Below are 72,089 nucleotides of genomic sequence, written 5' to 3' on the forward strand. Positions count from 1 at the left end.
TATGTCAATTTATTAGTGATTTGTTACATTCTTATTTTCTGTTAAATTACGTAGCCACAGTTGGTGGTGATTTGAGAGCACAAAGTGCGTGCATCTGTTTTAATTTAGTTTAAAGGAAAAGGTTATATTTAAACCTTTCTTCTGCAGTATTTATTCTTCAAAACTTAGCGAGAATTCGCTACTTCGTCTTCTACATAGAGTCCAAGTTGTATGCTACCCAAAAGAACAAGGAGACTCTATAGTATTCAAATGTTAAACTGCCCCCTCCCATCATCTTGCGTCAATCGATTGACAAAAGAGTCATCAAAACATTCAAGGTTTATAGAAGACTGTCGTTTGCTCATCTAAATAACTGTATGAGACAAAACAAACAGCTCTGTCTGACTTCTGGAGACAATTTACTGTTTCAGATCCCGTAAGGACTATCGGAGAATCTTGGAATGAAATTTTCTAAACATTTCTTCTGGAAGAAAATTTGTCGATTCTTTCTCAAAAGATAGACGAAAACCGCGACAGAAACTGAGCAGGCCTCTCTGTCTTGTCAGTCTTACCAGCCAAACTAACTAGCAGTTAGTTTGTGAGGTATATATTTTTACTAACAGTTATTTTAATTTGTTAGCGTTTTCTGTCATTCCTTGTTTCTATCGCGTTTCCTTGCCAGGATGTAAATGGGTTAGGGCGAAAGAGAGTGTATTTAAACTGAAGTAGAGAAAAAGTTAGAGCGTGTTTCGCTATTGAGCACGCACGTTGTTGTTTCTACGAGCTGCTTGAATTCTGAATCTCGGCTTCGCATTCTTGCGGTCGAAGTTTAATATCACGACGGTGTAGGTTTCTAAGTCAATTTGTTGGATTAAATTATGTTGTGTAGTCCTGAACTACTAGCTTATCTTTAAATTTTTTACTGCATATTTTCCATGTTTTTAACTTAGACAAACCAACGACATTAAAAGTTTCAGATTGCTGTGGAAGGTTTCTAAATATTTTGTTTTACAGCATCACCAAAGATCTTTTTCTGACAACTATTGATGAGCCATTAGATAGTAAACGACCGTCCTCGTTTTTAACTAAGTTTGGCAGCACAAAAGACGACAATGACTATTATAAATTATACCACTGTATGTCGTCGACATACCGCTGTGCTGTAAGTGTGTCTCTAATGACGACCACAGGGGTCCGGCTATTAAGGAAAATGGCACCCCAGACCATAACTCCTGGCTGAAGACCTATGTGGCATGCAATAGTGAAAGCAGGATCGGCACTCTGCTCTGGTCGTCACTAGACACGTCTTCGATGATCGTCACGACATAGTTGGAAGCGGAATTCGTCGCTAAAGACTAATATGTCCCCATTCAGCATCATTCCAACCTGGTCGAGCCGAGCACCACTGTAATCTGGCTCGGCAGTTGCAGGCGTGAGTGGCAGGTGGCGTAACGGTCGGTACGAGTGTAGATTTCGCTCTATCAGCCGTCTGTGAATGGTCATGGTCGACACACGTGTACCGGTCGCACGTCTGATGGTTGATAGCGATGAATCAGGCGCTGTGACAGCTGATCTGACAATCGCTTTGTCCTCCCGATCTGTTGTGGCCCTAGGTCGGCCACTACCATCATGACGCTGAAATCTTCCATTGTCCACCCATTCTTGCCAGCATCTTCTAATCGTCGCATCGCTTTGACTTTTATGACGAGCAATTCAATTTGCCCAATCTGCCTCTTTCAATCCAACAATCCAACCTCTTTCAAACTCTGACAGCTGCTTATAATGAGCTCGAATCCTGCGTCGGGGCGTTTTTTTCAGTCCTTGAAAGGTATCCTAAATCGCACTGCAACAGAAATGTTTTACAACAGTTCAAGAACAGCTTCTTATATACATCTGCTGGAGATCACACTATACATTCAATGGACACCCAATTTTATTCATTTGCATATTTTGATCAAAAATTTTATGCATACGAAATTTCAGAGCAATCAGATCATTCCTTCTTGGTGCACCGATATTTTTGTAATAGAGTGTACATAAAAGATAATAATGGTGGTAAAATTCTGGGTTAAATATAAACTATATACACTTATATACATGATTAAAAAACACAGTGCTGGAGTTACAGCCAAAGTCGAATTGAGAGGTCACGTGGATTAATTGATTCTCTTTCTGTGCAGGCAGGGTTTGTATGGCTTTTGGGCTACCTTCGAGAACATTTTGGTCCAAACCCGTAAGAATTCGTTCCAGTGTAAGATAGGAAGAAGTTTCTAAATGATAGCTACTATTAAAGAAAACCCAAGCGGAACCTAACCTATATTTGGAGCCAATAATTTGAATAAGGTTTACTAAAACAACATGTGAGCGCTGAAACGAGTGTTCTACATTCAAAAGTTTGCATTTCACAAATTTATAGATGATGACAGAAAAGAAACAAAAGAAACTCCACGCAGCATGTTACCAAAATTAATCAAACATAAGATAAGCGAAGATTATGCTATTGACGTTAGTTTAAGAATTGGGTTGTCGCAAATTAATTTCTCAACAGAGGGACATAGTATCGCTTTATTGCTATTGGTTTAGTTAAAAGTTTCTATTTAATTCTAATCGGATAAATAATTTTAATTTTCACATTTTTAATTACATGCGTCATAAATGTTATGTGAGAATTATATTACAGGGATGAGGCATTTTAGAAGAATTTATCAATACTTTTATTAGGATAGAAAAGTAAAATAACCAAATTAAAAAGGAGTCTTCAAGGGCTGCGCAATTTATAGTTAGAATTTAATCTTTTAGATCCCCATTCAGAAAGAGAAATACTGAGCGAAGGAAAACCTTTTTAAGATTCTTAGAACAGTAGAAAATGAAAAGAAATTTTGAAAACAATGAAATTAGCAACTGAAAAAAATTTCTAAAAATATAGAATATTAATGTTAAGCATCATATTATTTCAAAATAAATGCAAGTCTTTGAATCCTGCTGAAACCTCATTCTTAAGCTTAATCAATTTGAGAAAGTCCACATTTTTACAAAGTTATAAAAGTTCCTAGTTATCAAAATTCTTTAGGAAAGGGTTTTCAGTTTTTCTCATTTTTACGACAGAACCCCATGAAATTTAAGCAATTTTTACGTATCCATTACTTATTTCAATACAGTATAACTAATGACAAAAATTTATAATACTCTAGTATTCATATTTATAACCTACATATTAATATCATAAATGCTAAACATCATATTCAAATTACATTTTCGTTTGTATTTTTAACTCACTTTCACATCAGCTCTTATATAATTTATATACACATTCTAATTGAAACTCTACAGGTGTCTGGAAACAAACATGTCGATATAAAGAATGAAGAAGGAAAAAAAAAAAAAAAAGAGAGAGAGAGAAAGACAGAGAAAGATATGAATGAGGAAGGGGGAGAAAAAAAGAGAAAGTAGTAGTAAATCCTTTTTGGCAGATTAAGTGTGTTAAATAACTATTGGCTGAGGCCGCTGCATTGTTGTTGCTTGAAAGATCTTCGTTCCTCATGTGAGGCAACTGGCTTTCAAAAACTGCTATCATTCCTTAATAAACCCAGTGGCGTAAATAAGGGTATGCAAAGAATGCCGTGGGCCCGAAGGCTTAGGGGGGCCTAGAATGTCCTGCTGAACTACATTTATATGTTTAAACGTAAAAGACAATGGATTCTTTTATAAATACTATATATATATAGAATAGAATCCGTCTTCTTTTAAATTTCCAGTGCACCAAAACTTCAACTGCATACAAAGTAAGGCATGGATGTTTGTAGCGTCAGTGCTCATGGCAGCACTCTAAATATGCGGCGAGCCAAAAGTCCTGTCGTGTGGTTTGGCAGAAGGGAAGACCTTCGGAACGTAAGAATTAAAAATGTTCCAAAAACTATTTCGACATGAAATCGCTAAAGAAGGCGAACCATCAGAAAACATTTCAGCTACAGTCATTAACCAGTGACGAAAGGTCAGACAATATTCCAACTGCTCTTAGAAATGTAAGAAATGAAAGATATTCATCCGATTTTTGTCATTATCCAGAACTTCCTACAAAGGATAAGAAAGGATTTGTTTTAAATTTTGGCCTTTGTAGACCAAAAGATACCGATTTTCCCCGAAATAAAGATAGCAGATCATTTTCTTCTGTTCATTTACAGTGATTAATAACTCCGTTTTAGAGACAGATTTTGCTTTGTTATAAACTTGAACTTAACAAACACTATTGCGAACCATGTTGGTTAATTTCAAATAAAGACAGATCTGGTCAACAAGAATACAGCACTGACAAAAGTTACCCGTACGAAAAAAAAAAAAAAAAAAAAAAAAAAAAAGCGCGAGAGAAGGACTCATCATATCGCAAGCTGTACTGAACGGAAAAATTGGGAAGCAAATAACTGTATTGATCAAATATGGGAAAATCTGTAAAAGATGAAATCCATTTCGGTTAGTTTTAGGGAGATTAAATCCAGATAACTTTAGTGAAAAGTAACAATGGTTACATACATAGCTAATTTTTTACCTGATGTCAAATTATTGGAAGAATATGACGTTGTAGAGACATTAGGTATTTTTTGAAAGCAGGAAAGATGACAAATGAGAAATGCCCTCGCCGGGACTCGAACCACGGATCTCTCGAATACGCGCCGAGTGTGCTGACCACTATACCACGTAGGCATGCCAAGAAAGCGAGAGAAGTACCTTACATACCCCCCTTTTAAAGGATGACTGGAGATTAGGAGACCCAATTGCCAAATCCTAGTGGTGGAGAATCATCATCCACCACCATTTTAGTTCGTGCGCCACTGTAGAGACATTAGGTTTTTATTTGAAAGCAGGAGAGATGAAAAATGAGCAATGCCCTCGCCGGGACTCGAAACACACATCTCTCCGTACGCACCGAATGTGCTGACCACTACATCACGAAGGCAGGAGAAATACCTTACAACGTTATAAAAATGCTCTCAAGCACTGTTAAATATTTGAATTCTGCTACATAAAATGAGTTAATTGATTGTTTAAGTAGTATTTGTTAGAAAACAAAGCTTTTGGATGAAATTAAAAATTCGCTTTTTTTATTTCTTTGTACGAATATCGTGTGCAAAGTAATCACGAAAAACATCGTTTATCATATTTCAATGGAAATATCCATTTTGACAGTTCCCAAATCCATCTGGGGCCCACCAGCGACCGAGCAGTAAAGTTGTTAAACACTGGTAATTCGGTCCGAGATTCGAATCCCCCGAACGGCCTAGCTGCATGGGCCTTCGTAGTTTTCTTCCATGTGTAACGTGTATACGAGCCAGTTTCCCTCAAAAAGACCTCCACGAAGGCATCCCTTCCCTTAGGAAGGTGGCTCTCGAGGCTTTGCCGTAATCGCATAAGCCAAACCGAATCCATTTTGTAGGGGGTTACGTCTATACGTACAGACAAAAAAATAAAGGACTCTTTTCCAAAATGGATTCAAAAGGGATTTTTTTCTTCACAATTGTATGTTCGCATGTACGTACGTTATGTATGTACATATATGTATATATATGCATCGCATTACTCAAAAACGATTAGCCGTAGAGCGTTAAAATTTTGCACATGGGGTTGCTATAATATCCATTTGTGAACTTCTCTTTTTCATTGTAGTGTATACCTACATATATATCAACCCCCTTACCCGAGCCTTTATTTTCACAATCTTTGGTCGTAGTTATATCTTCCCATTACAGAAGTGTTTTAAATGACGAAAAATGTTTCGGCTATGTTAAATTTAAAAAAAAAAAAAAAAAAAAAAAAAAAAAAAAAAACCCACTATTTTCGACAAAATAACGAATTAAAACTTTTCATTCGGTTTCCTGTTTCCTGTACTTGGGAAAGTTCTGCACTCGTTATGAAAAAATAAATTAGAAGTTTGACTACCGTACGACAAAAACTGACCGGGATATTTAATTCCAAATTTTCACTGTTTGACGTCATTTTCATTATGCCTTGAGGGATCGGGTAATTAAATTTAAATTATTCGATGAAATAACTTTAAATGAAATGCAGCAAAAAGAGTGTATAATTTAATAGGCGATTCAAGGAAGCCATACCAGATTTTTAAATATTAATCATGATCTTATAAAATCATTATCAAAATGCTGGCTCTTGGAAACCTCAAATTTTTTGGGGGGGGTTTAAACTGTAAATTTATTAGGGGGCAAAGAATGTTATTTGCATAGGGGCCCTAGAGTTCTAGTTACGCCACTGAATAAAACATGCATTCTATAAAAAATATAATACCATATTCATTCACGTTAGTGCTAAGCTTTCATTTTTTCATAAGCTAGGATATGGATAATTATTTATAGAAAGAAAAACGCTCTTGTGATCCTCAATCAGTACTCCCTGCATCATACTTACGTTTTTACATTTAGCTGTAGTTGCAAAATTTGTTTAGATCAACAAAGAATAATTTCAAATTATCAATACTGTTTTATATACTTTTCTTTTTGATTACACATTCATATTCAATATTATACAGTTATTCATTTTTTTAGTTCATTATCATAATGATTAATGCTTTGCATAAACACTTCATGTTTCAGATTTATTTCATTTTAAAATCAAACGCAATATTTTTCACAATATATCCTAACTATAAAATTTGTCACACTAAGTGTAATGACTTTATTTTAGAATAGGATGTTCTTAGACGATTTTGGAAGTTTTTTTTTTTTTTTTTTTTTTTTTAAATTCCAAAGGAGCTTTGTCCCTGAAGGACTATTCTTTTCGTTTTGCGATTTTGCATCGATTCACTACAAATGGGGAATCACTTTCCAAACTGTTGTTACAAAGTATTATCGCCCTGTGTTATATTTAAAGAAATTAAATAAAGAAAAATCTGCATCAATATATGTATATTTTTCGCATTCTGATAAAACAACGGTACATAGAGCCATCGAATTTTGAATGACGTAATCCTGCTACGAATATGGGCATGTGGAAGACCAAATTTGAAATTTGTTTCATTATCGATTTCCTATTTTGTAAAACTTTAACGAATTTTTGATTAACAAATTCAAGGGTTTAAAAGCGAGCAATGGCAACGTTGTACAGAAAAAAACATTTTTATCTCCAGCGCATGAGTCTTTGTATCGGAAATTCTAAAGATATGCTCAATTTAAAATTATTTTGCGACATTGCTATTGAACTGAATGTCATGGTTTAAGTGCAAAGAACGTGATATTTAATAAACAAAAGTAACACACAAAATGTTAAAAAAACACGCCTTTGAAAGTAATTTAAAATCTGAAGCGTTTCAGATTTTTTTTATTTATTTTTTATTTTATTTTATTTTTATTTTATTTATTTATTTATTTATTTATTTTTTGCATATGTTTTCTACGTCCCGAGTAAATAATTCCTCGCATGGGCTTACCTGAATAACAAATCAGTAATTCTTAATCCAAACAGTATTAAATATTTTTCTTTTGGCTTATCAATACTGCTTAAAAATTTATTTTTTGCATACGGAAAGGAATTTCTGATCAATTTTTTGTCGTTAACACAGCACGCACATTCCTCAGCAGCTGATTATACGTGGCTGAAAGCGGCGAAGGTTACGATGTTTAAAAATTCTTTAATCGGTCTCCAGTAGAACGGTGCTTTGGTACACCAGGGTACCTGTGCCGAAGGCCCTACCCCTTGTAGATCAATTTGAAAAATGCGAATTATAAATACAAAATATCCTCCTGACAGGATATAATTGTTTTTTTTTACTTATTAAATATTAATTATTATATTTTAACTTAGATATTCATATGAGGTATAATGATTATTAAAGATATGTGATATATATGTATATATTTTTTTGTGCAGCTCTGAAGACCAGAAAGCTATCGAGCTGGTGACTGTATCCTGTAAAGCAAAGTGGTTAAATACAAGAGCAAGTGCAAAGTATGGTGCCCTTACTTAGCGAAGAACGAATGAGGAGAGGATGCTGGTATTCGAAGGTAAGCAATATATACATACTTTTACAATACAGTGCATAGTAAGATGGTGCAATTATACATGAATATAGTAAAGATACAATGCGATACAAAAACAATAAATGAGGATTACATTACTATGCTATGCTTAACATTTTGCTGTAAGGTATGAGTAGGAGTAGACAGAGATTACATTATCCATTCATTGAAAAGAATGGCCGGTGGCCTGTCTATGTTGTTTAAGTCGTAATAATCATAAGTTACAATTTTGATGGCAGGATTGTTTATTGTAAGTTGCTTGCTGTGAAACTTTTTGGCAATTCTGTAGTAGAAGGATTTGAGGGTGCGAATTCCTAATTCCTCTTGGATCCTATTGTTACGTATATACCATTATGCATTAGCTATTTGCCTGAGGATTGAGTTCTGTGCTACTTGCAGTTTGCCTCTATATCTATTGCATGAGTAGGCCCATACAGGGCATGCATAGCATAGTAAGGGACGCAGAATGGATTTATTAAATGAGTAACTTATTATCTATGGATAATACACTGTTTCGAGCCATTAAGGGGAAGAGTCTAGCTTTACGTGCCCGAAACTTCTGAATAATAGCTGTGATGTGTGGGTTCCATGACCGTGTCTTACTGAGGATCATCCCAAGGTAAGGGACTTGCTTGGCCCAGGGAACTGAGCTGCCATGAAAGTGTAGGTTTTTCTTGAATTTTTTCTTTCTGGTGAAAAGGATGGCCTGAGTCTTGTTGATGTTAACTTGAATTTTCCATTTCACTAGCCAAGCCTCTAATGCATGTTTGTAACTTTGTGGATGTTGGATAACTGAACCAGCAAATGCACTCTGTGTGAGGATCGCTGTGTCATCTGCATACATAGCTAATGTTTTGTTGTGTATTGTAGGGATGTCGTTCACGTAGATGTTGAAGTAGGTAGGACCTAAAAGGGACCCCTGGGGGACCCCGGCCCTAATGGGATGTTCAGTAGAATTTGTTCCAGAAACATTAACGACAAAATTTCTACCTGTTAGGTAGGACTTAGTGATGTTAGTGATGTAACTTGGGAATCCCAGGTTGTGTAGTTTGTAAGTAAGTGCCTCCAGCCAAATTCTGTCGGAGGCTTTAGCTATATCAATAAACAGTCCACCAGTAAATTTGTTATTTGACAGTCCATCTGAGATCAACTCCACCACCCTGTAGAGCTGGTTGGTGGTACCTAGATCCTTTCTAAATCCAAACTGGCTTGGGATGATAATGTTTTTGCTTTCCAGATGGTTATTGATCCTTTTGAGTATGATTGCCTCGAAGAGTTTACTGAGAGAGGATAGCGGACTGATGGGTCTGTATGCTTCCGGATCAGTAGCTTGTTTCCCAGGTTTCAGAATTGGAATGACTTTGGCTGTTTTCCATGTGCTCGGGTAGTATTGTAACTGGAGCATTTTGTCGAATAATTTGGATAGCAGGAAGATGACTTTGACAGGAAGCTTCTTGAGCATGTTGTTAGTGATCCCGTCTAATCCTGGACTTTTCTTCTTCTTGAGTTTATTGATATAGCCTACAACCTCCGAAGGCATAACTGGAGGGATGTTGTTTACGTATGTTTCTGTTGTGAGGCTGTTATGAAAGGTGTGAACAAGGTTTTCTGTTGCAGTGTCATGTATGTTGTTTGTTTCCAGGAACTGAGATTCCAGTAGCTGTGCTAATAATTCTGCCTTCTCCGTTTCAGTGTAGTGGATCCTCGTAGGGCCTTTAAGGGGCGGAATTTTATTGTAGCATTTGGTGTACCTAGAAATTGCTTTCCACAGTGAGTTATCATCTGTTGAAAGTGAATTTAGGTAGCTGGTCTAATTTTGTTGTGCTTGTGCATGTGTAAGAGACTTGACTGCATTTGAGAGTCTGTTAAAATACTGCTTATCTTCTTTGCATCGAGTGCGCTGAAATTTTCTTCTGGTAGCATTGCATTTCTTGATCAGAACGCAACAGAGACTTCTTAACGCAACAAAGAGACTTCTTGATCAGTCTCTTTGTTGCGTTTGACTTTTTGTCTGGTAATTTCACATTGAGCTTTGTCTCGTGCAGTGATGATAACATTAATAGTTTTATTCAGATCACTCAAAAATTGTTTTCGCATGCATAAAGCATAATCTCTGCTAAAGCGAGTTGCTACTTTGCGCAACTAATGGGACGTCTATCGTTCCGACGTCGGACGGGTAGGCACAGACATCTATTTTTGCTCATCTGGTGGAAGATAAGTGTATGCAATGTTGTGAAAGGAATGTCAAGCATGTTGCGTGGAATAAAAATTCGGCCATATTTGCAATTTTTGAATGTCTTTTATGTATACTAAATTGTAATTTGTCTCAGTTGCAATTTATACAAAGTGTTCTGTGTACGTGTTGAATAAATTTAGTGTATTGTAATGAGCAGTTAGAGGAAATAAGGAAATCAAGTCAGCAATTTTTTGAGAATATTATATAAGTTTGCATTAAAAATCATACTGGTGAATAGATGAGTTGGTAAGAGTGAAAATTTATTAATATGTTAATTTTTATAAACGTAAAATTTGTTATTTCAGTTTTTACTGTTAATTAAAGAGGTATAATTATCTTATTTTTGTGACCTTAGATGAGGTGAACTTCAGAATTGTTTTAAAATTATGTGTATGCAAAATTGGCCATAGTGTTGCCAAAATTGCCAAGTGGTAAATGATATTTATGAATTTTCTTAGTTGTTTTATTAATGATCATTTTTTTTTTTAAATCTTAGGAATCCTTTGAGGAAACTTCAGAGATATGGATCAAAACCTTATCTCGTGCAAGGGGTAAGAATTATTTCATACTGTAAAAAACTGTATATGAATTTATGAAGCATGAAAGGTGTTCTGTATTAATATGTGAACTATTATCATTTTACCTCATTCTTAATCAGTAGAGACTTCCAATTTAAATAGGGAAAAAATGTTTGAAATAATGTTGGTGGTTGGAGTGTTAAAAACAGGTGTAATAGATATATTCACTGTATTACTGATGGCCACATAGTTTAATGATAGTTTGAATAGTTTAATGATAGTTTGAATCCCAGAGAAGGCATGGATGTTTGTAAGTGTTTAGTGTCTGTTTCGCAATGGGCACTCAAAATACACATTGAGCCAAAAGCCCTTTCGAGAGGGTAGAGGTGGGAAAAGAGGAGTGGGTGACCCTCGGACTGCCTCTTTGGGGGTGCTTGTCCTCAAAACTGCTCTGAAACTGCATCGTATATGCTGCAAGACTATACAATCAGTGGTGAATTTCTTGTGTCCATCCACTTTTACCTCTACCTGTATTACTAACAAACTGAAAGGAAACTTTTCAGAAAAAAGTATGAAATATAAATTTCATTCTTGAAATCGTGTAGATCTTTCAATTGACATATAAATGAAAAATCCAGTTTTAAAAGTTTCATATATTTACTAATTTAAAACTAAATTCAGAACCCCTCATATAATACAGTAGATATGTTTCTAGAAAATACCATATTATATGAAACTGTGCAAATATATGAAACCATATTGTATGAAACTAACAGTTAATACAAAATAGAAGGATGCATTCCAAAAACTTTAAAAAACAAAATAATTTACATGTTTCTCACTGTTGGCTCATTTAAATTTAGAATTTTTGCATCATCTCACGCCATCTCTTTTTAACAAATAATCAAAAATGCGTATTTTCATTTCCAAAGAAATAAATTTTTGATTTAAAAGTTGCTTTCTTACTTTCAGATGTAGTTTGAGATTTAAATATAATTTCACAATAATTACTGCTAGAAATGATAAAATTAGTTAAGAACATATACCTAAAATTTTTTAAAAAAATATTCTTGCAAAATCACATTTGGTTTTTTCCAAATCACATTTAATAAATAATGGGCACAATTCAGTTTCGGAAGAATTCTGGTGTTGGAGACTGTGGTTATTTCTGGAATTTATTTTATTTATATTATGTGTATAAGTAAATAAGCTGTTAATGTGAACAACAGAGGTTAGTAGAGAGAAAGGTACCCTTTGTATTATCGCAAAATTGTTTCATTTATCGCCAAGTTGTTGTTTCATTTATGGTAGCTTGAGTAGTTGAATGTTATGGAAACCCTATTATGACGTAATAGGTTACACAAGCCAAAGAGTTGCACAAACTTGGTATCCATGTACCGCCAAAAATTGCAAATTTTCTCCAAGGGGTACCCATAAATATATTTTTACCACAACAGATGATGGCAAAGTATACAAGTTAATATTATAGATGTTTAGGTTAATCTTTGGGTTATGGTAACTTGGTGATTTTTTGGTAAAATTTGGCAACCAACCCTGCTATATCAACCTGCTACTTTTGTTTTGGATGCCATTTTGTTTTCACGAAGTTAAAGGCATGTTTTTTTTTTTTTTTTAGTCTTTTTTCCAACAACCTGCTAGCTGAATTACGCTTATGCTAGAACTTTATGGAACAAAAGTGCTTAATCATGATGAAGATTAGGTGCGAAATTGAGAGAAAGTGCAGAATCGCCCTGCTTGCCGCGTTTTTAAGAATTGCACATACACGGTATCCATGTACACATCAACCTATTTTCACTTAAAAAAACATTGCAGAATTGCACAAACATGGCAATGCGCACACTCTTGACTTTATCCATGTACACTGCTAAAGTCCTAGCTAGTAACCTTTATCGCCTTACGAAAATGTCACCAAACTACCTGTTACCATATTCCAAAGTTTAGCCGATGTTTATAATTATGCTATCAAAGATACATACATAATGTGTTATAAGAGGATTTAAGCTTGTTCATTGATATGCTAGAATGAAATCTTATTGCCATGCTAGATGAGGGTTTGAGTAATTTTCTTATTATGTAAGAGCAAAACTGTGTTATCTGTGTACTTTAATATTCTTATGCATAAAAATAAAGTTTAATAATTTTAATTTTTAGTGTAGGTATGTGAAATTGATCACGTCATGTACATGGATATTGAAGAATAAAGTTTAAAATTTCTATCTTTAAAACTCTAAAAATTTATCATAATGTACATAACTTGTAAAGTGTGATCTGTAACATAGTTTTAAACATGTAGAGTTTAAAATTGTGATTTTTAGGATAAGCTGTTGTAAATTGTGCTGTATTAGTGATTCAGTCCAATAAACCATGTTAATATTAGGGATGGAATGTGAAGCTTAAGAGAAACTGACTGAATATAAGAATATGACCATGATTACACCACCTAAAGGATTTAATTTATGTTTGTTATGGCATTCTGTTTTTAACCAATATATGCATTAGATCAGGAAAAAGCTGGGTGACTATTATTTGTGTGTTGCATTTTGTTCGTTGTCTGCTATATCTGCATTGTGCTATGTAACGTTATTCTTTTTTTTTTTTTTTGCATCTGCATTATGCTGTGCAATGCTATTTTTCTTTTACTGCATCTGCATTTTGCTATGTAACATTATTATTTGTCTTGAACTTAAATTAAATCTAGCATATGATTCATTTTGCCTGCAAATATTTTGATTGTTGACATAATTGCCATTATATTATTACTTATCAAGCTGTAAGTATTTTTGCATATTCTCTTTTTAAATCTGACACTGTGCAATATTCAAGTAAATGCTAATTCAGGAACATTACATTCTAGCTTATTATATTACCATAATCATTATTGAAGCTAGTTCAGTTGTTTTCTATTCAGAGTAGCATATGTTTAGTAAATTTTTGAGTTGGGAATAGGTGTGTGGGTGTTAAGGATCACAGCAAATAATTTGAGTGTTGATAAATATGAACATTTTTTTAAGGTTTATTTATAGTAGTAGTCTCATATCAATGGCTAACACATGCAACTAGAACTATTGATAAAAGTCAATTCTACGTACATTAAATATGATATTCTCCTGATATATGTAAATATGGTACAGTTTAATGCAGGGTTTCTTAAACTGTGGGTTGCGACCCCCTTGGGGGTCGCGGGACCTGCAGCAGGGGGGAGGGCAAAAATTTTAGCAGTTTTGATATTTTTTTAACTTATAATAATTTTACAATTACCAAATACTTTTACACAATGTATCTGAAAATAGATAAAGATAAGATGATAGAGACAAAGAAAAAAACGAAAACGTTTTGACGCATTCTTTTTATAATATAAACGCTCATTTTCCTTGCTTTGCACGTGACGCTGTCATTTTGTCTGTTACTTATTTAAAATTTTCACATTGTTTTGTCTTAAAATTAGAAATTAAAGTTAATGACCTGAAACTGCAATAGTATATTACAGTACAAGTGAGAAAATTGACAGTTTCACTCATGCATGTATCACATTTGCGCAATATTTATGGTGTCCCGAAAAAGTTTTGTAAATATTATGGGGTCTTGGGGGTCACGAAAAAATTCCAGTGGTAAAAAGGGGACACGACTGAAAAAAGTTTAAGAAACCTTGGTTTAATGGATAAATTACAGTGCATCGCTTTTTTTTTTGAACGCACGTATGTTTAAAAGTTATTTGCGTATATCTTGTACAAAGTCCATAATCCGGACGTCCATTATCCGGAATGATCTATAATCCTGACCTCAAAGCCACAAACGTTTTTTTTTGTATGCTTTACGCATGCGCATTTAATGTATAACAGATGGTATAAGCTAGGCTAAAATTATCTTTACTGATTCTAAGGCATTTCAGTTAATGTTGCAGATTGTGCTGTTCCTTAGTCTTCTAATTGGATCTGGCTTATTATTTTTTGCAGACTGTTAGAGCAAATTTATAAAAATTAAGCTTGAACTTTTGATTATTTTGATTTCCAATTCTGGAGCTGCCAAAGGTATAACGTGAAAGCGTGTTTCGATGTCCATCAAACAAAAAGTGGAATTGTTGCAAAAAGTGGATAAAGGCATATCCATCTCAAAATTATGCAAGGAGTATGACATTGGAAAGTCAACTGTATATGACATAAGCAAAAAAAAAAAAAAAAGGAACTTTTAGTGGATTCCGACACCCCACTTGCAATAAATAACGGAGAAAGGATTCGTTATTTTAAAAGTGATGATCATGACAAAGTCATGATTGAATGGGTCAGACAGCCTCGCAGCGAGGGCATGCCATTGACAGGTCCAATGGTAATGGCTCAAGCCAAAATATTTCATGAATAAATGAAAAACATTGAGTGTACATATTCGACAGGTTGGTTAACCAAATTTAAAAATCACCATGGTATAAGACAATTAAAATTTTCAAGTGAAAAAGCTTCAGCTGATACTGAAGCTGCTGAACAATTTGCACAGGGTTCGTAGCGGTCCTTATAAGTGTTTATAAGTCCTTATATTTGAAAATAAAATATAAAGGCCCTTATAGGTGCTTACTTTTTCTTTAAAGCTCTTATTTTTTTTTTTGTTTTTAGTGCTTATTTTTTGCTTTTAGTGCTTTTTTTTTTAATGAACACGCTATTTTTCCCAGTACCAAAGCTGAAACTAAATAAACAACTTTTCTTCTTAATATGGAATGTCAAATGGTGAATCATACTCCCGGAAATAGCTTTTCCCCCTTTCTCTGCATTAACATAACCTTTGGTGTGCACGAAGAGTACAGACAGGTGCCTGTCGTTCTATTGGTCAAAGAATTGCGAAAGCAGTTGAATTCCGTTACATTTGGCATTCTTTTTCTCCCACCCAAATATTACACACGCTTGAATTTCTATCAAGATCTTAATAATTTGCATTCTTGTTCCGCTTGGTCAGTTCATATTTGTGTTTATTATGATCGTTATGCTTATATTATGAGCATATGTATGAATGTTTATAATAACATAGTTGCAGTAACTGCTGAAGTATAGTAAACTTCCAAAAATGGTTGTGTTTTAACACAGATTAGCTTTCTAAGGAATAATATTCGGAATGGCTTAAATAAAGGAAAAGTAATCGAATAGTCAAAATAATTTCATTTTTTTGGCCAATACATTATACAGTACGAAGATTGGGAGGTTCTCCCATTTCTCCGCAAAATCTTGAATGTTGAAACCATTGCAGTTCGCTGCAAAACAAGTGATGGACTTTTTTTTTTGGTCACTTTCCAATCTGGATTGAATAGGACTAAACGTTCTGCGGTCTACCAACCCAAGCGAAGAATGATTCTATTCCGGAAGTTTAACGCCATCTGTTGAAAATTAGAATAAAAAACACCCCAGTTATTTACTTCTTTATTCTCCCAATACCGGCAACTGTTGATTCCGATTGCGTAATATCACATAGGGTAGAATTACGGCGCACGTATTGCGCAATAACGTCTGCGATATTTTGCAGAGATAATTAATTTTGATGTTCTGTCTGAGATTTTTTATGAAAACTTAAAAGAGTTTTACTGTGCTTGCTAAGCAGAATATTTTTCAGATCCATTGGTTTATTTTTATATGATGCACATATCGAAATGTCAAAAGCATTTATTTAGTGGAAAAATCTAAAGAGCGGCTACAGTCTACCCCCTCCCCCCCTCTGCTCCTCTTTTTCAAGTTACGCTTGACTGTCCAAATATTCGCCAATTTCCAAGTATGCGGGTTAGTTAAGCTTTTACTGTTAAAGGATGACTGCATGAAGCAAATTTTTGTCTTCTGAATTCAGAAATGTTCCTCTTTTTTACTTAAATTACTTTGCTTGCAATATCTGTTAAGGGAAAACTGATATACAATGAAAATTTAGAAAATGTTCAGAATTTAGATTTAAATTATTTAAATACCAATATGAGTGGAAAAATAAATTGTATTTATTATTAGGTTCCAAGCGAATACAATAAATATGCCTTATTGTTAATTTTTTTTCTATATTTTGAACCAAAATTTCATCATTAAATCTTGTAATATAGTTTAGTTCTGCATAGTTTTTTTTCTCTCATTGTAAACTAGTTCTGTAAATTGAACTGTTAATTAAAATAAAAAAAAAAGTAATTATTTTCCATGGTTGAGGTAATGCTTATTCTGTCTTAATAAATACTGCATTTCTCATATTTTAAATTACAAGTCTAATTTTTAAGGTTATGCAGTTGTGTGTAATGTAATTAGTCAGGTGCTTATTTTTTTTCTTAAAATGTGCTTGAAAAGTGCTTATAGGTGCTTATTTTTTTAACTAAAATGTGGCTATGAACCCTGTTGCAGATGAATTCATTGAACTCATTACTAATGAACAATTATCTCCAGAACAAATTTACAATGCTGATGAAATTGGTTTTTTATAGCAATATGTACCGCGGTATACCTTGCCAACCTCTAAAGAAAAGGCTCCAACTAGTGTCAAAGATTCCAATGTGAAACTAACAACTTTAGCGTGCACAAATGCTACAGGAACGCACAAGTGCAAACTTTTCCTAATTGGAAAACATGCACGCATTTAAAGGAGTAATGATTTTCCCTATTTTATATATATATCATGCAAATAAAAGAGCATGGATGACACAAGCATTGATGAATGATTGGTTTGAAAATCATTTTATACCTGAAGCTTGGCGACATTTGAATTCGGCTGGTTTACCTGATGACTCGAAAATAGTCCTGATTGTTGACAACTGTTTGGTGCATACTTCACTTAAAGTTTTAGTGAAAGATAATGTATCTGTATTATTCTTCCCTCCAGATTGTACGTTTATCATTCAGCCTATGGATATGGGAATAGTGCACGCGCTGAAATGCAAATATAAAGTAGCATTTTTTAAATCGATGTTAAATTTCTTGAACAATGGCAAGACTTTTTAAAAATTTTTAGCATAAAATCTGCAGTGTGGAGTAGCACAAGATCGTTTGAGGATGTGTCTCCAAAAAATACTTGTCTTAAAAAATACTTGTCATAATTTATGGCCAGCTAGCATATTTCATGGTGAGGACATGAAGATGATAGCCGTGAATTTGAAAGTTTTTGGACATCGCAAACTAAAGGTGAAAGTTTCCAGTTATTGGATTTTGTAAAGAAATGTGGAGAAGCGGGAATAAATGAAGATGATATAACAGAAGTTTTTCATTGCGACGACAATGCCCCAATCATCAATCAATTAACGGACGGCGAAATCTGTAGTATGGTTCTAGATCCAGAAAATACCGCTTCCGATAGTGAAGAAAGTGACAGAGAGGTTATTGAAAACGAAAAAATTTGATCGACAAGTTAGTTGGTATTCTGAACACAGCAATTACAGGACTTGAACAGTGGAACTTTGTAACTGAACAAGAAATTATGTCTGTTTATTGAATTAAAGAGAAAGTATTAGCACAAAAGACGAAGCAAATTAAACAACTTACATCGAAAGAAATGTTTAATAAAGTAAACAAATATTAAGCTTTTTTTTTGTAAATTTTGATACTCTTTAGATCATAATTGCTCTTTATTTCATAAATTACAGTTTCATATTTTTAATTGTATAATTTCTGCATGCCATCTTACCAGATTTAAATTGATGATTTATAATCCGGGAAAAAACCCTAATCCGAAGTCCCAATGAGTCTGGATTATGGACTTTGTACTGTATTAAATATTAGAACGAATTCCAAATGGTTTTTATAAACAAGTCATGATATTTTTTGCCTTAAATTTAATTTTAAAACATTAGCTTTTGAGATTTGCCAATAATAGTAGAAATTGCTCTAAAATTTTAGTATTAATGCAGAATCTGGTGGAAAAATTTCTGAAGGGATCAAAGATAAGATGCATTTTGTAGATAATTGCTATTGCTGAGGTTTGCATGATGCATAGTCTTTGCAAGTCTCTGATTTCTTTTGAGCAAAAAAGATTGCTGTGTACTTTGGGAAAAGAATAATGCAAAAAATTACCAAAAGATTTGAAGATGATTGTGCTTTTTTTTAATATATCGCATAATCTTTATTTAATAATTAAAATTTATATTTTAAATTGCCAAAATACATTTTTTTAATATGTTGATAATGTTTGCTACTTACAATGAATATCGATAGTTTGAGAATCGTTTTAAAAAAGTCACGACAGTTCCAACTTGCACCTGAGTAGTAACTACAGTACAAAGTCTGAAATCTAGACATCCATTATCCGGAATGATCTAAAATCTAGACCTCAAAACCACCAGCAACATTTTTCTCCTAGGTTTTACTCATGCACATTTGATTCCCCTCCCTCTGCACATAATAAAACATCTGGAGAGTACTGATTCTTAATTTCACTTCGACACTAAGTAATATATCTTGTTATTGAAGAAACAAACACTTTAGCATAAATTTGTACGATCAGTAATTTGGCTCCGTTGCTGCATATCTGCTTTTTGGCACACATCTCAAACCGAAACATTCCACATAGATACATTGTTGATCTGACGCCAACCTTGGGAATCATTATTTATTATACTTTCGTTTCATCACCGTATGTTTGATCACCTGCAAAACCTGACAACATGACAACTTGAGTAATGACAAAACATGACAACTTGAGTAATGACTCATGTAGTGATGCCTAAACAATTTTGTTTATGTTAGTAATTGAATAGTAAAGTATGGTAACCTTTTATGTTGACATTACGCTTGGCAATGATTACAGATTTAAGTTAAATGCGCTAAAAATGTTGACGAGGAAAAATTTACTAAAAATTTCTCTTTCCTTATGCTAAAAATACATTTTGTTGATGATACTCATAGATCTAAAGATTACATTTAGGGTTATTTGAATTAAGAATAACTGATTTGTTATTCACATAAACCCAGCGCCAAGACTCGTATGGCCGCATTGAGTCGCAGAATTTGGGACCCACAGATACTGCATCAGGCAGTAAGATATCTAGTGCCAGCCCTCAATAAGGCTTAAGTATATGTGGGAATTTATTTATTCAGAACTCTGATAATTGACACTTAAGCATGTGCAAGAAATAAGCATAAGTATAATAAATAACTAATACAATTCAGGCTTGTCTCAGTGCACGATAGAAGCAAGATAAAATTTAATGGAACAACTTGTTGTTAGTAGCCAAGCTCATGATGCATAGCCAAATATGTAAAGTGAAGGATAGCTAAATGTGATGAGGATAGCCACTAATTTTAAAGGTTTTCAAATATTGCAAAACAAAGGTGAAATTTTCCAATTAACAGATTTTGTAAAGAAATGTGGAGAAGTGGTAATAAATGAAGATGACATAAAAGAAGTTTTTCATTGTGAAGAAAGTGACAGAGAAGTTACTGAAAATGAAAAAATTTCGATTGACAAGTTAGTCAGAATTCTTGAAACAGCAGTTACAGGACTTCAAGAATGTAACTGAACAAAAGATTATGCTGTCTATGGAATTAAAGAGAAAGTATTAGCACAAAAAACGAAGCAACTTAAACAACTTACATTGAAAGAAATGTTTAATAAGGTAAACAAATTACTATTAAGCTTTTTTTTTTGTAAATTTTGATACCCTTTAGATCATAAATACTTCATTATTTCATAAATCACGATTTCATATTTTTAATTTTAAAATTTCTACATGCCATCTTACTAGATTTAAACTGATGATCTAATATCCGGAAAAATCCCAATTCCGGAATCGCCGATGTCTCGATGAGTCCAGATTTCGGACTTTGTACTGTATTATCTTTTCATCTGTAAATGTTGCAAAATTGTGCCAAGGTTGTTCTGTTAATATGTAAGTACCATTCTGTAATATCATCTTCATTTATTACTGCTTCTCCACATTTCTTCACAAAGTTCATTAATTGAAAAATTTCACTTTTTGTTTTCCATATCAAAAAAATTTTAAATTCATGGCTATCATTATAAAGCTTAGCTAGTGCTCGCTGCACACTATTGGCGATGTATCATAAAACTGGCAATCAGACTCATCTAGTTCTGCTAACTTTTGCCTTGCTATTGCATGCTGAGGAAGTTAAGCCTGAATTATGTTAATTTAGTTATTTATTATACTTCCCACATATGCTTATGCCTTATGAGTTTGGAATGAATAAATTCCTACATATACTTAAGGCTTATTTGCACAACATTCAGTTATTCTTAATTCAAACAGCATTAAACTTAATCTTTTGGTCTGTGAATATCTTCTGCAAAATCATTTTTTTTTTTTTTTCATATCGAAAAAAATTTCTGTTAATTTTTCCCTTATCTTTGCATTCAACATTTCGCATTGCAGTTGACTGAAGTCTACAATTGTCGTCAAGTGTAATGTCAATATAAAAAGTTACCATGCTGTTTGGTATTCAGTTACTAATATATATTTTTTTCTTAATTGTCTTGAACATCATGAGGAAGTCATTTCTCAAGCTGTAATGAGCTGATAGCTATATGATGACGAAAGCAACAAATAATAAGCAAGGGGATTTGCCAATTTGGCATCAGGGATATAGTTATTCGGTATATATAAAGTCGGAGTGTTTCAGTTTGAGTCTTATAGCAAGCAAAAAGATGGTTAATGGAGCCAAATTATTGATCATACAGATTTATACTAATAAATGGAATATTTTTAACATGGAAGTGCATTGTTAATTGAAATTCAGAATCTCAGTGCATGCTTTATTATGAAAAAGTCTATTGTAGATGCACTAAGCATATGCTAAAGCAAGACACTACTCTTGGAGTCTAATTCTTTCTCCCTTTTTGTGAAAAACTTTAAAAAAATAAATTGCTGTTGGACTTAAGGTCTGATATTAAATCATTCGAGATATTGAATGTCTGGATTTCAGATTTTGTATTGTATTTTTTTTTAACCAAAAACATTTTGTGTAGTTTTTTTTAAAACAAGCAGGTTTTAAAAAACGATGACTGTATGTGAAAGAAAAGTAAATGGAAAGCACAAGTATCTGAAAACAAATTTGAACCACAATATGTGAAATGGAGCATTACCAGTATTAAAATAAGAGTTAAGTACAGTGTCACTGCATTGCATATTGTGTTATTTAATAAAGCAATGCAAAATATATTGAACATTACTGGGTACTCTTTTTCTCTCTTATTGACATTTTGGCTTAACTCTTGTTGTAAAAGCAGTGCATGAGTACACTATCTCTTATTTCAAGGGAGGGTCAGAATATCTTAAGAAATGTACCTTGGGAAGGGAGCAGGGCCTGTAATTAAAGAAGATACACATGTTTCTGTCTGGCTCTCCAGGCATTTATTGCTGCAGTTGTTGTGGAATGGCTTATTCGATATAGTTGCTTTATTTCATTATGCTGTGCTCTTTGTTTTAAGCATAATTTTAAAACATAAAAGACATAAAACACTTTTTCTCCCCATTATAAACTGTGGGTATAAGGTCAAAACTGTACTTTCAGAAAATATTCAGTTTATGGAAGCGGGTGCAAAATCATTTATGTTATTTATTCACCCTCCTGAAGATTTGAGAGGAATTAATTATTTTTCATTTCAGTATTATAACTAAACTGGTTTGTTATATTTTTATGTATGATACCTATTAGTTATTCTTTATTATTGTAAAGATTTAAAAAAAGGTGAATCAAAGGCCGATGATAATTAAGTAGAGGCTTTATTAAATGATGGAATTAATCACGCACATGGAACAGCACATTTCTACATATCACACCAAAACCAAACTACAATGACTGTTGCCAATACAACCTAAGCAAAATATAAACAGTTACGGTTAATATACATATAACATCAAATCATAAACCAGGGAGTAAGTGTGATTATTCTTAACACCCTCCCTTAATCACATATTATTTTACATTTATCTCTTAAATAACATAATCTTGGTTTAGGCAAGCATTTTGTAAACAAATCATAGCTGATTTTTACTAGAAACATATACAAGATTTATATCATACAATTTTACAATATCCCTAATATACTTTAATTTAATATCCAAATGTTTTAGTCTAGCACAATTACTTTCATTTAATATTGCTTTAATTACAGACTGATTATCCTCATAAACTGAAACTTTAATATTGTCAACTCCTAAGATTTTTTTAGATACATTATAAAATACAGTTAGGTCTTGAATAGCTTTTGCTAAAGCCAAAATTTCTGCCTCAGTAGAGTACAGAGCAATAGATGTTTGCTTTTTAACAGACCAAGTTACAGGACAATCATTAAAGAAAATAATATACCCTGAAATAGATTTTCTATCATTTGTATCTGACCTCCAATCAGCATCAACATAAACATTTAACATAATATCAACACTATTAGATTTACAAAATAATAATTTGAGTTCAGATGTTCCTTTTAAATATTGAAGAATTTGCTTCAGACCAGCCCAAGCACTGTTAGTGGGTTGCCCTTGTATCTGACTCAGACAGTTCACAGAAAACAGAATATCAGGACGAGTTGTCATAGATAGGTACAGCAAAGCACCTACAAGTTCACGATAAGGGCCATGAAATCTTTCACCATTCACAAAATTTGATGAAGTTGACTTAGGCACTAGGGGAGTATCAGATGGCTTGCAATCTAACATTCTAAATCTATTTAACAATTTTTCAACATAAGCCTTTTGGCCTAAAGTAAGTTTGTTCTGTGAATATTCAAAAATTATTCCTAGAAATTCATTTGCAACTTCAGCCTTGGACATTTCAAATTAATTTCGAAGTAATTCAATCACAATTCTTACCTCTGAATCATTAGAACCAGAAATTAGCAAGTCATCCACATACAGCACAATAAATATTTCACTCTGTTTAGTTCTTCTTACAAAAGTACATGATTCACAGTTTAGTTGTTGGAAGCTTAACTGAATTATAAAATCAGTAACTCTCTTGAACCACTGCCTCGGTGCTTGCTTAAGTCCATAAAGACTCCCAAGAAGCTTGCACACATGACCACTGTTGTCACTGTAGCCCATTGCTTGTTCCATGTAGATTGTTTCTTGGATATCACCATTCAGAAATGCAGTCTTTACATCTAATGCATAGATTTCAAGATTCTTTTGAATAATGATAGCCAGCACAAGTGATGATGTACTAATTGCAGGAGCATAGGTCTCAAAGTAATCAATGTCTGGCTTCTGTTCAAAGCCACGAGCAACCAGTCTAGCTTTGTAAACATTGTTTTGTTTGATGCGCAACAACCATTTACAGGATATTGGCTTTTCATCCTTTAGCAAGTTGACTAACTTTCACAATTCATTTTTATTAAGAGAAGCTATTTTCTCATCCATGGCTTTCCTCCATAAGACTTGCTCTTCTTTTGGCAATATTGTTATATCCTCATATGTTACTGTATCAAGAGTTGCCATATTAGCTTCATACACAAAGTAATCATTCAACTTTACAGGTAATTTTATATTTCTTCTTTGCCTAGTAATTTCTTCAAGATTTCTGGATTCTACATCACTTGAATCGTATATTACTTCATCTTTAGCAGGATCTTTACTTTCTATGGAAAAATCATTTGAACTGAGATACATTTCTTTTTCGCTTCATTGAACAATACATTTTGAGAAACCACAACATGATTTGTGACTGGGTCCAGTAAACGATAACCCATGGTAGAGTATCCAAAGAAATCATCTTTTTTGATTTTGGATCCAATTTTGTTCTTAAGTTATCAGGAACTCTCATGTATGCATCAGATCCAAACACCTTAATAATATTCAAATCAGGCGGCTTCCCATATTTGAGCTCATAAGGTAGATTTTCAACAGTCTGATTTGGAATTCTATTCTTGAGATATGGAGCTGTCTGTACAGCATAACCCCAAAAGGATTTAGAAAGCTTTGCTTTTAATATTAGAGCTCGGGCCTTCTCTAAAAGATATCTGTTGGCTCTCTCAGCCACACCATTCAAAGGAGGTGAATATGGAGGAGCAGGATCTGTCAGAATGCCATTTTTTTTGCAATAATGAGCTAGTTCACCAGACACGTATTCCTTGGCATTATCACACCGCATTTTGTAGAGATCAGGATTCTGCTTTAGTAACAATTTAAACACTCATTTATGTCACTTTTGTGCTTTAAGACATGCACTTCAGTAAATCTAGAAAAATCATCTATGATTGTAGCAAAATACACTCATGTCCATAAATTAAGGATAATTCGGAGTCATACGGAAATCAAACTCTAAAATAAATATATCACCTGTAAAATCACTACATACATCTTCAAGAATCATATGCAAATTTCAGGAAGTAACCAGATGACACCGATGGTACGTCACAATGACGAGAGTGTAAGAGAGTGATATATAAGAAATACAGGCAAAGAAGTAAAATTCTTCGCAGGCGCTTTATAAGCATTTCAGTGCAATAACAGAATAGTTATGACACAAAGGATGCATTTGGATGATTTTTTATGTGGTAGAATTACCGGCCGTCTGGAATGTGGGCGTACCCAACTGGAAGTATCAGACGAACTTGGAATTGCCCAGTGTGTCATCTCCAGGCTTTGGTAATGATTCCAAGATGATGGTAATGTGAGTAGACGTTACAGCACAGGTCGCCCCAGAGTTACAACGCCGAATGAGGACCAGTATTTGGCAGTTACTGCCAAAAGAAACAGGCGGAGCACAGCCTCAGACCTGTCTCGTCAGCTCTTTTCAGCCACTGGTACGACAATTTCAAGGCAGAACGTGTACAGATGCTTAGGGCAGATTGGTCTATATGCTCGTAGACCTGTCAGGTGCATTCCTGTTACTGCAACTCACTGTCGCCTGCGGTTAGCCTGGAGTAGAGAGCATGCATTGTGGACACTGCAACAGTGGGCTTGTGTGATGTTTTCCGGCGAGTCCAGGTTTAGCTTGCAGTCTGATTTGCGCCGGACTTTCATATGGAGAGCTCCAGGTACCCGTTACCACCAAGAAAACATCATTGAACGACACTGTTACGGTGGTGCAGGAGTGCTCGTTTGGGGTGGAATTATTTTGGGTTCCAGAACTGACCTGCAGGTTCAAATTGGAACCATGACTAGCCAAATCTATCAGGACATCATTCTGGAACAACATGTACGTTTGTTTCGGGGCGCCATGGGCGCACAATTTGTGTTTATGGATGACAACGCCTGTCCTCACCGTGCAAACATCATAAGCGAATGCCTTCAATCGGAGGATATCACCCGTATGGACTGGCCAGCATTCTGACCGGACTGGAATCCAGTAGAGCACGTGTGGGACATTCTTGGCCGACGAGTTGCAGCCCGTCAACCTCCTCCTACATGTCTACCGGAATTTCGGAGAGCATTAATTTTTGAGTGGTGTAATATCCCCCAAGATCAGATCGATAATTCGATACTCAGCATGCCTAGGCGTTGTACGGACTGTATTGCATCATCTGTGAGACATACAATGTATTAACAATCATACCAACCATGTAATATTGGTTTTTTGTAAATAGGTGTTTTCTGTAATTTGCTCCAGGGAGAAAAAATCGCTAACTTTTTTAATAATATCAAACATATAGCATCTTTTTTTGCTCTTTTCCTTTTATTTAATAAATAAGCTTTACAAATAAGTCAAATTTGTTTTGCTTCTAACTCTTCCTTTGACTGATTTTGCATTATCCTTAATTTATGGACATGAGTGTACTTTTCACCTTCCCTAGTGGGTGGATCAATGGGACCACATGTGTCACTGTGCACCATTCTCATCGGCACATGCTCTCTGCTTCTAGGACCTTTGTTCGTAGGAGTGTTGGAATGTTTTGCTAGTATGCACTCTTCACAAAAGCTTGATGGTGACTCAGATACTCACAAACCCATTTCTTTTAATATTTTATCAGATGAGTGCCCCATGCTTCTGTGCCATAATTCTGCACTATGATTTGCAATGTATGTTGAAGCTGTAACAGGTTCAAATTGACTCACATACTGTTCTTTCTCATTGAGTTTAGCAAACTTAAATATTTCACTCCTCTTTTCAATAACAGCTACATCATTCTTAAAAATTACACTGTAACCTGCTTTTTGAATATTCTTCACAGATATTAATTGACCATTCAACTCAGGCACATATAACACATCTTTAAGTGATATTTCTCTTCCATTTAATGTTCCAGGTACTGTACCAGTACCTTCTACCTTTAAAGCATCATTTTTCGAAGCACATGCAACAGTTCCAGAAAAAGGTTTAATTTCTTGAAACCACTCGCCTTTATTACACATGTGTGTAGATGCTTCAGAATCCAGAATGAAATTTCCAACAGGCTCGCCAACCATGAATGTTACTGCAGCCGATTCTCTATAATCTGATTTATGCTTAAATCTGCAATCCTTCTTGTAATGCCCTGGGTGTCCACATCCAAAACAAACTAATTTTTTCTTGCAAAGCTTGGCAATAAGACATTTGCATTTGTGGCAGATGATATCACGCTTATCAGCTCTAAAAGCTACGTTATTACTTGAGCCAGAAACACGAGAATCGTAAGAATTTCTCTCACCTTGCAATTCTTCAGCATTCAATAATGTACTCAATTCAGTGTATAATGTATATCCCCATATACATTTTCAGAATTAACAAAAATATAGAAAAAATTAATTTTATATCCATATATTTTGATGCATCTAATCATAAGGATACAAAGTTATTTCCAACTATTATTAAATCATTTGATTCGAAAACTAGAATAAAAGTTAAAATTTTACATTTCGTTTCTTTGCCCGGCGAAACTTAATAATAGTTCATAATGGAACTGAAATAATTTTCAGTTCCATTATGAATGGAACTGAAAAGTGAAGTTCCATTATTAATGGAACTGAAATAATTTTCAGTTCCGTTATGAATATTTTGGGGGAAAAACAATTAAAAACTTAAAATGATTGCATATTGTACAGACAACACGAACGAAAATTTTGGAGAAAAAGCGAGACGATGTACAAATAATATTTTTCATAAATTAAACAAAAACCTTAATCAAAACATTATTGGTGTTGGTTTTTGTGCAGCATACATAATGCACACGACATTATTCAAACAGCTGCTGACTTGCTGCCCGTAGATGTTGAAAATATTGTTATTAAAATATGTTTTTATTCCTATATATGCGCACTGTGCACGTTAAAATGCTTAAAGAATTTTGTGAAACTGTGGAAGTCGAATATCAGAAAATACTTGGCAAAATAAAGTGTGGACATCAGAAAAATCACGATTAAGTGTTGAGACTTTGAAAGCCATTTTATGTGTGAAATATAATTTATCAAATTCTTGTGAAACATTCCATGACCTTTCAAGCAACAACAATCTACTAAAAAAATTCACTCAAATGAGAAATATGCCAAAGAATAAAATAGTGTTGTACATAATTTCTTCTAATGTATTTGTAAATTGTACTTTTTTGAAATTTTAAATATATATTACAATACTATTTTTCGTTCTATGAAAATTTGTGTTGCTCCATATAGACAAAATGTTTAATCACCGAGCCCCAGTCATTGGTGTCCCACTTTACCAATGTTAAAATCTGGTCACCTTACCTTAATAGCAACAGCTTTTTATTCATATTTTATGGTAAAAATACATTTCCAAGTGTGAAATTATTCTACTTTGTTGAACTTCTTAATTGATAAAGATTGTTGTTTGAATAAAATGCTATACATAGCAAATTTTCATTACATTAATTTTATTTAATGCTTTATGTAGGATGAGGTAGTGCTTGAGAAGCATGTTTCAAAACTTGAGCAGTAAGTGTTTACTAATATTTATTATTACATTTTAACATCTACTGTTTGATAGTTGTCTTGTGGGGCATTTTCTCAGTTAATTTTGCATCATTTTTTGCTTGTTTAGTGTTTTGAAATTTCTGCATGTTTCTTATAAGAGATTTATTAACAGCAAAAAAAGTTTGAAAACTGAAAAGTTTTTATATTTATGTTTATATTTGATTCTTAAATTTTTAGGTATCTGTATAGTTATTTTTATTAATGCAGTAACTGCTTGTCTGTGTTTCTAACTGTAGTCTGGGCCCTAACTAATAGTATTTATTGATTTGTATTAAATATATCTTTTCAAAAGTTAATTTTGGCAAAAGTTAGTGCAATTACTAAACTATCATGCATAATAAACATACATATTGATTGAAATGCCATGATATTCCTTTTTTTCCCCCAATCCAGGTTAGAAAACTCTACCAAAAAACTGTATAAAGACACAAAGAAATATGAAAATTGTATACTTGGTATGATACCTTTTTTATTTTTGAAAAATATTTTGAAATTTGGTTTCCATAATTTCTTATCCTGTATATGTAATATGCTATGTTTGAGTTATTTTCAATACATACCAAAAATTGAACAATACTGTAATTGCAACAGGCATGGCTGCACCATGTGGCAAAATTTTTGAGGCATCAGGCAGCAGAATTTAAGAGTGGTAGAGGTTGCACTCGGTGTCAAAAAAATTTAACACTGTCTCTCTCAGCTAATATATTAGCATAATTATTCTTAAGAAGTGGAAAACAGTTTATTTATTTGCTTCTGTTACTGTGAAATATTTTTTTTTTATTATTGCTATTCTTTATTCTTTCAAAGAGGTTAGTCATAGTGAGAAGAAAATGACATCAGATTTGTCCAACAGTCTGCTGTGTCATGATGAAGAGAAGCTTCGATCATTGGTCGAAGAATGGCATTCTTTTATATCTCAAGCTAATGCTTTTGATGAAGATTTAGTAAGATATTACTTTCTTTTTTCATTAAATACTTGCATGTTATATTTTTGATTTTTTTTAATAGTTACATATATGATCTTTAGATAAGATACAAGTTCTCAAATATTTGTTTCATATTAGCATTCTTATACAGCAGTCGGAGGTAGCTCAGTGATAAACCTGAGTGGGTACTTTCTGATTAGCAGCCCAATCCTGACAAGGATCTCAGGGTAAAGTGTTATGTTGCCTAAGTAGACACTCTAGAATTTTATGAAAATGTATTTATGTGGCAATCCACTAATGGTTGCATATGCATTATGCCTGAGCATACAGTTTTGAAATTTAAGGGTCATGTTTGTGTTTTCTGCATTGTTGTGATTAATGTGGAGAGTGTTTTCTTTTTTCTTGTAACAAGTTGTAATGCCACTGTGGAGTTTGCTTGCTAATGAAAAAGAAAGTGTTGCATTTTTGAAGAAATATGGCATTTTGCCTAATATCAGAGAATGCAAGAATGCACATTTCATGACATTAATTTGTGCAGTTCTGTGATGTTTTTCTAAGTTACAACAGGTTGATGTGTACATCAAGAGCAGTGCCAAGTTGCTCTGCAATGCTGAGAATTTTGTGAACAGGTTGATGTGTACTTAGAGCTCAGTGCTTTGTTGCTCTGTAGTGCCAAGAATTCTGGAATTCTTTTATGTTTTTTAACTTAGAGATCGCTATGCCCTTGAGCAGAAGACCAAGAAAAAAGAAAGAAAGGCCTTTTTATTTTGGATGGTGGTTATATTTTTGTTGCTTTTTTATGTAATTTTCAGTGTTTCATAGTTAATGTTTCTGTTTTTAATTTCATCAATTCGCTGCTGTTTTATGATATTTTCAGTGCAACAGCTACCGTTTTTCATATGCTAGGTCAGTGAAAAATTATTTGCTGTTTCCAACTTTGTAGGTGGGTTGTAGATAATCAGAGAGTACCCTTGAGTGCTTAATGAGTGAGTGAGTGAGTGGTAATTTTAATGTGACTGAAGAAAATACATACACAAGATGCTTCAGTGGCACAGTGGTGAGTGTAGACTGACTAATTAACATACTGTTGGTCTTGCTTTCAAAATGTCAGATAGGGCAAGGACAAATATGACTGTTTCTGTGATAGGAGGCATTTAAAACACATTGAGTCAAAAGTCTTCTGAGGGGCAGGTGCCAAAAGAATTCCATATTTGTATATCTTATTGTTGAAATTCTGGAATGCATTAATTGCACTTTCATTATATTATGATGAAATATGCTTGTGATAATAACATTTGCATAATCATGGTAACCCCCCATTTTGTTAATATCTTTTTTAAAAATAAGTGATTTTCTTCTGTAATATTTTTTCTCCATTTTCTTATTTACTTACTCAAATATTTTCTAGGGGGGGAAAAATTGGATGTGGATTTGATTCAAAAAGCTTTGTTGAGTTTTAATCATTGAACAACCTAAAGATTTGAATTTTTTAGAATATCTTTAGAAGTGTGGCCACATAGTGAGTGTCCTATATTCAGTGCAAACTGAAAGCTTAACTGATTGACATTACTTGGGCAGTCTGAGGTCCTATTCAAAGTTCATTCATGCTTTCAAGTTCAAAGTTTTCATTTAACATTATTTTTCTAGTATTAGATTCTGCTAAAATCTTCCTTCAGCTCGGTTTTTGATAAGAGAGAATAGGTAATCTTATGAATGCCTTCATAAGTTTCTTCTCATGATATCCTCAAAGGCATCCCTTTTCTCAAGCAAATAGGCATTGTGTGCTTTGCTGTATGCACATTAATGAGCAACTCGAGGAATTCTAGTTAACATGGAAAACGAAAGTAGAGTGAGAAAGAATGGAAGTCTTTCTCAAAAGGGAACTTGTGCCTTTCTTCCCATAAAATGTTGGCAAGTTCAGTTAATGATGATGGCAGTGGATAGCACTCACACAGGTATTTTTTCAAAATTACCCACAAAGACTCAATAATATTGATATCTAGTAACTGTGGTATCCGTGGTAGATATGAAAGTTCAGCCTCATGCTCATAAAACTAGTCCTGGACATTGTGAGCTGAGTGAACAGGAATTCTGTCATCTTGGAATACAGCATTGCCATTGGGGAACAAAATTTGTAGCATAGGATGGATGTAATCACCCAAAATGGTCACATAATCCTTGGCAGTAATGTGACCTTGCACAGTAATGATGGGTCCTATGGAATACCACACTATGTCTGCCCAAACTATGACTGCACCACCACCATGTTTCACTCTGGGCAGCAAACAATCTCTATTGTTGGGACAACGTTCACCAGATCTAAACTCACCCGTAAGTCAGAACTAGTGTGAAGCAAGACTCATTTGTCCAAATGACAGTCTTCCATTGCTCTACAGTCCAGATTTTATGACTTTGGTGCCACTTTCTCCTCTTACAGGCATTTTGACCACAGATGAGTTGCTTTTTAATTGCAGTTTGCCCCCAAATACTCTGCTTTTGGATCAGCACTCTGCATATTGTTTTGGTGCTGGCAGGCTTTGCAAGTGCAACATTCAGTTCAGCAGTCACTTTTGCCACTGCAGTTCTCTTATTTTTCGTCACAATTCTCTTCAGTGATCATCTGTCATCACTCAACACATATTTTGATCCGTGCTGTGATTTAGCAGATGTGTTTTTTTTTTTCAGTTTTCAGGTATAAGTTAAAAATCTTAGATACTGTACCTCTTGAAACACCAAACACTTAGCTACCTTGGTTACAGAAGCACCCACCATACGAGCCCCAACAATTTGCCCTCATCGAATTCACAACATGGCTCAATAATGAATCAGAACACTGTCTCAATAATGAATGATGCAACATATTTAAGATGTACAGGTGGTGTTAGTGAGCTAACACATCAGTGCCAACAATGGCTTTTGCAAGAATAAACATTTCAGTTCAAACATGAATTTTACGAGATATTTCCATATTTTTGTCCAACCCCTATAGATGCCGTAATGATTTTGAAAGACTACATTTTGTCTTCTATCTCATCCAACTTTTCCCAAGTCAGAACACTATTCCTACCACTTCTTTATCCATCACTCTGTGTGTAACATGAAACTTTTCAATTAAAACACATACTGTGTCACAGTATGAAGCAACAGTATCTGGAAACTGTTCATTGAATACCTATTTTGCATATTGTTTAGCCGTGTCGTCTGCATGAAACACATTCCACCAAAAATGCTTATTGCTGCATTAACATTGTGACATAACTTGTATTGCTCGGCATTCAAAAGAACAATGATCTAACTAACTACAGTTGGCTGGAAGGTGACATGCATCACCTTTACTTTTACATCTGTGCGATAGATGTGTCTATTCAATTGAAGGTCAAAATCTAGCTTCATATGTGTCCATGGCAGACATTCATGTACTACAATGCAAACAGGTGTATGTTTAAATACTTTTCTCACAATAACAAGTACTTGCATTCACTTTGGAAAACTTTTTTTTTAATGCGCCACACAAGTTTGTGCATTCAGAAAAGACAGTGACTGCTATTTCTAAATGAATTAAAATATTTTTTGCCAAACATTATATTTTCTTTAAATATTGAGTTGGTAAGCTGTGAGATTTTATTTTTTATTTGTAGGTGCTAGTGACACGACGCACTGTTGTTGAACCATTAAAAAAGTGAGTTACTATTTGTCTTTTTTTTTTTTTTTTTAATTGTATGTATGTGTGTATTTATATTAAATTTATTTTGTGTGAAATCCTTTAAGCAAAATAACTTAATAGTAGTACTTGTCAAAACGGTTAATATGTTTACATTTGTATTTTTTGTATTTTAGAAATAGCTGTTGAATGTTTTACTCTTTAAAATAAAGTATTTTTTGGTTTTAATACTGCATTGATGATAAATTTTGTAATGCTGAAATATCCAATAACTGTTTATTGCAGAATATCTTAAACTGTGGGTTGCGATTCCTTTGGGGGTCGCATGACCTGCAGCAGGGATTCGCCAAAAATTTTAGCAGTTTTGGTATTACTTTAACTTATTGTAATAATTTTACACTTACCAAATATTTTTACACAGCGTATCTGTAAGACAATACAGACACAGAAAAAACATGAAAACGTTTCGATGCATTCTTTTTATAATATAAACATTCATTTTCCTTGCTTTGCACGTGACGTGGTCATTTCGTCTGTTACTTATTTAAAATTTTCACATTGTTCTATGTCTTAAAATTAGAAGACCTAAAACTTCAATAGTGTATAACAGTACAAGTGAAAAAATTAACAGTTTCACTCATGCGCATGTCGTATTTGCACAATACTTATGGAATCTCACAAAATTTTTGTAAATATATAGGGTCCTGGAGGGTCACGAAAAATTCTCAGCGATAAAAAGGGGTCGCGACTGAAAAAAGTTAAAGAAATCCTGGTTTATTGCAGCTTGCTTTAAAACTGTCACAAGATTTATGGATGCTGTTAAATGGAAAATTGTTTCATAATTTTTTTTTGCTAAATAATTTTTGAGGTGACAATTAAAAAGTAGAAATAGGGTGTATAACTAACAGGCAGTGGGTGAAGGAGGATATAAATATTATCAGTTTTTTTTAAATGCTTTATTTGGATAGCATTTAAAAAGGGATGACAAGTTTCAGTGTTATTACTTGCTTGTGTGCATTTTTTCAAATTCAGTTTCTGATGGATTTTTTACAGATTTCAAGGTGTATTTGCAGATACAAGAGGTGCCTTAAAAAAGCGGGAGCAAGCTATGCAGGTAAAAAAAACATATTCTGCATCTTCATTTGCATACTGCATTCCAAATTTGCCATTCATTCAGTCTCCTTTTCGTTTTCTTTCTCAGTATGTTCAAATATTTAATAACCATATTTCCATTATGAAGCAGTGTCCCCATATTCGCAAGTAACATTTCAAAAGATTACCTTGGCTACATGAAACTAAATAATAGTGAATGGTATTGTTGCATGTGTATAGGTTCATAATGGATTGAATGCATGCAGATCCAATGATAGCTTGATAAAATTTATTTTACCAAAAGGAACACAGTAAATTCCTACAAAAATACTCGTACAGCTCTTCTCAGTATCAAAGAGCACAATATGTAGTGAACCTTCAAACTACTAATATTAAACATAAGCCAGTGTAAAGCACATCCAAAGAGTGAAGCTCACACAGAGATATCTCAGTACTCTGTAGTCAATTCTGAACTGAGAACTGATGCTGTCTCCAGCCTCATATAGTTTTACCTTGGCCATTGAGAAATGTCCAATGCCTTCCATTTCTCAAAATTACTGGAATATATGGTTAAAGTTACACAAGAGGGCCTGATATGGTTAAAGTTACATACAGGATAGTGTGGTTACAGTTGCAAATAGTTATCGATTACAGTTCTACAGAGACCGAACCAAAAAGCCACCAAATGATCGCAGATTTGGGGACTTTTAATAATTTTTCGCGAAGTTTGGCAAAAAAATTAGTCATCAAAACTATATCAGTGTATCAAGACCGCCATTTACCTCAATGTTCCTGACTTGCTCCTGTAATCTTAATTCTCCAGCAGAGCTTCATCTCTTTTAAGCATTTTATGTTACATAATACTTTTTGTATAACAATTTCACACATAATTTCACCAAAATTATTTATATATACATAAAATTTGTAACAGTATATTAAGTGTGGCATTCACATGACGTACATAAGTGCAGTCTATGTCAAACTAGTGAATAATAGCATTCTATGCTAAAAATTATGCTAAATTTTCTGCCAAAATAAAACTCATTCTATGCCAAATAAGACAATAAACTTTAAATAAAGTAGGAGTAAAATACACTATAGGTATAACGTTAACATTGCATGCTTTACCAGTAAATAATCTAATGCAAAATATGCTAAACTTTGTTCTGTCTCTTTTGCTCTCACATGTATATGGAAGTAAGGGAATCTGATATTTTATAGTCTATTCTTAAAAAAAAAAAAAAAAAACCAGCAACAAAGAATTTCAGTGCCTGTACTGTACAGTATTGTCTGCTGTTTCAAAAAATGGCATAAGTCATTCTTTTCTTAGCATCTGACATACAGGAACAAGGACTTGACTCAAATACCGTCTGACAAGAAAAAGTCATGATCCCTGGAAACATGCTTACACATTTTCAATAAGGGTTTGATTTAAGAAAAGCATGCATTAAAGGATAAGCTATAATCTGAAAATATATATCAGCTTTGGCAAAGACAGTTTTCATCTTTGTTATTTGGGTACTTTATTCCAAAGTATGCATTTGGGTGCTCATGATTGGGATTACTGTTAGGAATCAGTATTGAGAGGATTAGAGATACTGTATTTATTATAGCACATTCTCAGTTATGGCATGTATTTTAAAATCAATTTTTTTTATTTATTGTAAATAAATCACAGATACTGAATTACCTGATATGGGGCATAAGTAAAAGTTCAGAAAAATTGATGGTAAAAATCTTAAAACTAATAAAATTACACTTGGTTCTATTCAGATTGCCAGTTAATGTAAGAAATAGCTTTAAAAGATATTCTCTGCATGTAATTATGTTGCATTCTTTCAAATATATAGTTAATGCATATTTTTCAGGACTGTGTCAAAGCTAATCAAAAAGTTCAAAAGCTCGAGGAAAAAGAAAAGACTGGTGCCAATATAGTTAAACTTGAAGCAGTAAGTAATAAAATTTGATAATCTGTTATAAATCTAATTTAGATTTAAGTTTTATGACAGTATTTTTCCCACATGTAATTTGGAAGTTATATGTAATCATGAAAGTGATAAATTATGTAGTTATGTTGGAATACTATTTAACTAATTGAAAATGTTTAAGTTGAACTTAATTTTTTTTTTATTTACATTTTTCATGCAATGTCATTTCATCGTAAAAATAAAATTTGAAATTTGATAGGCTCGACAGAATTTAGCAAATTTGGAGGAGGACTTTCGAGGCCAGGATAGGGTTTTGAAGTCAGAATTGCCTCTGTTATATGAAGGTCGGATAGAATATTTTCAGCCGTGCTTAGAAGCCCTCATAAAAGCTCAGGTAATTAGCTGTTAAAATGAATTGATTTGTTTGTTTTAATTTCTTGAGAACTAGTATTTGTCTTCATCCCCTACAAGACATAGTTTGCTAATAGTTTTAATGCATTAACCTTCTTTGTTTATATAATCTTGTAATATTGTATAAAAGGATTTTCTGTGATCATGAAGTTATATGTAATAAACTCATTAATTTATGCAAAAACTAAAAAATTAAAATAAACAGAAATGGTTTCCTGGAATACTTTTAATAATTTAAATTACTTTTAATTTGAATAGTTTTGCTTGTTACTTGTATCTGAATTGGCAAAAGCCCATTGTAAATCTATTAAAATATTATCTGAGCAGTTCAGTATGCTTGCAAAAGCTGCAGCTTGAAGCAGAGTTGTTCATTCAATGAAGAAGTTTTGAAAAACTATGTGATTTGTCCTAGAATAGATTAATGCAAGTAAAACTATTTAATGTTATAAAATATTATCATTTCATAAATTATGTCAGTGTATGCAAAATAGTTTAAAACTGATTCCTCTAAGCATTATGGATGGAAAATTCCATAGAAGGGTGGCTTTCTTATATGAAAATTTCTGCCAGCTTTTAATGTATCTGATTTCGGGTAGAATGTATGTTGAAAGAAAAGGAATCAAGTTACAAAGTGAGAGAGTCTTTTTTAAATTATAACCAAGAAAATACCATTTATTCATGAAATTTTGAAGAAATTTGAAATTTCAGGGCAAAACCAGGAATGCTCGGATGATTAAATTTGGTTTTATTACACTAAAACTTGAACATTAATTCACACACAGGGTGTAAGAATATTCGAAAAGACAAAGTAATACAGCTTTGTTGTTGACAGGAAATAAAATTTTAAAGTACAATTATTCTGAAGGAGTGTTTTGTTTGAAAGAATACAGAAACTGTATATTGGTATGCAAAATTACATCTGCAAAACCACTAAATTCTCAAAAATTATGGAGCAGATTTGAATAAACTTACGTAGGGGGATTTGTAGCATCATGGCATGTAAATACACTAAAAAAGCAAATGAGTGCACATAACTCATCTTATTAACCCATAATTTAGTTATATTATGAAACAAGCAAAATTGAAATACATGATGACAGAATTTTAGAAAAGTGTAATTATCTGAGAAACAATGCACATTTTCAATATTAACATGATCAAAAGGAAATAAAACAAAGAAATATGATCTTCAACTTTCATGCATATTACTAAAATGTGATTTAGTGTTTTTGATAGAACACTCACTTGTTTTAAGTGATTAAGTTCTGCTTCTTCCGCATATGATCTTTAGAGATTGAGATCTGTAACAGGATATTTTTGCCTTACAGCAACTCATCCTGTGGTTTTTCTGGTTCTGGCTGAGTGCTCAAGACTGCTAAATACTGGTATGATCTGGTTTCAAACCAAGGCAAATGGGCTGATTGCATGGTTGGTTTTTGTGGTTTTCTTCATGTGCAATGTGTTATTCTAAACATTACTTTGATAAATAAAAAACTGTTTCAATAAACATGGTTTTAACTTGAAAAAGACTGAAATCAAATAGTCAACTGTTGAAATTTCCTGAACTTTGTGCAAGCTTGCTGATCTGCTATTAATGCCATGCCATTGTGTGTATTTCATTTGTCTTTTACGTATTCGATGAAAAAATAAATGAATTGGTTTCTTAATGAAATGTAATTATATATGTTAAAAGGTAATTATGCACACAAGTGTATCTTACACAGTGGATTCATTTACATGTTGATCATTATATATTGTCTACTTATTTTTAAAACCCATGCTACTTTTATATTGTTAATTCTCTGAATGTTTTAGGTGGAACATAGTGGAAACTCTGCTAATTTGTTCAAAGATACAATTCCTAGTTTGAACAGTTTTACTTTTTCTGACATGGAACTGATGGAATTACAAAATCAAAGACTTTCTGAGATCCATTCTTTGTCAATTGTTGGTGATATGTAAATGAAATTACAGTGTTCTTAAACTTTATGAAATAAAAGTTTTTGTTTTGCAGTTTTGGGGAAATCCTTAAATGTAATGCTGTTTATTATAACTCATTCTTTTTTGTCATGATTATCGTAATTTAAATTGTTTAAACAGATAATGCAATACATCTGTTACGAAATTATCTTAATCTTTTGTTATATGGTTAATTTTTCCAAGTCCATATTTAAAAGATTTGTTAAGGGTTATTCTCATTATGGAGATCTTACAAATGAAAAAAAATTGCTCAATTTTAGGATGAATTAGATGAAAAGAATTGGGAGTGAGAAGTATTCAATGAAGTTTAAGATTTGGGTCCATAGGAAACTTCAGATATCTGTTTGTGATTCTAAAGTTGATGAAAAAACAAACTTGGGGTTTATTATGAAAGGTTGCAAAAACTAAACATGCCGATGTGTTTGCAGAACATAAATGAAAAAGACAACCAAAAGAAATTGACATCACTGAATACTTCTGTTGTACCTCCTTCAAAGAATGAAGAAATTGGAAGAGATGACAGGCTATGGACATATGTACCTATGAAGAGAAAATCAGCTTCAAAATGTGTTATCAGAATCTGGAGGAATAATACTTATGCAAAGAGAAATGTGGAAAATGAAAGCGTTATAAGTCCCTTACAATTATTTATAGATAATGAAGTTAGAAGAAAAAGAAAAGAATGCATGAAACATATCTTCTTGGCATCTTTCAAATGCCAACTGATCATTATTATTAGATGAGCTCAGTGTCTGTTTTGCTCTTTGGTTTACTGAAGTACCTTACTCTGCAAAAGGAATCTTTAAGGAACAATATGCGGGGACTTCCATTTTTTTTTATCATGATAAAATGCTAAGGAATAGATTCAAAGAAATAATAAGCTATTTGAGATTTGATAAAATGTCTATGAAATCTTAAGAGATTACATGGGGTCAATTTTGCTTATGTATCCTTTGTTTGAGACAGATGAATTGAAAACTCAATTTATTGTTACAAACCAAAGGGAAATATAATGGTTGATGAACAGTAATTTCCATCCAAAATCAGATGCAAACCTTTTTTTACAGTACTTACTCAGTAGCCTGATAAATATCTGTTTGAATCATTTTTTAGTAAAAGCATTAAACACTGCAATCATTCCATGTAGTGTATGCATAGAAGCTACAAGAAGCTCAATTTCTGTGAGAGTTTTTTTTTTTAACTGCTTTCAAAAGAACTTCAACAAATATATACAAAAATCTGGTGTTAAAAATAATTTATGTCCGTTTTTAGTGAAAATTGATGAAATAATGTCATCTAGAAGGCAAAAAGAATAACTTTTACATTGTGAATCATTTCAGGGGAAAAAGTATTCGTATTTGTAATTGTGGAAAGTTTTTCATTCTGGGGGAAAAACTTGCCCCAAGAGGGAAGAAACATTTATGCCCAACTTCCTACATCAGACTTATTCAGGTTCGTTCTTGTTTCTTGTGAGGACAACCTTTTGGTTTCATACATCAGTTCTTGCGAAGTATGGAAAGTGAAAATTTCACTGCAGGCTCTGATTCAGTGGCTGAGTCTTCTGGCAAGAAGAGGAAGAAACGAGAATCTGCAATGTTATGAAAGTTTTGAGTGTGACTATACTGAAGTTGGAACTTAATTGTTTGTGTGAATTTTTTTTCCTTTGATTTTTGATAGTGAAAAACAACAAATTTTCAGAACTTCTATTGAACTTCGGAATTATAATGCCCAAACACTTGTTCTCTCTGATCTTATAATGAACTCATAGTCTTGTCATGTGCCAGCATTCTTGAGTTATGAGGGATCTGCATGCAATGCATCTTGCTCTTATCCAGCATGTTGTTTCTAAGACAGAGAGTGTAATTATGTGCAAGCTTCTATAAACGCCTTTTCTTCATTCCACAGCATTACAAGAAAGTGGGTTAAAAAAAGGGAAACTTTGGTTGTTGGTAAAACACAGGCAGATTGCAGAGGAAAAACTAACAAACCAAAAACATGCTAGTCTTGAGAAAATTATTTCAAAATAATCAAATTTTTCAGCTGTCTCAAGGGAAGAAAGTCTCATTATTCCTTAGGGCCCACTAGCATGCGATCGACCAGGAAACGTGATTCATCGGACCATGCAACTCTCTTCCATTCTTCGAATGTGTAATTCTGATGTTTCTTGGCCCACTGCAGACATAGCTGACAATGTTGTGCCATCAGTGCAGGGACATGTTTTGGCCTTCGGCTGCATAGGCCCGTACACAGTAATGCACGCTGCACTGTGTGTTGAGAAACACTGTTTGGGTCACCACTGTTGCCGCTCTTTTGTCATGGCGAACAATGCGTAGCAATCTCTGCTTTCCTGTCGAATCAATGTGCCATCAACTTGTTGTTTCACCATCCATACACCACTTGTGATATTGCTCACGATAACTGCACTTGAACAACCAATTAAACACACCATTTTTGATGTTCCCAGTCGTCAAACCGTAACAATTTGACCTTATTCAGTGGTTTTTAGTGGATGTGCTGCAAGAGAAGCAATGTAGTGGGGATATAAGAGAAAACAATATGCCATGAGCCCTTCCTCCCCAAAAGTGTTAATCTAGATAGATACCTGTTTGTTCAGCACTCTTATGTAAGACTTTCTGCTTAAGAAATATCCTCCCCTTTGTAATTCCTTTTTGGACAACTTGCACTTTGGTATACTTTTTTTTTTAAATTTAAAACATAGCCTGGGGGCATCTTTTTTTATTTTAAATGCATGTATATGCATATTTTGTCATGGCAGATAAATCCATTTGCAATATGTGTCACAGATGGCTACTTGGGAAATGTTGTTTTCTATAAATCTGTATGTCACAAAAATGTGTAAATTAACATTTGACTATGCTTTTTCCACATCAGATCCTATGTTATATCGGGCTTTTTCAACTTTTGCTGAATTAAAAAAAAAGTTGTATAAATCGCATTTTATTTTCTTAATTTCTGTAGCAGACTGTTTACATTGATCACACATGTGATATTTCTGCTTCCTATTAACATGAAAATCATTTTTAAATTCACTGTTGAGGAACTGATGATGTCCATAAAAATTTTGTAATATGATAAACTGCATTTTCACACTACATTCTTGATATAAGGTATACATCTTCCCAGTTCAGGGCTCGGAATTGTGGGGTGGGGCTTCATGTATGAAATGTATGTACATAGTTGCCATGCTACCTGGGGGGGGGGAATCATAGAAATTGTAAATTGACCAAAAAATTCAAGGGATTTAAATATTTTAGCCAGAATGTGGAATAATCAGGGAATTCAGAGATCCCCAAAAATGCACTTTTTGCCCCAACGTTGGGAGTGGATCACTTTCTTGGCGAATTCTGTATCACATTAGCATCATTCGGGCAACTCACGGAGTCAATTTTTGGAGTGCCAATCAGATTGTCTTTCAGAAAGGTAAAGCAAGTTTCTATTATCTATGATTTCTAGGGCCCACCAGCAGCCAAGCATTAAAATCGATGAACACTTGTAGTTCTGATCTGGGTTTGATTCTATGCGAACGGGCTGTGGCAGTATGGTCATTTTCGTGGTTTCGCCCATGTGTAACGTGTACACGAGCCAACTTCCCTTAGAAAGTTCTCTATAAAAGAATCTCTTCCCTTAGGCAGATAGACCTAATGTGCTTCCCCAGAATCAACTAACCAATCTTTGGTTTCCAGTAACCTGCAGAATCTAGAATGTGAATCTCATGTTTTTGCAAAGAGAACAGGAAATCTTTGCGGTACAGTGCATGCTGACCAAAAGAAAATTCTTTCTCTTGGTTTAGGGAGCGTATTTTTCTGTTGTCGTCTCCAATAAAAAAATAATAACTTTTTGAAACGTATGTTTACTCGACACTATCGTATTTGCTTGTTAAAATGAGAAGTCACATAATGCATTTTCAAAGTTAAAAATGTATGTTGATGCTATTTGAGTCATATTGCTACGAACTTTATATATAGATAGTTAATGTTAGTGAAATTATATGTAAAATTGTTGTATTTCTTTTGTATAATATATAATGAAAATATAAAGGAGGGAAGCTTGCCAGAAAAGTAAGAATACAGGGCAAGTCTATTTAACATTGAGTAAATGCCAATCTCGCTAATTTGGCAAGATGCCATTAAGCTGGCAACGGTTTTGGCGCCTAACTTTGTCGCCAAATGTGGCGACAAATCGCTAAAAGTCGCCAAACTTGGCGACATTTTAGCCTCTGGTCCGTGTTTCATAGTGATAGGTATTACATTGTAATAGGTATTACAATTGAATAACTAATTTATTCATTGTAATAGGTATTACAATTGAATGACTAATTGATTTTAGATGCTGTTGTTGTGAGCTGTTAGTTCAGAAAGACTTCGAAGTATTGGAAGATTTGCCATTTAGATGCACTTTGCTTGCATTGCATTCTTAGTACTTTGATGTATAAATACTGATTGTACTCTGTTATACTGTGAACACCTGTGCAAGTATTTCTGCAGAATGTTCCAAAACTGTGAAGTGTTTCTTTTGAGAAGATAAATTTTATCAACCTGTCATAGGACCTGTGTACATTCAATCTATTACGAACCTGTATTCTCGCAACAATTTGGGGTAGGAAGCATTTTAACCTAAATTTTTATTTAGATAAGGCTGTAGAAAAGACAAACATATTTCACTCTGCGTATTTGAAATTCTGGCATTTTAAAATGTCATTTCTACTGAGTACAGTGTGTTTCAGTAAAGTTCACTTTCACCCATTTAACCCAGGTCTCTCAAATACTCGAGATGCTTTGAAAAGCATGGTTTCTTACATCTGCTGTCTCATACGTATATATTATAAACTTAAAGCATCTGAAGTAAATATTAAATTGGAATCAAAGCAGGGCAGTTCCTCAGCAATATTAATATTTGTAACCATGTATAAGATGTTTAACACAAAATCTAAACAAATCAAAATTAAAATATGAATCATAGTAGAACAAACTCAAAAAATAAAAATGCAAAATTGAAAAATACGAATTGTAAAAATATACAGATTTTAAAATTTAATCTCCCTTTACTGAAACTCCAATTCAGAACGCATCAGGGGAAAATGAATTAAAGCTTCAGAAAAGTTGATTAATATGTTTCGGAAACATGTTTCATTCTCCTGGTTCATTTGAGATCAAAAGCTGAAAAAAGATTCAATTAAATTTTCAATTAAGATATTAAAAAGATTAAGATATTCAATTAAATTTTCAATTAAGATGTTTTTAGTTTTCAAATTTGTGCTACCATGAATTCATATTTTAGTTTTGATTTGTCTAGATTTTGTGTTAAACATCTTATACACGGTTACAATTATTAATATTGCTGAGGAATTGCCTTGCTTTGATTCCAATTTAATTCTTACTTTTGATGCTTTATTTTACTTCAGGCCTGCAGCTATAGAGCAGGATGGGTTTAAATAATTTTGGTTTCGATTTTTAGCCTATTATGTTATATATATATATATATATATCTAATAATAATACTTTATATATGTAAGATAAAATTATAATTTAAACTAATGGTAAAACTTTAATTCTCCCTCTGTGTTCGTATTGTAATAACTTCTCTGGATTGCATCATTTCTAGATCATTCCATTCTGAATGGCCTGTGTAGTGCTGATTATGTTATAATTGGGAAAAGAAACCTTTTAACTGAAACCAAAATCTTTCTCTCTTGTGTGCTTCCATTTAGGATAACTACGCACTTCAGCTTTGCTCTTTACCCTGCGTGGATGTAATTTCGCTGGCATGCTTACTATCGCAATAATATTAGAAATGTAAATGTTCTTGAATAGACACAACTAGAGTGCCAAGCAAACTGTGGCCACATATCTGAACTGTAAATAAAAATGGTATTAAAACTGCCTCGACTGCCAAGTTTCTTAGATATTACGAACTCAACATATTAGCATACTATGCGATCAGAATGCTTCCTCTTCAATATGGATTTACATATGCATCAACACTGCTCCGTCATTTCCTTGCTACTATTACATGTATATATATATATATATATATTTAAAGCTACTAACACCATGTCGTTTATATTTAGTGATTGCAGCTCCACCACAATCACTAAATATAAAGGACATGGTGTTAGTAGCTTGGCTACAGCACAGGTGGTTTCTGTGTTGTAGCCAAGACTTGGGTCACGTGCATTCTTCAGCCCCATGTATACAGTCTTCGATTTACTCATAAGCACATTAACAAATCAAACAATGTCGATGGATTATTTTTTCGATTGATTATCATTTGTATTGATTTGAAATTTCGTATTTTTTTTTTTTTGTGCAGAATTAGTTATATTGTTGTAATTTATCATATTTTAATGTAATAAATTAAAAAAAAATGTATGCGAAAACGTTTTGGATAAATTAAAATTCAAAACGAGAAAAATCATCGAATAAGCAAGCTTTGACAAGACGTATATAATGGATATAATGTTTCTTATGGATAGTGCTAGATTACACCTGCTATAGTGCTGGGATACTGGAAAAAAGTATTAACTCAAGTACACAAAATTATTTTCATAAATCAATCTGATTCTCATCCCTTCATATACAGTACAAAATCTTTAATCCGGACTCTTTGGGACTTCGGTGATTCCGGATTAGGGTTTTTTTCGGATTATAGATCATCAATTTAAATCTGGTAAGATGGCATGCAGAAATTATAAAATTAAAAATATGAAACCGTAATTTATGAAATAAAGAGCAATTATGATCTAAAGGGTATCAAAATTTACACACACATACACAAAAAAGCTTAATATTTATTTGTTTACTTTATTAAACATTTCTTTCAATGTAAGTTGTTTAAGTTGCTTCGTTTTATGTTGTGGTTCCTCCCCACCACATTTGTTCGGCGCTTCGAGTTCTCCTCTTCGCGCATGCGTGATAAAAATGTCATCTCTGCGTGACTGCAAAAGAAACTTTCGCCTTCTGTTTTTACAAGTTCATGTACTCGTTTTACTTATCGCTGAGATCCTGTTATTTATTGCCATGTACATATTTTGATTAATAAAAGAATTAATTTTCCTAAATTGGGTGTCTAGCCATTAATCGGACCCCAAAATGTGCTAATACTTTTTCTTTAATTCTATAAACAGACATAATTTCTTGTTCAGTTACAAAGTTCCGCTGTTTAAGTCCTGTAATTGCTGTGCCGAGAATACCAATTAACTTGTCAATCGAAATTTTTTCGTTTTCACTAACCTCTCTGTCACTTTCTTCATGCCTTTATCCATTTTTTGCAGCAATTTCACATTTTGTTTGATGGACATCAAAAGATGCTTTCGCTTTGTAGATCCTTTGGCAGCTCCAGAATCGGAAACTCTTTTTGACATAATCGAAAGTTCAAGCTTACTTTTTATAAAATTGCTCTAACAATCTGCAAAAAATAATAAGCTGAATCCAATTAGAAGATTAAGGAACAATGCAATTTGCAACATTAACTGAAATAGATAATTAGATCATTTTAGCCTGGCTTATACCGTCCGTTATACATTAAACGCGCATGTGTAAACGTATTATGTGCATGTGTAAACGCTACGCATGTGCAGAAAGTTTATAGCTTTGAGGTCCGGATTATGGATATACGGATTAAAGACTTTGTACTGTAGTAGTTTAATTGTGATGCCATTAACTGTTTGCAAGAGAAAAACCTTATTTCTCAATAAATATAATTAACTTAATTTTTTTTCCCTTTGTGTTTTTGAATATTGAAATTTATGCCTTTAGTATCTTTTTACTTGCATAAGAAGATAAATAAATTTAAGTCTTTATTCAGAATTCGGTATTTCTTTGTAATTTAAAAATAGAAAGTTTAGAAATGAAGCTAACAAAACTAAGGTAGCATTTTAGGAATCAAAATTAAAACTTCATTCCTTCTAATTATTTATTTCTTTCTAATTCATTAGATATTTCTGTACAAAACTCTGAATTTAAATAACAGACTTCCACATTTTAAAGATATTTATCAAGTATGTGTATTGAAGCTGCTTGGATAGTTACTGTATACAGCGATGATTTTAAATATGTATTGCTTCAAATTTTGGTATTTTTTAAAAATTCTGCTTGAAAAACTACATATTTTAAAATATGCTGCATAAGTTGTCACAAATAAAAATTTTCTAGTTTGTAATTTCAGTCAAAAGTATATTTTGTGTTAACGAAGCTGATGTTATTATGAGAAAAAAGATGTTAAATAATTTTTATTGGAATTTCATTTCAAATTGATCCCTCTGGTGGTTGTGAGATTAAGCAATTCTTTCTTCCCAAATACGTGCGATATCTGTCCGTTGTAAATCTGTAATGCCAATGTGTTCGCTAGTACCCATTGCAGTACGTAAACTGGAATGTGAGCTGAGCTCCTTGATGAACATCAAAAGGTTAATTAATACTTCATTTTATTAATTATTAAACTAATTAATAGACTTAATTTTATTTATTATCGAAATGTTTGAAATTATTGTATTGATTTTATCTTTGACAAATTTGTTTTCATAGTTGATTTGCAGTTGTATCGCTCTCTCAGTTCTCACAATTTTTCTTGGTATTGTCATTAATTCTAATTAAAAAACTTTCATTTTTTGCTATATAATAAATAGGCTTTACAATGAAGTTCGAACAATTTTCTCATTGATTTTGTTCAGTATTTACTAATTTTCATCCATTTTTTTCCTCAGGGTTTAAAGAGGCAAAAGTTTAAATGATATAAAAACATTCTTCTAGGCATTCAAATAAGGTTCCTAAGTAAATAGGTATTTAGGAAAAGAGAAAAAAAGTGGTTTAAAGATACTTAAAAATCGAGTTATTCATTGAGCTCAGTTGAATTCAGTATACATTTACATTATATAGTTTGGGAAAGAGAGATTAAGTATTTCGGAATTTTAGATTTGTAATAATCACACTGTTAATCATTTAAGTAACCAAATCACTTTGGAATACAAACAATAGAAGCTGAAAATATGTTTTTTGTTCTTTAGAAAAGCATTTTTACTGTTATTTGTTATATATAAAAATAAGCTCAAAATTATAAATTCAGACATAAATCGACCATTTATTTTGAGAAGTTATCTTTTGCAAAGGGTGAGAATATTTCTCAAATGCAATCCTGTCTATAGCTTACTCAGTTTGTCTAGTACATCCTTATTTATTGTAAGTTACCATAATTTTCTTACCCGATTGATTGATCATAAGTTCCATTATAAACTGTTCTTTATTTCGAAATAAAAAATACATATTATTAACGAACAAGTAGAGAGTTCCATTTCATCCCGAGTGCTTTAAATATAAAATAAGAATAAATATGTCAAAATACACAAATAATTATTACAGTATTGCTAAGCTTTCTTTTTTGTACTTAAAAAAGTGTTTAATTATTAGACTGGCATTGAAAATTTATTGAGGTAACTTCAAAGCATGACATTGAAAATGTTTTGTGGTATATTATTAAAAATAAAGGCAATATTTTAAATCTTGTGTCATTATTACAGTCCTTTCTTCTCTTAGAAAATCTTTATTTGGCATTCCCATGAAATAGTTTATTTGTTCTTTCATGAGAGTTCATGAATTTTCTACAAATTTATATTGCTTTGCTTAAAATTATTAACAGGCATATTTGAAGATTTAATTTCACATTTTAACAAATAATGTCGTAAAAATACTGTTTTGTACAATTTATGAAAACAACAGTATGAAATCACAGTAACAAGGCAACTTCCTTTTTAAGGGAGTGAATGACATTAAAGTGAGATAAGAAGCGCAATTTACTCAAGTCCAAATCCTTCTGCATTTGAAATGGCTATAGTAAGTTTTTCTCGAAGAATATCTCGATTTTTATACCTGGGTAATACTAGCTGATTGAAACATGTATGTGAAATAGGTAACCTGAAAGAAAAAAAATAAGTAATGAATGTTAAGGAATTTGCTTTTTTAAAATAAATCTATAAATAATATAATTCAATATCTATCTGATTATATTATGGAGACATTTCACTTACATATCCGTATTATGGTTTAGAGCTGATATTTTGAAAGCCATTTCACCCATTCCTCCAACAGGTATTCTGTCACTTCCAGTAGTAAACCTTAAGAATTGCTTCTGAAGATCTGAACTGTAACTTTTGAGGATTTCCCAGAATTCTCTTTAAAAGAAGTAGATATAGTTATCAAGTAGATGACATTATATGAATTATTGAATGCTAATATATTTTTTACTCACCTGTGGTCATTTTTGATAACATTATAATTTTTAATGGCTATCTAATTATAGTTAGTCTGTAGTTTAATTATATAAAACTACCCTTCATGCATGCTAATCAAAAATGAGTTACAGAAACAAATTTTCGTAAGGCATCATGAAACCGAGTGTATTTAAACAATACCCCCCCGCCAAGAAAAAAAAAAAAAAAAAAACTCTAGGTAAAATGAATTGTATAAAAGATGAGAAATGATTAATAGTGTGATTTTATGACTGTGCAGCCACTGAAATCAAAGGTTCTGTTCGTTCTATATATAAGCTTTAAAATGTGCGGCATCATATCGTTTGTTTAGGTGTTTCCACTGCAGGATTTCTTAGGGTTTTTGCCTATCTTGTGGCACTATCTATAACTGGTATTGTGCAAGGCCATCTTGATGGGAGAAGGCCGAAGCTAACGTTTAATGACATCGCAGCCAGGGGCAGTCAGCAAGGCCTTCTTGATGGGAAAAGGCCGAAACCAAAGGGGTTCTTCCCTGATGTGACGTCACGAGCGAGGGTAATCGTACTAAGGCCATCTTCTAAGTACGAGTGTAAACAGAGCGTACAATTAATGTAGAAGTTCTGTAGCATTAACTATTCCTTAACTAGAGTAAATTTAATTTTTAGCGAGCTGTATCAAATGTTAAGTTTATTTACTAGCTCATTTTAATATTTTCCTTTAATTCATTCTGTTTGACCTGTACTTCTTAAAGTTAGTTCGCGATACAAACAATATTTTTATGATAAATGCAAGCTAAAGAGACTCCTCACCCCCATTTTTTTCATGTTCTAACACATATTTGTTACATATGCCATAACACTCATGTTAAATATTATAACAATCTAGTAAATTTCTCTTGTATCTTCCATTTTCAAACTATGTATCAAACACGAATCTCAGAATGCTTTATCAGAACAATTCCTTCTTCTAAATTAGACAAGATAATAATGTTAAAAAAATTCTTAAAAGTAAAAAATATTGAGCTTGTACATATATTTTGTACATTCACTAAGCTTAAATAGGAGTGAATTGATAATTATAGTGTACAGCATATTAATTAAATAGAATTAAATAATTCGCTGTAATTCCTTTAGTAATTATTTAATTAAGGTGCATAATACAGTATTAATTACATTTTTACAGATACAGCGAAAGTGTTGTGTTCCGGGATGCAAGTCAAATTACTATCCAAATAAGCTCTAAATTTTTATATTTAGTGAAAATTATTCAATGATGAATAAGTGGAGAGTTTTTATTTTGATATGCAATATGAAGTAATAAGTGTATTAAATTTTAATTTGTTTAATAATATAGGTGTATTATTTACTTGCAGAAACATTATTTTTTTTAATTTAATTTTTTTTTTTAAGCAGGCAAGATTAAAAATTTGCAAGCTCGTTTGCCGGGAATCGAACCACGGACCTCTGAAATACTGTCTCAGTCTACTGAACCACTACACCACGAAGGCACGCTAGGAAGACAGGAGAAATACCTCACATACTATTCTGGAAAACATTATATGTACATATATGTGTGTGTGTTTCTGCATGTATTTGTGAATGTTAAACTTTGAAGGAATTATAATAATCTGTATTGTATATGATGAAGTTACATCTAAAATAATGGCCTCAGTTTTGTATTCATTTTATACGAGTGAAAAATCTAAGTGTAAATCAAATAATGAAGAAATGGAATGCGTTTATATTGCTGTGTTCCCAGATAACATATTTTTATCTTAAAATTATCTGATATAAACAATTATATGTAAATAATAAGAAGACCTATAAGCATTTTTAGCAAACAATACTGAAGAACTGAGTACTGATCTTTTACACTTAGACGATGGGGTTGCATCTGAGGGGAGTTTCTCAAATAATATTAATTTTTGCATGCTAATCAGCAATATTCTTTACAATACTATATTTTTGTTACATAACATTATGCACAGTTTAACAGCATTAAGCACTGCAAAATCAAATAGTTCTACACCGGTTAAAATGAATATTATACCAAATTTTTAACCACAGTGTGACTGACGTTCAAAATTAAGTCATAACTAAATATTTTCACTTATTTCTAAGCAATACAAGAAACTATGTTTTTGCTCTCTCATATAAACCATAACCCAGAAATTCGAAAGCTTAAAAAATTTATATTTCAGGTTTAGTTAAAAGATTGACATTCAACAGACAGTTATGCTTCTCAGATAAGTTTTCTTATTATTTACTTATAATTGTTTATATCAGATAATTTTAAGATAAAAATATGTTATCTGGGAACACAGCAATATAAACGCATTCCATTTCTTCATTATTTGATTTACACATAGATTTTTTCACTTGTATAAAATGAATGCAAGACCTGAGGCCATTAATTTAGATGAAACTTCATAATATACAATACAGATTATTCTAATTCCTTCAAAATTTGACATTCACAAATACATGCTGAACACACACACACACACATATATGTATATATAATGTTTTCCAGAATAGTATGTGAGGTATTTCTTCCGCCTTCCTAGCGTGCCTTCATGGTGTAGTGGTCAGCACACTGAGCCGGTATATCAGAGGTCCGTGGTTCGATTCCCGGCGAAGGCCTTTGCTAATTTTTCATCTTGCCTGCTTCAAAAAAAAAAAAAAAAAAAAAAAAAAAAAAAACTAATGTTTCTACAGTAGCGCCCGAACTAAAGAGGGTTGTGGATGATGACTCTCCACTCTCAGGATTTGGCGATTGGGTCCCCTAAAAACCTCAGTCGCCCTTTAAAAGGGGGAGTATGTGAGGTATTTCTCCTGCCTTCCTAGCGTGACTTCATGGTGTAGTGGTCAGCACACTGAGCCGGTATTTCAGAGGTGTATGGTTCGATTCTCGGCGAAGGCGCTTTCTTATTTTTTATCTTCCTTGCTTCAAAAAAATACCTAATGTTTCTACAAGTAAATACACCTATATTATTAAACAAATTAAATTCTAATATACTTATTACTTCATACTGCATATCAAAATAAAAACACTCTCCAGTTATTCATCATTGAATAATTTTCACTAAATATAAAAATTTAAAGCTTATTTGAATAGTAATTTGACTTTCATCTCGGAACGCAACATTTTCACAGAATCTGTAAAACTTTAATGAACACTGTATTATGCACCTTAATTAAATAATTACTAAAGGAATTACAACGAATTATTTAATTCTATTTAATTAATACGCTGTACACTATAATTATCAATTCACTCCTATTTAAGCTTAGTGAATGTACAAAATATATGTACAAGCTCAATATTTTTAACTTTTAAGAATTTTTTTAACATTATTATCTTGTCTAATTTAGAAGAAGGAATTGTTCTGATAAAGCATTCTGAGATTCGTGTTTGATACATAGTTTGAAAATGGAAGATACAAGAGAAATTTACTAGATTGTTATAATATTTAACATGAGTGTTATGGCATATGTAACAAATATGTGTTAGAACATGAAAAAAATGGGGGTGAGGAGTCTCTTTAGCTTGCATTTATCATAAAAATATTTGTTTGTATCGCGAACAAACTTTAAGAAGTACAGGTCAAACAGAATGAATTAAAGGAAAGCATTAAAGTGAGCTAGTAAATAAACTTAATTTTCGGTACATCTTGCTAAAAGTTAAATTTACTCTAACTAAGGAAAAGTTAATGCTACATAAGTTCTACGTTAATTGTAAGCTCTGTTTACACTCATACTTAGAAGATGGCTTTAGTACGATTGCCCTCGCTCGTGACGTCACATCAGGGGAGAACCCCTTTGGATTCGGCCTTCTCCCACAAAGAAGGTCTTGCATTGTGAACCATTTGCTCCCTTGGTCTGGGTTTTAAGTAAATATTCTAATGGCAACGTTTGCAATGGAGGGACGTCTGTGAAGTGCCTGTTTATCTGGCCGATGCTGGCAGGCAAGGATAGAAACTGACAGCTCTATCCAAAATGACGATTTTACCGATCACTCAAAAATTACTTTTGGATTATTAGAATTTCCTGTTATAACTTTTGGGTTGTGTAACGCCGCACAAACGTTTCAGCGTTTCATAAATGATGTCCTACATGACTTAGATTTTTATGGGCCATATTTCGATGATATTCTTGTAGCTTCGACGGACAGAAATGAGCACATTGAATACCTACGTTTATCCTTGACCGATTTGAGACCTATGATGTAGTTGTCAATCCATCAAAATGTGTTTTCGGGAAATCCACAGTGTCATTCCTTGGTCATGATGTTTCCTGGGAGGGTGTTCGCCTGCTTAGTGATAGAATTACTGCAATTCAAAATTTCCCTGAACCCAAATCTGTCCTGGAGTTGCGCCGTTTTCTGGCCATGTTGAACGTTTATCGTCGTTTCCGCCCTTATGCCGCTGCAAAGCAGGTGTTATTGCATAAATATATAATCGGCAGCAAAAAGAACGATACGCGGCCAATTAATTTGGTCGGTCGAATCTCGTACAGCCTTTGTACAATGTAAAGAGAACCTAGCATCGGCAACAGCTCTTAGCTACCCTTCTAAGCATCCGTTAGCAATAATGGTTGACGCGTCTAATTCGTTCATGAATGCGGTTTTGCAATAACTTATAGACGGAACATGGAAGCTACTGGCATTCTTCACCAAAACATTTTCTCCAACACAATTAAAATATAGCGCGTACTATCGCGAACTTCTTTTTGCGTACGAGGCAGTTAAACATTTTCGTCATACGGTGGAAGATCGAGTGTTTTCTAACTATACCGACCACAACGCCTCTGATTTTCGCCTTCCAACAAAAGTGTGACAGGGCCTGCCCCAGGCAAATGCGTCACCTCGATTACATAGTGCAGTTTACAACTGATAATAGGCATGTTGAAGGCTCTCAAAATACTGTCGCTGATGCTGTGTTCAGAACTGAAGAGACTCAGTTGCCTTCAACAATAGGTTTCTCTGCCACTGCAGAATGTCAAAAACAAGATTCAGAATTACAAAATCTTTTGTCTGACAAAGCTTCACATGGACTTCATTTATTACCTATGCAGTTGGAACCAAATCGTTCACTGTACTGCGATATGCGGTACAATGTGGTGCGGGCATACATTTCAATGAAATTTCGACATGGTATTTTTAGCAGCCTTCACAATTTATCCCATCCTGGCATCAGAGCTTCCCGCATGTTAATTCAACTGCTTTTTGTGTGGCTTGGCATGCAGAATCGCTCTATGGGTTAGAGCATGTGCAGACTGTCAAAGATAAAAATTTCATAGACACACTCGAGCTCCATTGCAACGCTTTGAGTTACTATCTGCTCGCTTTAGCCACGTCCATATTCGATCTGGTTGGACTCTTACCCCACACCACAGGGTTATACATACCTCCTTACGTGTATCGACAGGTACATATGTTGGCGAAAGGCTATCCCTATTGTGGATATGTCAGCTGACACAGTGTCAAACATTTTTTTCCTCGTGTATCTCACGGTTTGGAGCATCCGTGTGCTTTACCACGGACCAAGGACGACAGTTCGAATCTCAGTTATTTATTTAATGCATTAACGAAATTCTTGGGAACTAAAATGATCCACACATCACCATATCATCCGAATTCCAATAGACTTGCCGAGAGGTTTCATTGCTCTCTTAAACAGGCCATTAGATGCTGTACTTCTGTTCAGTGGATTGATGTTCTTCCCACAGTGTTGTTAGGATTAATAACGGATTATAAAGAGGACCTGGGTCCTTCCAGTGCTGAAATGGTCTACGGTATCAATTTACGTTTATCTGGAGATTTTGTAAACCCTACAAAAAATCAATCAATGTCGAGCCTCATGTGTTTCTCAGACAATTGCGCGAAAGCATGGCTGCATTATCTCCTACACCCACAAGTGTACATTCTTCGAGACCCGTGTTTATTCCCCAAAAGCTTGCTAAATCCTAGCATCTGTTTTTAAAGTGTGATGCATCAAAAAAGTCTTTGGAGCCTACTTATACAGGCCCACATCTGGTTCTAGGTCGCACATCCAAGAACTATCGGATACTTAAAGGTAACAAAGAGTCAGTGGGGAGCATTGATCGTCTTAAACCGGGCTTTATTTTTGTACCAGAAATTGTCAAGACTAATACTTCAGTCACACTCCCTTCGAACACACCTACACCTTCACCCCATGTGTCTACACCTCCAGTTGCCACTGCATCATCATCTGTGCCTGGATTCAGAAGCAAAGTGCTCCTCAGTATAGATGTTCTAGACGTAGGGTCGGATTTAACCCGCGGTACCTTTAAGCAAAGTGCTCCTCAGTATAGATGTTCTAGACGTAGGGTCGGATTTAACCCGCGGTACCTTTAATTTCGTTGACACTGGAGAGGGAGTACTGTGGCGATACTCAAAGAACTTGTTTTCGTTATTCGTCAACCGCGTGCCCGAATATCTGGCTGTGACTGTCTCGGAGATTTTCGGGACGCGCTAAAAACACTTCACGCTCCGTCGTCACCGCGCTCGGTCGTATTTATCCTCCAACGCAAATATCTTCAATGTTAATTTCATGAGTAATTATGTGGTAATTGTTGTGATTAAAGGTTTATTATTTAAAATCAACCATCTCTATGTGTGTAATCCATGATACAAACAACCTAGCCAAGCCTCTACAGATACTTATTGTCGCACTCATCACGCCGCGACGAGAAGTTTTAATTAAGCCTGTTTCTAAAAGTTCTAGTTTCGGCTCTATATCTGAAATCAAGTTTATTGTAGACTTTAAATTAGGTTAAATGTTATATCTAAACTCTGTCGAATGATACATAAATATTTCGTATATTAAATAGCGGGTATTTCTTTATGTGAGGGTTTTTGCTAGTGTTGCATAGCAGTTTTGGTAGTGTACCAGTTTTTTTTTTTTTTTTTTTTTAGTTCAGCACATATTTACCTGAAAATCTGTGACATTATGACATAGTTAGAGTGTTTGGGGGAAATTTAACTTACCGTGCTTTCACGTTTTAATGAGCTTCTCATTTACGTACTGCTTGTTTCTATTTACGACCGCCTTGGTTCCGGAGTATCTCATAGACCTAGTGTTAGGACCTGCTCTGATTTAAAAGTACACATTTCCTCAATCTAAAATTCCCCATTTATTTTCTTTGTTTACCTCTCAGTGCCAAAACTTTGGATGGAAAATGGTGATATTAATTGAAGGATGAAAATTTTCCGACCTACCTAGTTGATAAAATTTGGTTCGCTGCTGACAGATACCATTCTGTGTACATATTTACTAAAGTCACACATCAAGAGACAAGTCTGAAACCTGTTGGAAGTTTGATCGATACAATTTGGGCGACCATTATAGGACCAAATGTTGTCATATAACTTCAAAACAATTATACTTACTTTATAATCGGTTCTTCTTCGTGGAAACCATCATAAACTGTAACTTTGCGTAGCTCATCCATATCTAAAGTTGGACATCCACAAACTAACATTTCCACTTCTTCTGGTCTTAACATCTGATTAAAATATGAAAATTTACTATTATAAGTTCCCTTGGCGTATTGCAAAATATTTCGATTTGCCACTAATTTAGGTGTGTTTTTGAGGGAGAAAAGTACTATGAAATTCTGGGAAATATGATTCTATATAAAGACATCAATACATTTAAAATTTGTCTTATTAAAAATTTCTAATTTTTTGCTTTATGAAATGTATAGCGTTCGAGATTTTTATATTATTTCATAATAAATTTTTCAAAAAAAAATATGCCACTTTGTCAATACTTACGATTAATGCATTGGATGCGCAGACACTGTGGAAGCCTAGATAAAACGCCTTAAAAGGTTGGTATATGGCTTTGTTCAATATGAGTTCAGTATATAAGTGCACATATTCTGAAAAGCAAAGAAAAAGCCTTAAAATGCCGTGTACATAATGTTTCTAAATCTCAAAATTATATCAGAACTGTACTCTGACTTGCCTTACCATTTTATTTGAAAATTGCCAAATGATTAAGGAAACTGGAACATTTTAAGGCGTATTTGTATATGTCTCTTAAAACTAACAAATCAGTAGTGCTAAAAAATCAGTAGCCTGTTGGAAAGCTACTTCTGTTAATATTGTGCCATTTCTATTCATGTTTAGGAATTCTCGATTTTGAAATGAATGGCAGATATCAGAAGTAGCGACAGAAAAGAGTTGGAATTTTCACCAAATCTATTTCAACTGCTTCTTATGTTTAAAACAACTATTTGTTCTAGTTTCTCAATCAAACCAGCTCTGCATTTGTATTTCATAGATGCTGCAAGATAATTATATACATTTGCATGTATTTAATTTTATTTAAGTTTATTTGAAGTTTTAATACTTTGTGTTGTGAAATGATGCGAATAATTACTTAGAATAATTCAGTAGGTGGGTTTGCTTTATACGGACGTAGCAGCTGACAAACAAGAAGCTACGAGCAAAGCAAGCCGGAGAATGAATATTAAGTTACAGCGAGCAGTTTGCATTAAAGTTTTTCCATTTTATCAAAGTACTGATGTAGGATATGATATTCGTCCTCAACAATAAGGATTTGACTAACAGTAATTATTGTTAACCTTACCATGCCTGTTATCATTTGTAACTGGAATATTTTCTCCGTCAGTTTTAAGCACGTGAGTTTTCACTGCACCAAATTCTTCCACAGATACCTGAAAAGAAATGTCAATTTACCATATGAATATTGTACACTAAATAAGTTTTCGCGAACTTAAAAATTGTTTATAATATTGCGTCAAGTAATACACTAAGTCTGTAATTAACACTTTAAGACCGCCGGCTGGTATATTAGGTGAAATAATTTGATGGATTTGGGAAAGCATACGGTGGATGTTTAATAAGTGTACGAATAAACGGCTAATAATTATCAGTTTATTTCTGCGAGACTGAGAAACGTTTTTAGTCAGTATATGTCTGTGGCTATCGAAGCTATCAACCATCATTTGGTGATAATACAGCAAATGTCATAATGTAATAAATGTCATGATACAGCAAATGTTCATGAACTACGTTGTCGTCTAATAGTGACACTGCATTTTCTTGTGTCCAAATGTGTAGGATGCTCTATTGGGAACAACGTCACTTGAAGCAGCAGAATGGGCGTTTCCACTGACGAATTGTGTAGGACAGTCCAGGAATTAAATGGTAAAAAATCGACCTGTGACAGTTTATCTGACTGCAGTGGAAAAGGGCATCGATAATGGGTCGATAAAAAAAATCTTGTATTAAATTTGGGTGTTTCAAAGGTATGTGCCAGATGATACCACGCATACTGACACCAGAAATGGTGAAAATTCATGGTGATTAACCCCGAGAACTATTGTCTTGAATAAACATGCATGCTGATGATTTTTTTTCGTGTCTTGTGACAGAAGCTGAGACATAAATTCACAACTGAGACCCTGGAATGAATGAACATCTGCGGCTAAAACGAAGCAGCTACTAAAAAGAGATACTACAATGAGCAACTCCTATGTACTTTTGAGTAGCTATTCCATTTTCGTTTATAGCAGCAGCATAAAATGCATGTCGTCGAGCTCCGCGTTCGTGTAATAATACATACCTCTCAAAAGCCGCACGGGCAATGACGGTTTACGCCAATAGAACGATTTAATCTCCTGCTCCACAGCGCTTGGCCATTTAGGCACGCACATTCCAAGACAAAATCTGCTTATTTCGATTTCCCCTACCTATCTTTACATTTTTTCTAGGTACTTTCGTATCATTGTTGTTATATATGTATGGCATTGTTCAATTAAATAAATACTTTTGGTTTTCCAATTAATACATACCTGAAATGTCATGCAGAAATCTTCCTCTACATTTCCTTCATAGGTCAGTAATTCACGAAGTCCTATGGCTACATCCTATATTTCAAGAAAATAATAATAATAATTCTAAAAGGAAAATTCAGTAAGAAATCATCAGTTTTGTTCATTTTCGAAAAGCATTGTTATTCCTGCGTCAGCAGTGTTTTGTTGCAACACTTTTATGGGTTAAGGGAAACAGTGCTACCGAAATTTACTAAATGTGCGTCAAAACACACGACTTGCTGAACAATGATTTTTAGTTTTAAGATTATTTTTTTAGTGCAACAAAAGCACACAGTTATAGTAGGGAAAAGAATAGTGTAAAAGGAATGTAAATCTAAACTTAAACGTACCGGCATAACTTCCGCCAAGTCATCAATTCCAAACTTCCAGACTCCTACATTCGCATGTTGCAGATTCTGAGGAACAACGGGGGGACTGAGCAATTTCTTGTAGCATGCTGTAGGAAAGTGGAGGTCTAGAATTATGGAATTATAAACAGCAAGACCCATGAGCTTGCGAATAAGTAAAGGATTTTATAACTTCCATAAAGCAGTACTTGAAGAATTAAGTAAAAAATTGACTCAATTTCGTAACTGGAGTTAGTAAAAACAAGTATTACAGAAATCGTGGAAATTTCTTTAAAAAAAAAATGTATTCTAATGTTATATATATTTTTATTTGAAGTTCAGTTAAAGAGTTTTAAAATTTAGAATTTCTGTAGCATTATTTACATAGTAATAAATTTAATGTTTAATAACGTCTGTAAATCAGTTTTAAAATTTAACATACCTGTAACACTATTAAAAATTTTCAAATTTAAAATTTCTGAAAATTTAAAATTTTCAAATTTAAAATTTAAAATTTAAAATTTCTGAATCGAAATAAGTAGCGCTAGCTTTTGAAATGACTTTCATCAATTATATCAATAATCTCATTACGATCCATTCACTCAGGTTGTTTAGTTGGAATTTAACGGAGTGCATAATGTGAAAAGTTAGAATTATGGCAGTCATATAATACAGCGGTCTCAAACTGGTGTCTCCGAAACTATTTTATGTGGCTCGCGAAGACATTTAAATTATGAATTTGTCGCAAATACAGCGTTACAAGATTTTAATTATTTGAAGCCCTCGTTTACGTTATTTTCATTACCATTAAAAACATAAACAGGGAATTTATAAATGGAGCTAATTAAATTATAACGTGACATAAACATCATTCAGTGATAAAAAATTGCACTTGTTCGAAAACGAATACACTCAGCTACAAATTTTTGCGTTAAGAATGATCGCTTTGTTCGAGAATACATTTATATGTTTTTTTTTTTTCACAGCTGAAAATTAAAAATGTAACTCAATGGCTTTCAAGCTCATGGTCACGGCAGGACAGAGTTGAGAAAATGGTAAATGGCAACAGTAAGAAAAAGTTGAAAAGAAAAAGGTCCTTAGAATGAAAGATGTAGGATCGTACTATCTTTGGTAACATAAACTTTGCTAGATCCTACTAAAGAACCTGTCGTCTTCTCGCACAGGCGTAAAGAATACCAACACAAAAAGAAGGTTTTATTATTCGTCAAACTCACCGACAACTTGCGGTGGAACTTAATAATCGTTATACAATAAATTCAGAAGAGTAAGTGCTGGACTAACAATTTAAGTTAAGGCTAACTAGGTTGTCTTAACAACCTACCCGGCGTTATACTTACTAACTGGCCAAAAAGGCTTATCAGCAACTCCGCGTAACAGCATGTAGAGACTCGTAACGTACACTGGATAGCGAAAACACGCTCTGAATAAACTACAAGGTTCATCCGCTTAAATATTCACTTCGCTTAACATTAAATTTGCATCCTGGCGAAGAAAGGCGAGGGGAAAATGAAAGGTTCAGGAATGGCAGCAAAACTTAAAATAATTTGTTATGCAAAATAAGGGAAACCCTACACAGAAACTGATAAAATATGTAATGATAAATAAAGTTTTAAAAGGTGTTGAAGAGGACCGGCAGTGAAGGATAAATGTCGACAGTGGGACAGGAGTTCTGCGGATGTATTATCTTAGACATTAACTTTTACATGACAGGTAATCCTTTCTTTTTTATCATGTGAATAAACAAATGTGAATGCATTTTAGAAATAAAGTTTCTGTTATAATACAGACTTCTGTTATACATATACTTTCAGTGTAATGTTAGCTTTAAAGGAGAAGAATAAAATATTTAAGAAGCTAACAACACTTTGATATATGGCGCATTGTTTGTAATAAGCAAAGAAAACGATAGACCGCTGAACAATCTGAGATGAAGATAACTCCCAGTAATTTCTCTCGGCTGCAAACTATTTCAGAATCGAAAAGCCATCAAGTGTCAAGCTGTTGTAAGAAATAAAACACAGAAAATGCTTGAAATGGCCTAAAAGATATTTCTGACAATTCTGAATTTTTATTTAATTGAACAGTATCTGTATTTAAATGCCAGTTCATAAATTATTTCTGATCTATAGTGTCTTGTAGACCGCAAATAAAAGGATACTACTCCAATAAGGTTATATTCCCTGAGATTTCCAGACTGAGATGTGCTGAACCAGTAACATCTGGATTTGTTATGGTAAACAAACATACCTATTAAAAAAAAAAAAAAAAAAAAAAGACTTAGTTTCAAATTGCATAAGCAAATGCTTTTCCATAAATATAAGTAAACATGATATTTATAAAGACAGAAGAGGAAACATACCTCAAATAAATCATAAAAGTGAAAACACAACCTGCGTTAGACATGGATTTTTAGCATAAAAACTCTACCGATTTCGAGGGCGACCAAAGTCACTATTCATCAGGAGCAAAGAAATCTACCCTTAATCCTGATTGAACAGTATATGAGGCAATTTAACAGCTGTTTTAACTTTCGTGAGGTCGGAAGTTGAAGGATTTTTAGGGATTGAGCAATATGCGCCTTCATGTATCAGTTTCGTGATTACATCAATATGTGTGTATTTGTCCATAACAACGATCTATCCACCCTTATCAGCTTTAGAAATTACAATGTTAGGATTAGAATGAATTTCACGTAAAGCCTTCCTTTCCTTTTTGGTTAAGATTTGGAATAAATGATTTGTTATTAGAATTTACGTTATGAGTAATTAAGTAGCGAATTGTATCTTTCTGGGTACCTGAGATTTTGAAGAATTTAAATGCTTTTATCGATAGGGGCGATTATTTGAAGAGCTGAAGGTTTAGATGTCTTCGAAAAACTGAAGTTATATTTTAATACTTTCACCCGGTCCTCTGAAAGATTAACATTCGAGATATTCACAATAGGATTAGCATTAACTATAGTTTGGTTTGGTTTATTAGATTACGGCGAAGCAATCGAGGGCTATCTGCCCTTAAAGGAGGGATGCCTTCGTGGAAGACTTTCTAACCCTTTGCAGCACAGTGTGTCCGGTCTGAACACACCTAAAAATTTCCTTCTGTACGCACAGAAAAATTGAACGAAAAAGGATTTATAGGTTACTCTGAACCTTCTTTATTTACAGTAGATGGCAGCTCAACACAAACCAGTCCATATATTTTAGTCATGTTTAGTTTTTTAAGACCCTCATTTTTCAAAGAAATCTTCCAGATTTTTTTAGGGTATAAAAGGAATCGTTTAAAAAAAAATTCTATGTTATTTTTTTGGCTGTATGCTAATCTCCTTATTGTATATTAATTTTAAATTTTTACCTTGAAATCTGGTCTAAAATCAAACGGCGAATCCTATGTGTGCCCAGACCGGGCTCACCGATAATCTAGGACAACAGAGAGTCTGTATTCTTTGTTTCTCCGCATCTCATTGGTCAGTTCATTGACAACAATGCTTGTTTCAGCACTCTTTTCGAAGCTCTATTCAATCAGTGTGCCCACGTTGGGCACACCCACAGAATTAAAAGATAAGTGCTATCTTCACAAAATTTTACTTGTGTACTCCTCTAGGCCTAATTAGACTGCCTACCTTTTTTTTTTTTTTTCTTTATTATCAAAACTCCAACTTTAAAAGGTAGCGTGCCGGAAAGGGTTAAGGAAAAACTGGCTCGTATACACGTTACACATGGGGAAAACCACGAAAACACCCATGCAGCCAGCCCATTCGCGGGATTCGAACCTGGGACCGAACTACCAGTGTTCAGCGACGTTACCGCTCGGCCGCTGGTGGGCCATGTTAACTATGGGAAGATAACCAGAATGCAGGGTTAGCCGAATGAGATGTTAGGTTTTTGAATTTAGAATCTAGTAAATTTTTATGGCGTACGCAAGCGATTCTAGCTCTAGACCAAGATTTATGGTCAAGCGAGGAAAATTTAAAATAGAAATAGCAACTTTTAAATGAAGGTAATATTATTATCATATTCAATTTTAGATAAACGTTTGTGCGTGTTTCTTACAATGTGATGAAGAAATGACAATTTGAATTTATCTATAATTTTCGAAACATGAACATAGGCATTAAGACTACATTTCAATTGTATACAATTGGGAATGATATTATTGTCAAATTTCTTTGCTCCTGATGAAGAGGGACTTTGTTCTCAGTCGAATTCGATAGAGTTTCTATGCTAAAAATCTACGCCTAACACAGGTTGTTGTTTCACTTTTATGATATTTATAAATTAGTATCGAATGGTTTTTAAACGCATAGGATCATATTTTTTCTTAAGGCATGATGATAGATTTATGTGCATCTGTCTCATTGTAAATAAGAAGTTACATAATTTTGCACTTACCGTAATCTGGATCAAAAATTTGTTTGATCAGAAGTAGGAACCATTCTTTTGTTAAGCCTCCCATATCAAGACCCGGCTCACCTACGAATGTCACTTTCAGTTTTTTCTTTAAATCTGACTGCTTTCTTGCGATCTGTTGAAGAGAAACAGACTTGTAGGTAAATAATACTAATACTGTCAGTGGTTTGTTAATTATGGGCATTTATTTCGTGCAACAAATCTGAAGTTTCAGGAACACCTGCGTAAATTTTCTAGTTTGAAAATGGATATATTTTAGAAACACAGAATAGAGTGAATAAAAATTGTTCGATACGGAAGGTAGAGAAAAGAACAGCTACCTTTATCATACGTTCGTTTCCTGGGATGTTAAAAGAAATGTTTCCCTTAACCATTTGACATCTTAAAAATAAATAAACAAACATGTAAAAAAATACTAACTACTAAAACATAAATGAATAACGTTTTTGATGAAAAGGAGAGGATAGATTTCGTTATAAAAGCATACGCTGAAATAGTTGCTGGTAGCTAATGCAACACTGCGATCAATATAAAATGCCGAAAATTATAAAATGCATATATTAATCAGCATTAAAATTAAAAGCTTTAATTTTAATTAAATTAATAAGCTAATTAGTATCGTATTGCATGAATTCGCTGATGATATATTTTGAATTTGGCCTGAATGATCGTTCTTCAGTCGTTTTTCTCACTTTAGCCTGCCCAATGAATTAGAAACCCAAGATCAATATTTCATTGGACCACCTTTTTGCACGGATAATTGCTCTGATTCGTTTGGGCATGGAGTCTGCATGCTTCTGGAGTGCATTTACGTCCAGAGAATACCATGCATTGGCTATGCAACTTTTTAAATCTTATAAATTAGATAGAAGAAGCGAGTGTTGTTGGATGCGTCTTTCCACCATATTCCACACATTTTCTGTGGGGTTAAGATCCGAGCTAATGAGTTCTGTCTGACAGTTATCTTAAACTATTTTCTTAAAATAAATATTCATGGATGCTTTATTAATGCATTCTTTTTTTTTCATTAATTTAAATATTTTTGAATACCCAAATTATTATCTTTTACTGAGCTAAATTTATTATTTTGGCATTATTTTATTAAGTCGAGATTTTCTTTAAGATACTGCGAGCTGCGGTCAAGACAGGCAGATATTTGTAATGAGCACCAATTCAAATATCATGGATTAATTCAAAATTAATGTTCGTTTTATCTGTCCAACATATAGTATCACGTTTGCACGTTGATCCATTTTTGGACATCACATTTGTGATTTTTAGACATATTCTATTGTAGTAGACTCATTTGTCATCAAACATCAAACAGCGTCTATTGTAGTAGACTTTTAAGTTCAGGGCAAAAAAAGCTAAGAGCCTTTCGAAATCATGTGACCTGGAGCTGGGAAATGTTAAAATTAGACATTATGTGAGCACAGCAAAATCAATAGCAACATTTTCTTATTTTTAGTTTATAAATATAATGATAATTTACATATTTATAAAAAATAATGAATGCTTATTAGATATAATAAATCTAAAGTTTATAAATGCATACATTTATGCTGCGATTTTTACCTTTACCTGTTATTTGGAATGCATTATTTAAAAAGAATAGTAATAATAAAACTTCAGGGTATAAATTGACTTACCTACATTTGATGCAAAGAGGGGCATTTGAGCAATTAAAGGTTGAGAATTACTATTCTTTATACATATACGCTTTTCGTATGTGCCTCACATTCATACGAGTATATTTCAAGATTTTACCAGGTTCTTGTCTTCAAATGCTTGCGAAATTTAGGGGTAAAATATATATTGTTTTAAAATTAAAGTTAATTGCTTATTGTAAGAAATAGTACTTTCATCTATTCTTATTAATTGGAGTTAACAGCTCAAAACACTCATTAAAAAATGGCAGATATTTTTTTACAAATACCTCATTTAAGGAATCTGATACAAGATGAGATCGTCTAACATTGAGGTTCAAGAAGAATACATCAATATCCGGAGCCTGTTGGTGTAATGCTCTGCTCATCAGACTCCTCTGTAAAAAAGAAGACATGCTAAACTGTATTATTTAAGTCATTCCTAATACCTATAATATTGTCAAAAAGTGATATTTAATCTTCTAGATAAACTTAATAGAAGAAGTGTTTTAAAATGTAAAATAACATCCGAAGCCACAGTTATATATTGCTATGACAAAAATATGACGAATTAATGAAGCTGCCGATAAAAAATAATGCGGTCTGGTTGTTAAATTAGGTTAGGCTATAATCATATACAAAACATTAGAAAGCTGTATTCCTTAGAATTTTTTTTGTACGCAATTTTTGGCGTACACCGGTTGACATTCCTTTTATGTGTGGGCAAATTCGAGGAAATTCCCCGTGGCCTGCAGTTCTGTTTTAATTTAAAGATATGAATTTACAACTGTAGGTTTGCATTATCACCAGACGTTAAGTTTCATTCGTCCCTTCTCCTCCAATAAAAAATTCTAATTGGTATGAGTTGTTAGATTATAGAAAATCACTGTAGGGCTATCTATCGAAGGGGCAGGATGCTTTCGTGGAGGATTTTGTAAGGGAAACTTACTGTTAAGCACGTTCATCCACTGTTCAGCGACACCGTTCGGCCGTTGGTAGGCAAAAATTTGTCATGTTACAAAAAAGTAACAGAAGGATTTAACATTGAATAAATTACATCAGTCACAAAAAATAAATTCTTGAGTCCTGTTATTAAATGTTTATTATTGTGCATCTTACAGATTTTTTAAAAATTATCTTAAAAATTCCGGTCATAATAGCAGCATTATAAAATCAAACCTCATTATAAGCTCATCCAGATATGTGACGCGCCCCTGTTTATAAAGCCTCATTTAAATCCCGACCATTTCAGTGTTTATGCTTATTGCATATAGTATTAGATCTGAAATAACAGTCTTGTATATTAGGCCTCTATAGTTTACGACACCAAGACAATGCCGTTTAAACAATTTTGGTATTTTCACGGTAAAAGTTCTTGCTAGAGAAAGCGTTTTTATTCAATTGTTACTTGTTATTCAAGCCTTTCACCTTGAATGCCACAGAACAGCGGCCATGGGTGAAAAGGCGATAAAGCGTTAATTCTTAATTTTACAAGCCGTACTGAGCGTTAAACCTGCCTTTAGAATATGTATGTTACATGTACTGAATGTATAAAGACCAATTCTTGTATTCATTAATTCATTCTTCAGAAGAGGACGGAAGCGACAATATCCTTCATTCTCAATTGGTTCACTGTGTGTGGAAACTCGAAACTGTTATTCCGGGTGAATTAGAAAATGCAGATGAAGTTACCGATGTTTCTGCCATGTAGTTCCGAAGGCATTATTTTGTAAACTGTTACATAGACAATGAATGCTGATGAGATTTTTGATGTTAAGAATCTCATTGAAAAGGTGATAGTATTTAAAGTTGACGCATTAGGTATATTAAGCATTGTGAGAAGACAGCGACAGCATCCGAGACTACTGAAGGACATTTCAAAACTTTTCGTAATATATAGAGAGTTTTGAAATCGAAAGACTGAAACTGCTATGCAAATAATGATCTCTTCAAATAGTTTTTGATTTAACTCATATTTCTGCGCAGTGTTATAAATAAAAATATATAAAAGAACTTTAAATGGAATGAAATAATTGTTTAAATTTTAATTACAGTAACTATAACGACGCTGACTGCCGTCCGGGTGGATCCTAGGAACCCCATGCGTCCCAGAGAATGCATGGATATTTGTAAATGTGTAGTGTCACGGGAGCACTCTAAACATGCGGAGAGCCGAATGTTTTCTCGAGAGCTTCGTGGTAGAAGAAGAAGGGTGGGAGAACCTCGAACCCGCACCCCCGGGATGCCCTCCATCAAAATGGTGAGGGGGGTGGAAATGAACAAAGACGTACTATCACATGCGTGGTGCTCAGGGCTCTCGCCAACCACAAGGGCAATCTTGAAATCCTTGTCATGATGAATTTCGTGGGCTTGTTCTGATGTTACTGTCAGACAAGTGAGATAAGTCACAATAACAACAATAGAGATTTATGTACATACGCGTTAATTCCAAATAAATGTTACGAAATGAAAGCATACACGTGTCTGTTGTAATGAATTTATTTCACCAATCTAGATGTAACAAGAAAATGCAACTTTCCAGTTTTCATTTGACAACATTGAAAAGCTCACCATTTTCGAAATGCTCTGAATTTCAGCCTTAGAGGTACTAACAGTACTAATAATCAGAATAACCCTATCAGCAAAACGAAAAACTTATTAAGCACTGGGGACTTCAAAAGTGGAATTGTAGAGAAATATCTGGAATATACGTTTCGGAATCAAATTGATTAAAGAAACGCCTCACCGTCAAAACATCACAAAATGGTTGAGACAGTTTCAGGAGAACAATTGCTTGGGAAAGGAAAAAAGCGCGAAATGGCAATGTCTCGGCAAGTAAATTGTGTAAAACATTTCCGTGACTTACCAAAAAAGTCCCAACAAGTCAATAATTGTACCAGCAGACAACGTATCGCAAGCATCTGAGGTTCAAACTTTGCAAGCATCACATGACACAGGCACTAAAAGTTACAGAAAAACGTAAACTGAGAAAGTTCTATGTGGATTTGCAGGAATGGCTGGAAGTAGATGATTCCGCGGATAGACTCGTGTTGACTGACAAAGCCAAGTTTAATTTATGTTGCTACATAACAACAAAGGGACAAGGGTCTGGAGCGTTCCACCTACAATTCCACCTCTTTCTACCTGCACAATTACGTGCATATTAGGGTTTGATGATGACGTCTAGAAATGGATATTTGTATTCAACAAGCACAACCTTGGTCACGGACGTATGTTAATCCCTCCGGATTCAACGCTATTCCTAATGCGCTCTTGAAAACATCTCATGCGAGGAGAATAACTCCTTTTTAGATTGCCATTAAGAATCTGATGGACAAGCTTCCCACCTCTCTTGCAAGTTTCTCAAGGTATGGGAGGTTAATGTCCGTCATTAAAGTATTCAGATTTTCCCGATCGAAATGTAAATTTCATTGGGTATTTTGTGTGAATTCACACTCAGTAAAATAATGAAGTGCATTTCCATCCCCTCAGCCGAACCCACAACATTTTGAAGAATCCATTCCAACTCTCTCGAGGTAGTACGGAAATCGACCATGACCAGTTATAAGTTGGTTGAGATAATGGTTGCCACAGAGAGCTCTCATGATTAGCTTGTTAGTTATCTGGAACGTTAATCGTCCAGTATCAGATTACTGCCATCGAGTTTTCCATTCACGAAGAAATAAATATATCTCTCAAGTTTCGTGTGAATTTCGTGAGAGGGATGGGAAGATTTTCATAAATCTCGTTGTTTAAGGTGGCGCGTTTCGCACGATCATCGGCCATCTCGTTTCCGTAATAGCCTACGTGTGTCTTGATCATTTTAGTTTAATCTTCTGACATACTAAAGCCTGCCGATATATAGTATTTTTAATTTCATTTACCAGGAAATGGAGGTGATTAGGGTTTGAAAAAGCATAGAGCGACGACAAACTGTCTGTGTGTATGGAAGTTCTTTTTCTTTTCCAGAACTACACGCACCACTCGAGAGCCTTCTTTGTGGTGAAGAGCTCTGCTTGGAAGACAATGTTAAGGTCTCCCAACCTATACCTTTCTTCATGAATCAGCACATCATAGTACAGTATTACGAAGGCCTCGTCAGTATGCCCCTCGAGCCCTGAACCTTCTGTGTAGATTTTCATTTCGTCCTCTTTAGGCTTTTTGAGGCTGAATGGTATGGCTAATCTTATAGCTGGTTATTCTCGACAGAGCTCAACTTTGGACTGAAAGTCCTGTGGATCGAAGGTAGCATCAGCTACTATGTAGCAAACTGAATAAGCATAATTTGAGATTAGTGAGCACAGAAATTCCGGATGCCATCCTGGAATATAACATGATTCTCCGAAGATAAAAGGTTTCTTCGCCATAATCAAAAACAGTGTATTTCGGCCTTTCTTTTTTGAGGAGTTACTGTTAAAAGATTCACCTACCTCGGCATCTATCCAAATGGTCGTTACCCCATTTGGAGGAAATGATGCCTGACATCATGTTGCAGTAAGATAATGCCCCATCGCACTGGCGTAGAAACGTACTCGATTACCTCAAAAGTATCTTCTGGAATGCTGAATTGATAGTGCTGGTTCGGATGTTGCCTCTAATATTTTGGCCCCCCAGATCATCCGACCTAACGTCTTCCGCCTTTTTCCTTTAGGGATATGTGGAGGTATCCGTACCCGCTCTTCCACAAGACATACAGCAATTTAAGCAGCGACTAGGTGATATGGTCGACTCATTTGATCATGTAACGTTGGCACGAGTGTGGAAACAACTAGACTATCGTGTAGAATCTGGCATGTTGTAAAGGAGCGCTCACATTGAACATCTATGAATGTCCGCACAAACATGGAAAATTACCCTTTCATATTACATCTGTATTTGAGAAGTATATTCATTACAAGAATCACAGGTAAGTTTTCTTTTGTAGCATTAATTTTTATTATCCTGTTTGTGCATCATAAATCGTATTAGTGGTAAATTTTGACCAATGTGTATTTTTAACGTTGGTCTAGAGACACATATTTTCACCTCTTTTATCCAAAGTTTTCCTGCATTTTATGTGTAGCAACTGCATATTTTATCTTACACTGACACCAAAACTGAATTATCGAAATATTAGTCATCATTGCTGTAATGCTTTTCGAAAGAGTGGACGGGTCTGAAGCAAAATACAGGGAAGATTTACGCAGTTTCATATAAAACATTAGTTTTATAAGCTTATAACTTATATTTTATTTTTTTAAAGGAATTAAAGAATTTTTAACCAGTTACTTGTTAACAAAAACTGTAATTGGAAATTCTTAAACTATCCCTTTACTTTTACAATGTCCCGTGAATAATACTACTGATTTCTTTGTATTAAGAGTGACTGGATATAATCTCAAAAGGAAAACTTACTCTTGCATTGAGAATCATTTGCTGTTCTGAGTCCCTTTGTAATATCATCTTTTTGGCCACTATGCTTAAAATGAATGGATACTGACAATAGGAAAATCTGTAACAGACAGTACTCGTGAAACATAAGCATACTTATTATTAGTAAACAAAATTAATTCTGTTTGTAATTTTTTCTACTATTTTATTTTGAATAGCTGCAAATTACCTCATAATACAGAGTTCAAAATGAGCATCATTTGCTTGTATGTTCAAAATAATCTTTATGAATTCAATCAATTACCGTGCTGTTAAAATAATTATAAGCATTTGTTTTTATATAGGATTTTTATCGCTAATTTTAGAAGAAATAAAGGCTTGATCTGGAGTAGTTGCTGAGAAACAAAAACAGTGTAGAATTTATTACTGGATGCTAAGGCTATTTATACTATAGGTTTTAATGCTAACTTTGTACTGCTACAAAGTTCGTATTTCAGATTTGAATGACGGAGATCTAACTAGATTAATGAAAGAAAGGAAATTTTACTTGTGGTGCTTATTCGGGTTTTGCCATCGATAATATTCAGCCATCAGATTAACGTGGTCCAGAGCACTGTTATAGAATTCAGTGTAAGGAATGATATTCGGATTGTTTCGACTATTCGCTGTATCTGAAATAAAATTTCACTCTATAAATACATTTTTAAGATAATACTTAAATGTTCTGAAGTTTGGATACAAAAAGTGCTCCAATTAGTAAAGGAAAAATTAAGGTACATAAAGGTCAGAGTTTAATTTCTGAAATTAAATGTATGGAAATCTTATAGAACGCTGTTAGAAATGTAAGCAAAATAAATTAATTAATTAACAATTAAAATTAAATAACTAATAATAAAGTAAATCAGTAGCAAATAGGTATATGAACTAAATAAATATATTTAAGTATTATTTTCCATTTTGCAGAGCAGCTATAAAACTTTGATCAATTAAATGTCAACAAACCCACAGACTTGATCTGAATGATCTCAGTAAATGAGACTTCGTCTCAGTATGAGATCTTGATGGACATGTATGGATTTGTATTCTTCGCAATCAGATGAAATTGCTCCTTATTTAACCTCTAAGGTAAAGAATTTCTTGAAGCAATAACGTATCCTTTCTCAGACCAGGATACAAATATTCTACACTACTCGACAGTTGCTAAGGAACAAATGATTTTTGTAAATTTGTGTTACTTACAGGTGAACAATCGCAGAAAAAATAAGCCTTGTAGGGCAAGACGTCTTATCTTAAAAGGCAGTGCACTCATGTTATATCCTTATCCGTAAATGAAAGCAGTAACGTTTGAGATAAATAATCATGTTGCCTGCTTCTGATTACATTACTAATTCTGTTTATTAAAACGAACAAGGCTGCCTAAAATATGAGTGTTGTGCGAAACTATGCCGGAGGCCATACGAGGACATGGAAGAGAGGATATAAGGTATTTCCTCCCTCCTTCCACCACGCCTTCGTGGTGTAACCGTAGCACACTCAACGCGTATTCGAAAGGTCCAGGTCCTGGCGAGGGCATTGCTCATTTTTCAAGCACCCCCTGCAATAAGAAAAACCCAGTGACTCTACAAA

General features: G+C 33.6%; 2 protein-coding genes across 3 annotated transcripts in view; one reads left to right on the top strand and one right to left on the bottom strand.

The window, feature by feature from the left end:
• Positions 1-10,190: 10,190 nt before the first annotated feature.
• On the top strand, positions 10,191-38,600 carry LOC146992709 (bridging integrator 3-like). 2 transcript variants are annotated; one of them, XM_085808747.1, is made up of 10 exons: positions 10,191-10,482; positions 10,733-10,787; positions 28,490-28,530; positions 28,963-29,024; positions 29,377-29,513; positions 33,134-33,174; positions 34,210-34,270; positions 36,117-36,197; positions 36,436-36,570; positions 38,403-38,600. In XM_085808747.1, the coding sequence occupies exons 1-10, from the start codon at positions 10,475-10,477 to the stop codon at positions 38,547-38,549; spliced, it is 768 nt and encodes a 255-aa protein (XP_085664873.1). In that variant the 5' UTR covers positions 10,191-10,474; the 3' UTR covers positions 38,550-38,600. The 2 variants fall into 2 exon arrangements, with proteins under 2 accessions (XP_085664873.1, XP_085664874.1); XM_085808748.1 differs by lacking the exon at positions 28,490-28,530.
• A 9,189-nt stretch (positions 38,601-47,789) lies between these two features.
• Positions 47,790-72,089, bottom strand: part of LOC118190750 (putative E3 ubiquitin-protein ligase HECTD2) — an 87,758-nt gene continuing 63,458 nt past the window's right edge. The window contains exons 10-21 of the mRNA XM_085810090.1: positions 71,011-71,134; positions 70,488-70,584; positions 65,384-65,491; positions 63,430-63,562; positions 61,203-61,291; positions 59,027-59,188; positions 58,656-58,730; positions 57,428-57,515; positions 56,608-56,714; positions 56,221-56,336; positions 48,607-48,750; positions 47,790-48,493 (exon numbers count right to left, since the gene is read on the bottom strand). Coding sequence (XP_085666216.1) covers positions 48,373-48,493; positions 48,607-48,750; positions 56,221-56,336; positions 56,608-56,714; positions 57,428-57,515; positions 58,656-58,730; positions 59,027-59,188; positions 61,203-61,291; positions 63,430-63,562; positions 65,384-65,491; positions 70,488-70,584; positions 71,011-71,134 — 1,364 coding nt within the window. The 3' untranslated portion in view covers positions 47,790-48,372. The remainder of the gene's footprint in view (positions 48,494-48,606; positions 48,751-56,220; positions 56,337-56,607; positions 56,715-57,427; positions 57,516-58,655; positions 58,731-59,026; positions 59,189-61,202; positions 61,292-63,429; positions 63,563-65,383; positions 65,492-70,487; positions 70,585-71,010; positions 71,135-72,089) is intronic.

The sequence above is a fragment of the Stegodyphus dumicola genome, chromosome X2 (assembly GCF_044657685.1).
Source record: "Stegodyphus dumicola isolate Sdum_Otavi_A_Nest chromosome X2, ASM4465768v1".
NCBI lineage: Eukaryota > Metazoa > Arthropoda > Arachnida > Araneae > Eresidae > Stegodyphus > Stegodyphus dumicola.

Excerpts from the sequence above, each read along its gene's own strand:
- LOC146992709 (XM_085808747.1), top strand. Across the intron at positions 28,531-28,962 it reads CATGTTTCAAAACTTGAGCA|GTTAGAAAACTCTACCAAAA; the intron begins GTAAGTGTTTAC and ends CCCCCAATCCAG. Across the intron at positions 29,514-33,133 it reads ATGCTTTTGATGAAGATTTA|GTGCTAGTGACACGACGCAC; the intron begins GTAAGATATTAC and ends TTTTATTTGTAG.